This window comes from Cnephaeus nilssonii, assembly GCF_951640355.1.
Source record: "Cnephaeus nilssonii genome assembly, chromosome: 9".
Classification (NCBI taxonomy): domain Eukaryota; kingdom Metazoa; phylum Chordata; class Mammalia; order Chiroptera; family Vespertilionidae; genus Cnephaeus; species Cnephaeus nilssonii.
The window spans coordinates 62,686,335-62,758,423 of record NC_137080.1 but is presented as its reverse complement, the minus strand read 5'-3'; the positions used below and the strand labels follow the sequence as shown (position 1 = coordinate 62,758,423).

General features: G+C 37.5%; 1 pseudogene across 1 annotated transcript; it reads left to right on the top strand.

Moving 5' to 3' along the window:
• The first annotated feature begins 23,453 nt into the window (after positions 1 to 23,453).
• Positions 23,454 to 52,087, top strand: LOC307105711 (protein SPO16 homolog; annotated as a pseudogene). Its single transcript has 3 exons — positions 23,454 to 23,490; positions 30,144 to 30,215; positions 51,592 to 52,087. The product of its transcript is annotated as a protein SPO16 homolog (transcript).
• Positions 52,088 to 72,089: the final 20,002 nt, after the last annotated feature.

Here is a 72,089-nt window from a genome sequence, read left to right as displayed (position 1 = left end):
TTGATGAGAAACATTGATCAGCTGCCTCCTGCATGCCCCCTACTGGGGATCAAGCCCACAACCTAGGTACATGCCCTTGACTGGAATCAAACCCTGGACTCTTCATTCCACACTCGATGCTCTATCAATTGAGCCAAACCAGTTAGGGCAGAAACTTTGTGTTTATTCTTTTCTGATTCTGGAGCATCATATGTTAACTATGACTCACCTGTTGCCACATAATTTTAGCAGAGACTTCAAAGCTGGGAAAAGTGGATTTTAAGTGTTCTTTTGTTCTGACATTTCCATCAGATTTGCTACAAGGAAAAGTGGAAATGATCTTATGACCATCTTAGCCCATGTTACATGAGATGATAAATTTGGAGTAAAGGGATCTGATGGAGGAGGGGGTTGCTTGGAAAAGGATTGTTGGAGGGAGCTCTTTTCCTCTAACTTGAGATAAGTGAGGTGCTTCTTCCAGAGGATCCCTTCTGGTGAAGGGAAACTGACATCTTGCCCCCGGTTGGTTGCTGGGTGTCCTGCAGAAATGAATAGGCCACCAGAGTGGAGTAGATTAGTAAATTCTTAGGTGATGCTGATCCATTTACCCCGGCTTCAGTAGGCATTAGGCACATGTCTGATTTTTACCTTGAAAACTCTAAAATGGTATAGCTGCTGAAAATCAAGTGAGGAGAGAAGACTGCAGTTGGGGCAACTAATTCCACTAATGGGAGAGCAGGGGTGTATTTCATTGAGCCGAGAGGGCACACGAAAGGATGCAAAAATGGAGTCCCTTGGAGACAACATCTAGTGGGGCAAAGTGAGCTACAAGTGGAGGGGGTATGGGTGCCATTAGGAACAGAGACTGAGGGTAAGTACCAAGAAGCTCATGCAAAGTGGTACTGAAGGGCAAGTTGGCTATGAGCAAGAGGAAAGAGGACAAACATAATGTTGACTAACTGCCAATGAATGGTTGCATGCACCCTGAAATGTACAAAATACTGCCTCACTGGTCAGACGTGAACAGATCTGAGCAGACATGACAATAAATGATGACAACTCCATAGGCAACATCATGAATGCTTTCTAGACACCATAACCACTAATAATTGACTATGGTTATTTTTTTATTTGTTGAGCAATCACTTAGAATCTTTTAATCTTTTCAGTATTACCATTAATTTCTGGTATTTGGAAGTGCACCTGGAACTACTATTATAGATAATAAAGAAACTGAAGTCAAATGATGTCTAAGGGGAAAGTACAGTTAAAATTGATTATTGTAATATTAATAAACACAAAACAGTTCAGTATTGTTCTAAGTCTCTTTACATTAAGTCATTTACTTAGATACACTTACTTTATCATAATACTGGCAAAATTTTCATATCTGATTTTATTTAAACATTTTCATATTTTTTTCTTTTGTTGACATCCAATTTGAATATAACTAGTTAGGATTGCTTTTTTTTTTTTTTTTTTGAAAATTCAGACTTTGTTTTTCAGAAACACTATTTGTGATAAAAATACTGCAATACAAACTAAGACTAAAATCTATTACTGTTCAAGTTTTTTAAAAAAAGCATCATAAGCTCATTCCACAAGGAAAAGATAGGAAAAATTTTCCTGCTTAGTCCAATTTTGCACTAAATGCTCAGTAATGTTTTGTATGAATATCTTTGAAACATTTGAGACTTTTCACCCAGAGGAGGTATTGTTTAATTTGAAGTTTGTGTCTCATTTGTTTTAATTAAGCATACTCTACTATCAGTATTAAATGATACGGTTTTCGTTACCATCCATAGTTTACTGTACGTACTAGTTATTTAAAACAGACATAGTGAAACAGAAGGACCCAGATAGACACTTCTCTGGGGAGGACGTATGGATGGCCAATGGACATATGGAGACATGCTCGGTGTCACTGGTCATCTGGAAGGTGCAGGTTATGGCCACGATGAGATATCACATCACACCTATCAGAATGGCTGTCATCAATAAATCAACAAGTGTTGGTAAGGATGTGGAGAAAAGGGAATCCTAGTGCACTGTTGGTGGGAGTGCAGATTTCCACAGCCACTATGGAAAGCAGCAAGGACTGCCCTCAAAAAATTAAAAAGGGAACTTTCTTATGATCCAGAGATTACACTTCTGTGAACATATCCAATGAAACCTGAAACACTAATTTGAAAGATATATGCCCCACTACGTTCATTGCAATGCTATTGACAATGGCCAATATTTGGAAGCAGCCCAGGGGCCCATCAGTAGATGAGTGGATAAAACAGATATGGTACATTTAAACTATGGAATACTATTTGAACGTAAAAAAGGAAATCTTACCTTTTGTGACAGAATGGATGGACCTGTAGAGTATTATGCTAGGTGAAATAAGCCAGTCAGGGAAAGACAAATACCATGTGATTTCACTTATATGTGAAATCTAATGAACAAAATAAAGTAACAAACAAAATAGAAACAGAGTCGTAGGTATCGAGAACAAACTGAGAGCTCTCAGAGGGGAGGGAGGTTAGGGGGCTGGGTGAAAAAGGTAAAGGGATTAAACAAACAAACAAACAAAAAAGTAAAAACTAATAGACACAGACAACAGTATGGTGATTACCAGAGGGAAAGGGGGATGGATGGAGCTAGACGTACATAAACGGGGAATAGATGGTGATGGAAGGAGACTTAACTTGGGGTGGTGAACACACAATACAGTGTACAGATGGTGTATTATAGGATTGTACACCTTAAGTCTATATAATTTTATTAACCAATGTCACCCCAATAAATTCAGTTAAAAAAAGATTTATTTGGGGGAGGAATAGGATTCCTCCAGAGTACAGACTACAGAGACCAAATGGAAACATCCCTGCTTCACTGCTCACAGTGTCTGTATTTGGCCCTGTGGGCTTACCACTTTATGGTTACTAGATTTATAGCCTTTGAAATTATGGACATTGGATCAGATGCTCATGTTGGAAAACACGCGAAGGTGACATTAAATGAGCATGTGATTTGAACGACTTACAATTTTTACACAGTTTTGGATCACCAAAGTAAGAATATTTCCCATAAAATGCTGTAAATTTGCTAAAATTTAACACAAACCTCTTATGATGTAACAAGGATAAAGAAACCAAGTTTACTATTAAAATTCAGATATATCTTTTCTGGATTTTATTTTCAACAGTTTCTATGGAGAAACGTCTCACAGATATGAAAGAAGTATGTCATCAGTTAAATTCAAAAGGTTGTTTTTAAACAAGTGGCTAACATGATACATTAGTAATGATTGATCTAGCAAGTACAGTTACAAGTGTGTGAAATTTTTATATTTCTGTGAAATAGGCTATGACATATTTAGTGACTTTAAACAACACCTGTTTATTATCTCATGGTTGTGTAGGTCAGAAGTGTAACTCAAGCATGTCAAACTCAAATGCTAACTAGGACCAAATTCACAAGGTTTAAGTTTATGTGGGCTGCAAAAAAAACAAAAGCTTCAATTTTCATAGAAACATAGGTTTATTTTTATAGAGACATGCTGAATACAAAGGGCTGAAATAAATGAGTAAATGTTAACATAAAATAATAGAACATTTTAATAAAAATTAAGTTTTTCTTGAACATTAATTTCCCAGACACTGAATAACTGCACAAACTAATAAGCATAATGCAAATAAAACTATTTTTCTTGTTCTTCGAAAGCAAAATATTTCCTGTTGTGCACACCAAACAAGTCAGTTCAAGACTAATGAGGTGGCAATCGGCTGCTAAAATACTCGCTGCTAGGATTAGTGGAGAGAAATGGCGCGCCTGCACATAAGGTGCATATGAAATGAATGCAACACGATTATAGTAATCAGTCATTACCGAACATTGTAGTTTGTTATTAATAATTATGTATAACAGGATATTGTAAAAACTAAGTTATGAAATTTTTATTAAAACGTTCCTTGCATACTGTTATATTGGCTGGGCCGCAAAAATATTTGTTGTGAGCCACATGCAGCCGCGAGTTTGACATGCTTGGTGTAACTGGATTTTCTGCTTAGGGTTTCAGTGGCCTGCAATCAAGGTGTGGTCCAGGGCTTCAGTTCTCATCTGGCGCTAAGATTCTCTTCCAAGTTCACTGGTTACAGGTAGAATTCATTTCCTTGTGGGTGTAGGACTGAGCTCCATTGTCTGCTAGCTGTCAGCCAGGAACTACTCAGCTCCAAAAGCCTGGCCTGAGGTCTTGCTCCCAGATAATCTTTTTGGCCATACCATGTTAGCATAGTCACAGGGATGATATCTCATCATATTCACAGGTTCTGCTCACAGTCAAAAGGAGAATCTTTTACCAGGGCATGGGTCATTGTAGGGTAGTGGGTTATCTTAGAATTTTGCCTATCACATACCTACATATACACTAGTGACTACAACTTTGCATTCTGTAGGACTATTTCTATCAGGGAAACCTGCCTTCTGGACAGTGGCCAGGAGCTCTGGCTTGTCTGGTTATTACTGTTAGTTGCCATTTGATTTTATTCACATATTTTTGGCCTTAATGTAGTTTTGGGGAAGTAGGCAACGCTCCCTCTTTCTTACTTTTGGCTTATTGGTGCCAATATTTCAGGCTTAATCTTCTTTCCCTCGTTTCCATACCAGAGGCTTCTTCAAGTCCATGGCAAATGGACAGTTTCTAGTTCCACTGTATTTAAAATAAAGTGCCCATATTTTTTACTCATAAAAAGATTTTTGGTTCAGAAATTTGTATAGAAATACACTCAATTGGTCCCCTTCCCTTTTTCTTGTAATGAAACAATATTTTTCCATGGATCTTTTAGGTTTCTCATAAGAGCACATACCTGACATTCCCTGAAATAAGCTTGCTCAGCATCAATATATGCTCATTCCTTTATGTTAATGTCCCAATACTTTAGTGGAAGGATAAAATTTTGTTGACTTGTGGGATTTGCTTCAATTTTTTTCACACATTTTTCTAAGAATGTGTATATTGAGGATGGTGGGGATTACTATACACAACAGATTTATAGTTACATTCTTTGTGGCCTATATTTAGTGGAAAGAAGAAGACAAACATGCCAAGTATCTTTGATGAGTTTAGACAAATGCACCTGAATATTTGCCATCAAGCGGGAGGTAGAGGATCACACTTGAATTTTTCTCTTTATAGTACTTCTGGCAAGAGGCTTTTGGAGTAAAATTTATGTGTTCCTTCTCCAACTTGGTAACCACAACATCTGCTTGTCTTCATTGGCTTTTTGCCAACAGTCTACTGTCTTCTGTAGAAGACACCCACAATTTCTCTTAAGACCAAATGATGATGAGAAACAAGCAGTTCTCAAATGATTTTAGTCATGGAACTAGTCATAGCCAAAGCATGTCCTGGTTACATCACCTAAATTCATTGAAAAGGGGCTTGAATTATTAATAGTACCTTTTTTCTTTTTCTTTTTTAGCAGAGTAAAGGTCAAGAGATTGAGACTGGAATCCAGCAAACACATTCCTTGCTTATTCAATACAGTACAGGATGTGTAGATTTACTTTTTGACCAAAAGAATTTAGTTGATTTTTACAAATTTAGAGAATGAAAGTTTAACTAAAATTAAATATATGTCATATATGTTTAAATTACACATTTCAAAAATCAATATGTTGTTTTATCCAAGTTTTTAAAAAATGTTTTTTTTTTAATATGTAACTACAATAGCTCCTAACTTTTATACATAATTATTGCTACTTCTAAAATGGTGATTTAGAACTCTTAGGTAAAGCAAGGTAAAATTCAGGAGAAGTCATTACATAGGAGGTTGGTGGTATCAGGATCTCCCAACAACAGCTTGGAGTGTGCCAAGCTAGGCTTTGTCAAAGGACTCTTGGTGTTGGTGCCTCTCATTGGGTTACTACTCACTTTTGCTTTGTTCTGACCTGCCACACCCTGACCATCTATGACAGATCATTTAACTTTTCTTCCTTCTTTCCTCTTCTTCCTCTATTTCCTCCTTCTTCTTCTGTGTAACTGAAGCTGTTTAAATGGCCCTGTAGAAAAAGTAAGCCAGGCTACTTTAAAAGCAGGAGGACATGGACTGAGAATCTAGGCTTATGCTGTGTAAATTCCTTTAGACTTCTAAGGTGAGGTGCTCAGATCTACATTTGCCTCTGCGTCCAGTCTTAGCATCTTCTTTGCTACATCTGCGGCCCATTCTATGCTTCTGATTTCTGCTCTGGCTGCTTACTCTTTCTCTGTCCTGGACTCAAAATGAGTGCATTCTGCTATCCCTTGTGTCTACTGACACCTCCCACTTTCTGGCTCATACTCTCTCCTATGGTTCTTTCATATGACCTTGGTTTGTCTTTAGCACAGTTCAATCTGCCCTCTTGACCTCTGACCAAGTTAGCGCTTTATCTTATTACTAGAGGACCGATGCACAAAATTTGGGCAAGAGTAGGCCCTCGAAGTCCTGGCTGCCTCCTGCCCCCCCCCCCCCCACACACACACACACTTGTCGTTCCTGAAGGTCATTCTGCCCTCTGGTCTAATTAGCACATTAGCTCTTTATTATATAGGATACTGTTGTAGAATTGAGGAAATCAGGGGAAACAAGATAAATGTGATATCCAACCTCAAGGAACCCACAGACTGGTAGGAATTGCTGATTTCCATTAATTATTTAGAGCATTAATCCTTCAATGCCCTAGTTTTAAATTATCTAAAATTTTGAAACACTTTTTTTTCTGTCTAGCTTTCATGTTGGTTATTCCTAAACATTCCAACACTCATTTAAACTAAGGCTGATTTCTAACCCAGCTACATCTCTTCTCTGGAGTGCTCACTAAATCCCTAACTTTGAGGTCAACAGTAAGAAATAAGGCTTTGAGCAGGTAGATTTGCTCCTAGGTTGTCTTTTGTCACAAAAGTGTCCTGACCTCTGAGCTTCAACTGTCAGTGGTTCTTTATCCCATAAAAACTTCATCCCTATGAAAGTGACCCTGCATGATGACTGAAGAGAAAGCAGGAAGAAAGAAAGTTGTTGAAGAAAATGATGCTTTAGTATAGTAGGTTTTTCCCCTCCTTGTTTTTAACCTTCATACTTTTGCCTGTATTATTTTCTGGGAAACATTGCAGGAAGTATGCCGAGGCTTAGTTACATTTATGTTAAAATCAAATATGGTGAGGTTCAAGGAATTGTCCAGGGACCCACACAAAGGGAGAGCAGACCCCTGAGCGCTTGTGTTCTGGCCATTGGGCTTTTTTCTTGGTCTTTCTTTGTTCTGTCTGCCAAGGGATGACCAGATCAGAAAACATCCTCAACCAATTAGTCGAGCTCCCAATTTGGTGATTGGCCTTGTTTTGAGAACATCTTGTGTATTATCACAGTTGAGGCTCCAACTGGAGCTTCATCACTATTGGGGGAGAGCTCTTTCCAAGGAACTGACCTTCTGGCGGAGCCAGGAGGAGCTGGGTTAAGCTTTTATTCAGCTGGAAGTTACACACTACATATTTAAAGTGTTTGGTCACTTTGTATGAGGCAGGGGAGGAGAAGGCTGTGCCTTACAAGGCTTCTAAGTGTATTTCCAATCCTGTAAGTTCAACTTGGTTGCTACAAGATTTACCCTCTTATTAACCTTTACCTGGCATCTTTGCACTTTCAATCTATTGTAGAAAAGTACCATTACAATATTTTCACTTTTGTTAATTGGAAATCCATACTGTTTCAACCTGGTTATGTTTAGCTATCAAACAAAAACCTATTTATTACAGTGTTTAAAGATTCCAGATTGTCCAAATCTGGCAAGTATGAAAAAAAAATTAGCCAAAAGCAAAGTTTGTGTATTTAGATACTAATCTTCTTCTCATATATCTTTTTCCTCTTCCTTGTTTTGTTTATCTGTTAATTTATTGTCTATTGGTTCATGGCCTACACAGTCCTCAGTCTCTGAATCAGTCACTGAGAGTAAATCAGTGACAGTAAAACTGATTTACAACTCCACACATTTTTCTAACTCTGTGATGGCAAATTCCTCGTACTTATGTCACTCCCTCTCCGCTTATACCCATGACAGATATCATTAAGAATGACAATACTCCTGCCTACGCGGCACAGTACTCTAAACACTACCAATCTTATATCATAAGCTTTAACCTGTTTGCTGTGCTTGCTCTTTCAGTATTCTCAAATACTGTTTAATTAGAAGTGAAGGAAATGAGAAATGAAAAATGGACTATAGTCAATAAAACATTGTTAGCTTAGGATATCATAGCCACTGATTAATGAAAAGATTTAAAATAATGCTTTAGAAATAATTTTTGTATTGGGTGTTTGTACTAGACAATGTCTAATAGTAGGCCTTTCTGACTTTGTTTGAATATTTTCAGATATAATATTTACTTTTTTAATGAAATAGCTTATTCCACACTTGAAAACTCTGAGGTTTAGAATTTCTTTATAATGCACTGAAATTGCTTTCTTATACCTTCACCCATTTTCCTTTTATTTCTTCAGTGGAAAAGAAATTAAATATTTTTAAAATTGACAATTTACTGAAGATAAAATACATAGATATTAAGTGTTCAGTTTGATGAGTTTTGAAAATTGAGTACACCCATGCCCAGCCAGTGTGGCTCAGTTGGTTGAGCATTATTTCATGCACCAAGATGTGACCGGTTAATTCCTGATCAGGGCACATGCCTGTGTTGCAGGCTGGATCCCCCGTAGGGGGCATGCAGGAGGCAGCCAGTCGATGTTTCTCTCTCATCGATGTTTCTATCTCTCCTTCTCCCTTCTCTCTCTCTCTCTAAAAAAAAAAAAAAAAAAAGCAATAAAAACATTTTTTTTTAAAAAAAGAGAAAATTGAGTACACCCATGTAACTACCCCCTAATACAAGATACAGCATATTTCTATCACTCCAGAAAGCTCCCTCAGTGTCCATTTCTAGTCAACTCCATGGCCCTCACACTCCAAAGAGAAGCACTCTCTTTTCTATCATCACAGGTTACCATGCTAGTCAGGTTTCCAGGGAAAAAACCATATTTTAGATTGAAATGAAAAAATTTAGAGTAAAATGTACAGATGTAATTTTAATAGAAAAATATAATTGAACTTTCTTGACTTTTGATGAAATAAATTGTTGACAATATAAATTACAACTTCAAATTTTAATCCTGATTTTTCTCAAGAATTTGACTTGAATTTTGAAAGAAAAATATCTTAATTGATTGTATCAATTTAATTTAAAAAATTGACCATATATAAATAAATCATCTCCTTGAAGGTGAATTATCTTTATTAGTGCAAAATTTAAAGTAAATTTTCAGAAAATAGTTAATCATAATTTAAAAAGATTCTAGTAAGTGAAATATACATTACAGAGTTTATAATATTATAACTTCTGAGTAAAGAAAATCATAAAAACTATGTCACTGATTTTAGAAAATTAGCAACCTTATGGACATCTTTACAAGTAAGTCATATCTGCCCTAGCCAGTTTGACTCAGTGGATAGAGTATTGGCCTGGGGACCAAAGGGTCTCGGGTTTGATTCTGGTCAAGGGCACAAGGGCATGTACCTCGGTTCCAGGCTCCTCTCCGGCTCAGGCCCTGGTCAGGGCTTGTGCAGGAGGCAAACAATTGATGTGTTTCTCTCACATCAATATTTCTGTCTTTCCCTCTCTCTTTTACTCTCTCTAAAAATCAATGGAAAAAAATATCCTCAGGTGAATATTAAAAAAAAAAAAGTAAGTCATATCTAATTCTATTTTTAAGAAGTTCCTCATTTTTACTACAATAAATTTCTAGAACTGCTTCTCTAACAAAATTTTCCCCATAGTATTAGTATTAAAATTGGAATTATTATTTCTAGGTCTAGACTTTGCCAATAAATTGATTTTAAAAATGCATATTATGATAAATACACATTGAAACAGACAAGTGATTACATACTTTAAATATATTTAAAATTTGTAAACTATGCACCATTTCTATTGGATAGTCATTAATTATGTACATGTGCAAAGGGATATCAGTTACAGAACTATAAGAATTCTGAGGTTATGTGGGGAGAAACTCTCTTCCAGCCACATTTTCTCTGAAATTAATTTCTAGTGATAATAGCCATTAAACTATTTAAAAGCCCCAAATTTGATGTGCATTTTTGGAAATTAAATAGGGTATGGTTGGGTGAGGATTTGGATATTTGAACATTGCAAATCTTTATTAAAGATTTGGAGCAAAGGCCTTAGAATGAAGCCATCCTTTTCTATGCTCTTCCCCTCCCCCAAACAATAGAAGCATTCTAAATAATTGCATTGTTTGTAAAGCTGCTTTAACTTTTTGTATACAATAATGAACACTTTGCTATCAGCTATTATAATAATGGATACTTCTCTACAAAGCCTTTAAAATGTTTACTCTGCCTTTGACATTTTATTTTTAAATAGAAATTTCAGTTTGTGTGAGATCTTTTGCTTTTCTGGGTAGTTGGACATTGATTAGAATTGTGGCATTTTATGTATCAGCCAATGAAATTTCTGTTAATGGTCACGACATAGATTTGTCTATGAATGGGCTCTGGAACAGGTTTGTCTTTCCTGGAGAGAATTGGAATTTTCAGCAAGTAGATAAGCAGGAAAAGGGCTTGTAGCACTTAGGATTTTAATGAATTAACAGTGTCCCAGTGGCCGATCAGCTGGGCTTCATCCTCACTCCCTTGTGCTTTGCCCTTTGAAACAGGGAAAGCCTCGGAGAGGGAGAGCATTTTTCCATTCACTTATCAACTGGTGTTTGTATGCGCTCTTGGGGAAAAAATTAGCTTACATTTTTATCCCTCTTATTGTTTCTAATTTTTTAGTTTTGAGTTTGTGAGAGATTTTTTTAAAGTAAATGATAAAATTTCACCTCAACTTTTGAAATGGAGATTCATAACTCAAACTTTAGAGAAGAAAAATACTAAAAATGTGATGTGGACGAAGATCTGTCTTACAGTTAAATCTTTCCTTGGCGTTTCCTGTCTGTCTCCACATAGTTGTCAGACATTTGACCTATTTTTTATAAATGAACATTACTAATATACCTCAGCATTAAATTATCTAATGTAAACACATTGTTGATGCCATTTTCTTTGCTAATATAATATTCACTTGTTTATTATGATTGTTGAATTACTATTGAGATAATAGATAACATACATACCTTGATCTATAATGCATTTTAAAGAAAAATAGAAAATGTTTTAAAATTCTGCTTTCTTCATGTAGTTTCTTAATCATGTATTTTGCCTATTCCACAAAGGAAATAATTTTAAAAATACATGTAAGATTTTCAGTTCCTATTTTTTATTTTTTCTCTTATTTAGAGCTGACCCTGAGCCACACTGTGGAATGGATTTATTTTTTCTCCTACTTTCCTTTCCCGTATATGACGCTATTTTTTCCCTGGTGCCAAGGTCTGTCCTTGAAGTTGTTTTTCAAATAGTGGTGATGGATTTACATTGATCCATCCACACTCTTTGGACCAGTCTCCTGCACTCACTGGACTCCTGGCCATTTAGTGGTTTGCCTCAGAGCCGAGTAAAATGAACTGTTCCACTTGGAGACTTTACTCAGTGGGTCCCAGGTAAATGAAAGTAGCGTTGTCCTCTCAATCATCCTTCCTAACCCTTCTAACAAACCATCAATAGGCCTGAGCCACACTGGCCATTGCTGTAAATATTTATTTTGATGCTCAAATTGTCCCCAGGTTAGTCAATGGATTCTGTAGACATTAGGCTTGCTTCTGGACCCTTTTAAAAAATCCCCTTTGAGCCAAGAATGGTCAGTGGGGTTGAAAAGATAGGCTTTTCAATAAATGGTGTTGGGAAAACTAGGTATCAAGAAAAATTGCACTCCTATCTCATGCCACTCACAAACATTAATTTGAAATGGATTAAAGGCATATATAATACCTGAAGCTATAAAACTCCTACAACAAAACTATAAAGAAAATGTGAGATCTATTTATCTATCTGTCTGTCTATCTATCTATCTATCTATCTATCTATCTATCTATCTATCTATCTATCATCTATCTATTTATCTATCTATCTATCTATCTATCTATCTATCTATCTAATGGAATATTGTGTAGCCATAAAAAAGAAGGAAATACTGCTATTTGTGGCACATGGATGGACCTTGAGTGCATTATACTAAGTGAAATAAGTTAGATAGAGGAAGACAAAGGCTGTATGATCTATGTGGAATCTAAAAAAAGTACAACTCATGGTGGTTGCCAGGGGCTGAGGTAGGGGAAATGGGGTACAAACTTTCAGTTATAAGATGTATGATTTCTGGGGATCTGAGGTACATCATGGGGACTATAGTTAACAATACTGTATTATATAGACTTGAAAGTTGCTAAGAAAATAGATCTCAAACATTCTTCCACAGAGAGTAATCTGACTACCACTATTCTAAGTAAATAGATTTACTTATTTAATCAGTCCCTGCTTGGACTTCCAATGCTGCCTCTCCTCTGCACAGAGGCCCTCCTCACCCTGCTCTGGGCTCTAACACAGCACACTTGACCACACCCCCAATATGGCACTTCTCCCATTCTATTGGACCCTGGCGTCCTACACTGGCAGCTCCCGACTCAGGCACCTTCCTCACCTGCTCAGGCTTTGGCTCGAGACATACAGCTCCCTTGCTTGGTGCCACCTGATGATTTTGGGTCTGAATTTTCTGGGAAAGAAAGGGAACAAAAAGAGAAAGAGTCACCTTTGCATTTAAAACATTCAAGATAATTAAAAAAAACATGCTATTTGACATTCTGTGGCACCCTTTGGGATATCTTGTTTATCTTGATCTCTCTCACTACTATTGAACAATCTATATATATAAAAGCCTAAGCGACCCTTACGACCAGTTGACCAAATGACCAGTCGACTGGTCACTATGCACTGACCACCAGGGGGCAGATGCTTAATGCAGGATCTGCCCCTGGGTGGTCAGTGCGCTCCCACAGTCAACCTCCCGCAGCTGGCCAACCTCCCGCGGTCCCTCCCCTGGCCAGTCGGCCTCGATCAGCCCTGATCACCGGCCAGGCTGAGGGACCCCACCCGTGCACGAATTTGTGCACCGGGCCTCTAGTTTAGACATATTTTCCTCATTTCTCTTTTGAAACACTTTTCTTGCTTGGTTTCTAAGGCAACAGCAAGCCCCAATAAGTTTTCTTTATTAATGACCACCTTTTCCTAATCTTCTGCATTTATTTCTTTTCTTGTGGTCATCCATTAAATAATGATGTTCTCCAGATCCTGTCTCTAGTCCTTTTATCCATGGGAGAGCTACTTACTTGGATTCACCAATGACCTACATACTTTTCACTTGAAAATCTAATTGCTGGGCTAGACTTCTAGATCTCATAGCTTGGAGTCCAGATGGGGCTCCCACATTAGCAGCATAGCCCCACAATAGCATGCATGGCCCCTGAACACTCAGTGCCCTTGGCAAATGAGCTGAAGGTTTATTTGAGGTACAATGAGGTAGCCCATGTTCTCATGAGCATAGGTGTGGACCTCATGTCCAGGCATAAGGTCAGAGCACCACCAAGTTTCACCAATGACTTAGTTACATGGACTAAGTTGGTGATTTGTGGTCCATGAGATGAGATGGCTATTATCATAGGTTACCTAGCATTTTTCAGAATTGAGAAGATGGGTAGTAAGCAAAGTTGTGTGAAAAGAATGTGGACCCAGATTAGGAGAGCCAAAGACAAATTCAGGGGTCTAGAAGAAAGGGCAGGGAGGATGCCCCAGGAATGCTAAAGAGGACAGTGCTGGCATCCTGGGAGATGAGGCATGAGGACTGGGCAAGTATGAGTGCCCCGGGTTAAAAAAATAAAAAATAAAAAGTGATTATTTTATCCAGTCTGGCAGTTTGAGATCAGAATTTACTTTGTCATCATGACCCTGTCTCTGTTTCTCTTTATTAATTGGTGAAATTCTCTTTGTTTTTCTGGAAAGGGAAAAAACTATTTTTCCCAATTTTAGAAATATACAAATATATCCTTTGTGCAAGCAAAGGCTAAAACTGAGATGAAAGTAAGGAATTTCAGCAATATAACAAATTGATGTATTAATCTCAACACAAATGAGAACAGAGAATTTCTGTATCTTACATGGTCCTTGTCACTGTTTTTGATTAATCAATTTTAGATTGTCCCATTTTTCCCCTCAAAGGAATAGCATGTGGTCCATTTTTTAAACTTGTCTGATTGTTTGAATAAAAGATGCTTTTAGAACTACTTAGCATATGCAGAAATGCAATTCTTCTTTTCAGGATTCGGTAATGTAATTGTAACTTTACAGTAGCACATTAATGGGAATAAATAACATATTTTAAGAGAAGTTGAATCGACCAAAGAAGGAATTTTCAAATAATTCTGGCCCTGTCCTCATTTATCTCATGTTGGACATAATCTCAATGATAGAGGAGTAAAGAGAGGGTGAGAGGCCAGATGTGGAGGAAATAAAAAATGAAAAACAAAAGAGGCTGAGCTCATCTCCAGCCCGGGAGGCATCTTAGCGCTGATCGGATTTATCAGAGTTCCCAAGTGTGGTGGTGACAAATCCTTTTTCCTGGCTTCTTGCCTTACACAGGATTAATAAATAATGAGCTCAATATTTTAGGAAAGAATTATTTCATTATCATGTCTTCCTAAAACATTTACTTTGGTTACTAGCCATTATTGATTTATATTTAAAACACTGCACATTATGATAAATATCTATATAAATCTCAGCTTGAAGACAGCATGACACAGCATACATATGCATAATGCATGTCTAATTGGACACACAGATACTGTTTTCACATGAATGATGATCACTTTCTAATATCACCTGACAATTATATTCTTTGTTTTGACTTCATAGATTTGAAAAAGATACCTTGAAAAATATAAATTTCAGAGTATTTTTAGGAAGTTAAATATTCTGATTTCTCCCGTCTCATAGCAGAAAGCATCACTCACAGGATGGGTGGGAGGGGAGGGCATCGGTAGATGGAAGCTAAAAGCAGCTCTAGGCACGCACAGCGAGCCTGTCCTGGCAGGGGGATCCCAGAGGAACCCTGGCTAGATAGTCCTCTTTTCAAATCAGTCTTTCTCAGGGAACAACTGCCACCATTTAGAGATTAGTTATCTCTGCTGATTTATTGTCTGGAATAAAAGAATCACAATTCTCTTCCTAACGAGCAGAAATATTTTATATACTTCTTTGATATTGAAGGGGGAGAAGTAGCCAAAAACATAGATGAATGCAATTGTGTAATATCTAGCAACTACCACTGTGCATCATAAACATTAAGTTCATGATAACTTTCATCCAAAAGTGGGATTAATTTGATCCAAACCAGATGAATGAGGAAAGCAGCTACTGTGTAAATAGTTCGCTTGTTACTTGTCCAGATAGAAAACAAACTAGCTATAAATCATTTTTGGACTATTTAAAAGGCTCTCATAGTTTTGTCAGGATTACATTAATTTTTGGAATTTTCAGAGTGTAATATTTTCCAGAGATAAACTCTGAAGGGTTAGATGAACAAATAGACACATAAAATATTTTAAGCGATACAGCAGCAAATTTCTTCCCTACGCTTTTGCAGTTTTAGGCTGGGACTGCCTTTTTTCTAGGTAATGCTATGAAGGTGTTATTTTAAATAGGTACACAGAAGCTATTTTGTTTGTAGACCCAGTGTTCCATGACACATCCACAGTGGAAGAGGGAAAGCCTTTGTGGTATTTGCTTCAGACCACTATTTCTTGGCTGCATGTCCATGATCTACTTTAGCAAAAGGCAAGCGGTGAAGTTTTCAATGGAGAATGCCATTAGGTAACTGTCTGTCAGTATGTAAATGGTCAGAGTTCCATCTAGGTCCTTAGCCAGATGTCCAGAAACTCACCCTCCCATTCCTTTACATTTAGGGTGGTTAAGAGCAGTAAAGAAGAGAGGAGAAAAGAAGGAGCAGTGCATCTCTTTAGATAAAGTTTGAATCCCTTCCCCTCCAAAACCAAAATTCTTTCGGCAGTACTTATTCCAGCATATCGTTTTCCTTTTTTCCCCCATTTTCTCTGTACTAACTTCCTCTTTTAGGGTTAGTGTCTGTGCTGAATTTTTAACTCCCTCTATTTTCTCTTCCTGTCTTCCCTTGGATTCTGAAGCCTGAGATTTTTTTTCCATTAAATGATAGATTGAATCAGTTCTGTTTCTTATCCCGAGACTTCATATCCACATGCCTTGGGAATAAAGGCAACCAAGATAATGCAGCACCGTTTTATTGAACATCAGAATGAGATATTATCTCGAGACTATGTTCTGTTTTATTCATTTTTGCACGTCTCCCTCTGATGTATGGAGCAGTTAGCACACTGTTTGGCACACGTTAAGAGGCACTCAATAAATAACTGCTGGAAAATGGAGTTCAGGTATACTTGGGTTCTAGCTCCGGCCCTCAGTAGCTGAGCCACAGGGAACTTTTGTTTCCTCTGCTGTAAAACAAGAATAATGCAGACCTTATGTAGTTATTACTGTAACTAAATGAGATACCTTATTTTAGAAGTGCCTTGCAGAGATCTGAGAGCATAGTAGGTTCTCAATAAAGATTCATTCCCTTGTCTGTAGGCTGGTCTCTTCATTTTTCCAAATTGTACTCCTTATTTGTCATAAGAGAATAAGAATATTTCTTGGAACTTCCTCATAGGGTTGTACTGAGGATTAAATAAGTTATAAAGGTATTGAAATCCTTATCAAACAGAGATTAAAAAAACACGAATGGAATTAAAAAAATTAAGAACAACTCTATTGTTGAGAAATTATTTTCAAGGACAGAGTATTTATACTATTAAAAGATGTTCATGCATTTGTGACCTCTTGGTGTCTATATGTATGCCATGGTGGCTAATAGCAGGGTTGTGAGGCAATTCTGTTTGTGTTTGAAATCTGTCTCTAACACTTTCCAAGTATATAATCTTGGGCAACTTTCTAATGCCTTGGTTTCCTCATTGGTGAGATGGCAGCAGTAAGAGAGCTGACCTCATGGGTTGTGGTGATTAAATGAGACAATGTATAGAACATGCTTTGAGCAGAACTTGAGGAGTGCTAAGTTTTCAGTATATGTCAGCTATTGCTTTAAAAGAATCATCTTTTTTTGTGTGTGTATTTTCATTTAAATTAGGAATATGTCTTGACAACTTTAAATGTTGTTCAACTCCTTCTTTTCATTCTCCTCTATGGAAGAAATATCATACCATATTTTGACCCAAACAGAAAGGATGTAAGATTAAAAAAGAAATGGAAGCAATTGGAGATCCTTCACTTCACTGAATTCATATTTTATATAAAAGCTAAGGTGTTTTTTTTTGTGCTTTTAAAATTTATTGTCTGTCATTTTTAACTATTGATGATCATAATAAAATTGAAGATCATTTTGCTGGGAAAAAGAAAAATGTTTTGGACAATGTCTTCTTAGGGGAAATGAACAGAAGTCAGAAATATACATCAAACTGTATAAGCTCAAAAGGGACTTTTGTGGACAAATACTAGGCATTTTACAGAATCTAAGATCAGCTAGGCCATGGGAGCATGCTCAGTCTTTTGTTTCAACTTTTCTTCTCTGTGTGCTAGCTTTACTTACCTCTCCGCAGACCTGTTTCCACTCTCTTGTCTTGAATTTGATTCTCCCTGCCTGCCCGTGTTGTGGGATCATGAGGGAAAATGTGGTTGCCAAGGGACCACCACTGAAAGGTGATGTGAGTTTTAGAAAAAGAAGTTTTAGAAAAATGTGCTGAGCAACACTCGGAGGTTTTTACTGGAGATTTTCACATAAAATAAATATGTAACGTCAAAACAGAAAATCTTTCAGTGTTATAACTTAAAATATTGTTTTTAGATACCCATAATCAGCTACATATATTATTCCAAAATGGCAAGTGCTCATTTGTTTACTGACTGAACATGTATGAGCTTCAGTGTGTGCTTGATCTATTTTGAATGGAAAGCTCAATGCTGTTTAATATTCATTTTATTTTATTTTATTTTTTTATTTTTTTTTATTTTTTCAATTTTTTTATTAAGGTATTATATGTGTACATATCTTACCATTGCCCTCCCCACACCCCACTCCCATATATGCCCCCACCCCCCAGAGTTTTGCATCCATTGGTTATGCTTATATGCATGCATACAAGTCCTTTGATTGATCTCTTATCTCCCCCACCTCTCCCTAACCTTCCCCTTGTAATTTGACAGTCTGTTTGATGCTTTACTGTCTCTGTATCTATCTTTTTGTTCAAGTTTATAATGTTCTTTATTATCCATAAATGAGTGAGATCATGTGGTATTTTTCTTTCATTGACTGACTTATTTCACTTAACATAATGTTCTCCAATTCCTCCCAGGTTGCTGCAAATGATGAGAATTCCTTCTTTTTTATGGCAGCATAGTATTCCATTGTGTAGATGTACCACAGTTTTCTGATCCAGTCATCTGCTGACGGGCACCTAGGCTGTTTCCAAATCTTAGCTATGGTGAATTGCGCTGCTATGAACATAGGGGTGCATATATCCTTTCTAATTGGTGTTTCTAGTTTCTTCGGATATATTCCCAGGAGTGGGATTACTGGGTCAAATGGGAGTTCCATTTTCAGTTTTTTGAGGAAACTCCATACTGTTCTCCACAGTGGCTGCACCAGTCTGCAATCCCACCAGCAGTGCACGAGGGTTCCTTTTTCTCCGCATCCTCGCCAACACTTGTCGTTTGTTGATTTGTTGATGATAGCCATTCTGACAGGTGTGAGATGGTACCGCATTGTTGTTTTGATTTGCATCTCTCGGATAATTAGTGACGTTGAGCATGTTTTCATGTGTCTCTTGGCCTTCCTTCTGTCTTCTTTTGAAAAGATTCTATTTAGGTCTGTTGCCCATTTTTTTATTGGATCATTTATTTTCCTTTTATTAAGTTGTATAAGCTGCCTGTAGATGTTGGAGATTAAACCTTTATCAGTGATGCCATTTGCAAATATGTTCTCCCATGCAGTGGGCCTTCTTGTTGTTTTGTTGATGGTTTCTTTTGCTGTGAAAAAGCTTTTTATTTTGATGTAGTCCCATTTGTTAATTTTCTCTTTAGCTTCCATTGCCCTAGGGGCAGTGTCAGTGAAGAATTTCTTTTGGCATATGTCTGACATTTTGCTGCCTGTGGATTGCTCTAGTATTTTTATGGTTTCCCGTCTTATGTTTAAGTCCTGTATCCATTTTGAGTTTATTTTTGTGTATGGCGTAAGTTGGTGATCAAGCTTCATTTTTTTGCATGTATCTGTCCAATTTTCCCAACACCATTTATTGAAGAGACTGTCTTTATTCCATTGTATGTTCATGCCTCCTTTGTCAAATATTAATTGAGCATAGTGGTTTGGGTCAATATCTGGATTCTCTATTCTGTTCCATTGATCTATATGTCTGTTCTTGTGCCAGTACCAGGCTGTTTTGAGAACAGTGGCTTTGTAATACAGCTTGAAATCTGGTATTGAGATCCCTCCTACTTTATTCTTCTTTCTCAGGATTGCTGTGGCTATTCGGGGTCTTTTTTTATTCCAGATGAATTTTTGGAGAGTTCTTTCAAGGTCTGTGAAATATGCCGTTGGTATTTTAATGGGGAGTGCATTGAATCTATAGATTGCTTTGGGTAGTATGGACATTTTAATGATGTTTAATATTCATTTTAATATTCAACTTAAAAGCCAGATAAAATATAAAAATTACTTGAGTTTTAACAGTGAGCCAGAAAACGATGCATTGCAAAATTCCTACAAATTTTTAAAACCTTAGTATTTCAAGTTGATAATTTGGTTTTTTCAAGTAGAATTTATACTCATGGAGTAGCTACAATAACCCACACATGTAAATTACTGGTTGGCTACATCTTTAGTCTGTCTCCAGATTGTTTCTGGAGGCATCTTAATCACTTCTAGGTTGATGGAAGTTGGCAGACAAGGCATCAGGGAGCTATTGTGGAGTTGTCTGTAGATTTAGGGCCAGAGCCCCTGTTCCTGTCCTGAATTAGGTTCATTGGCAACATTCCCCTCACCACATCTCTTTTCCCCAAACTTTGTTTTAAGAATTTTAAGGTTCCTTTGGATCCAAAGAGCTTAGATTTGGGAAGTGAGTAGAGAAGTCAAGATCTGGGAGGATGAGTGAGAGGAAGAGGAAGAGCAGAAGACCAAGGAAAAGATCTTTAAAATTTGTGAATTTAGATAAGTTTTCATTAGCCTGATAACATCTCAGCACTTTAGCTCATAACCCAGAAATATGTTTATATATATATTTTGTGAAGATATGTGCATGCACTGTATAAAATAAAGCACATGACATTTATCTTTAGTTTTTAGTAGCACTTGCAGTTTGTAACAAAATAATATATGGTTCCTTTGGCTAAAATTACTAATATGAATTTAGCAAGGATTATAGAACATGCAGTTATTTGGCAAGCCTGGAATAAACAAGTTAGCAGATAAGAACTTTAAAATTAAAATGACTCTCCACTGGGCAGCCCAGAATTGAAATAGAATCCTTTGCTCCATCATTCTGAGCCATCACCAGGGTCCATGCATAACCAACTATGATCACGAGAGTGGAAAGGCATGGGTGCACATGGCCGCAGCAGCAGGTGTCGGTGACATTATTACCGAACTGGCAAGAGTCCCTGAGTGTAACCAGCAGGCTCTGGGTGTGGACGACAGGTATCCATGGAAAGTCAAAGTGTTGAGAACTGCCACGCACCTTCTCCAAATGTTAATTGCAACAGAAACCACATGTTTAAGGAGTTATCCTAAAAAACTAAATTTAGCAGACAGAGCCTCTACAGTGGTTTATTTTGCACATTGATTTAATAGATGGTTGATGTCAGGTAGTACAAATAATTGATGATGATGGCAAAATCAGCCACCATGTCCTAAGTTGTGAAAAACCTTTCACCAAGCATTGTAAGAGATGATCATTTAGAAGTTTTCAGGCTGCTTGGAGGAATCATGCATTGGATTATTTGATCTGATACATCTCTTTATGATCGAGCTTATTTTCAAAGAATAAGAGACTTCATAGTTTACTCCAACCTGCAGTTATCTCTGATACCACACACATGACCTTTCAGAATTTTATAGGTTTGATTTCTTTAATCAAGTATCTGATTCTTTGTGGACGAAAACTGAGTCCAGGAAGTTTTCCTTCTTTACATTTATAAAATGAGCATGTAAAATGAGATAACCTATAATTTTAAAAGGTATGTCTTCTAAAAAAAAAGCATCAAAAGTATTGTGAATAGTAACAACCTATCTGCAGAAATTCATGGAAGGAGGCCATATCTTGATTTTGAAAGTCAATCATTTTATATGCTTGGGATCCACCTGGGAAGAACTGAGAATAAGGAAGAATTTGCTACAGGGAATCATGGAGTTGTAAGTAAAACAACAACAAGGAAAAAAATGGGGGCTCTCAAAATTAAAAAAAAAAAAAGAACAAAAAACTATGTCTTGATCTTTTCCCACATGTATTTACTTTAAAAAAATTACTGGTAAGATTTGCTACTGTTAAGAGTAAGCCAAGCTATGGGTCTTACTTTTCATTCTCATTTTAGGTTTTCTTGGACATTGGATTTGTGCCTGAAATTCATTTATATTTACTAAAACCAGTATAGGGGTTTTCTTAGAAGCTTCTGTGATTAAAAGAAGCTATAATTTTAGCTATTTTAGCACTTATAACATTTTTTCCACAACCTCTAAGTTGTTCGAGGCATGTCTATGTATCTGGCACATAGTAAGTACTTTAAAAAGAGTTTATCAAACATACGACTTCTTTTCAGAGAGAATTCTCAGTATTTGAATAGAAAACAATTTCAAAAAGGACTGAAGCCGGAGGGTATGGCCTTGTTCTGATGCCTGCTGCCCAAGTGAACAATTGGGTTGCTAGATCTACTTATAGTAAACAAGACAAATTTGGCCCAAATTAACTCTGTTTTAAAGAAATACTACTTGTTTTAGCTCTGTGCCCTGTTCTGCTGTTTATGTTTCCATTGTCTCTCTTCTTTATGATCTTTTCCTCTTTCCCCTGGTGCTTTGCTTTCTCTTCCTTCTTTCTCCTCTTTCTTCCTATTTTTCCCCTCCCCTTTACTTAATCTCATCCCTTTTTAAAATAGTCATAAAATGAAGTATTTTTAATATTAAACCTTAATTTCTTCTAACATTGTACTAGTTTTACATTTTTGCAAATAAAATTCATTTATGACACTTCCTAAATTATTTCCTCTTTGAATCATTTAAACTTTTTCAAAAATACACACATCTTGTTAAAACAGAAGTAACTAATCAGTATATGTTTTATGTGGAATCCTCTATGATTTTACACATTTAAAGTGACTATTTAGAAAGAGATCATAGAGAGGCTCTTCTACTCCGGGAATGAGTTTTAGGGAATAATAAGCCTAAACCACCGAGTTTCCAAGCTACTTTATAAATAGAACAACAGCAGATACTTTCCGCGGCACCATCTCACTACTTTTCTAATAAATCAATTCCACGTGAGTACATCCATTATTGATTGGAAAGGAAGATTCACATTTCACTTTCTATAGTTCTTTTCAGTAAACAGGTGGGTGGAAACATAGAGAACAGAACAGATGGGGCCAGGAGGCAAGAAGTGATAGCTTGCCAAGATAGAAAAAATATGGAGCGTGTCCTTAGGTTCATGTAAGACTTATGTTTAACTGGCTTCCTCTTCTCACAGCAGTGCTTGATAACCACCCGAGTCCCATTTTATTTAAGCAAAATGGAGAGCCCAACTCTAGGGGAGAATGTCAGCAGGATAATGCTGACCCACATATTCTTCTCTGTAAAACATTTTAGATCCCCTAAATGGAATTTTCCACATGGCAGATGAGAATCCAGCACCTGAGACTCCAATCATAGCAGAGTGTATGGAGGGACATAGTATAGCTCTTTCCTCCACACCACCCACTGAGGTTAGATGAGAAATATCATTTACTCTCATGGCAGAAATTTACTTTCATTAACAGGCCATTTTCAAACACTCTTCCATTGGTTTCTGTAACACCTCGTTCTCTTCTTTTTTTTTTTTTTTCTCTTACTACTCTTTATGGTTTATAAGTAGATTCATTATTTAGCATATATTAATTTTTATTTCATGCAGATCGGCGATCCTTCATTAAGACAAATCTCCCCCATGTGACATTTGATGAACTTTGTTTATACTAAATTTACTCAGGATACAGAGACAATGGGATAAAGTAAATGAAGCTAGTGCTAGGTTAGGGCGGTCCTGAAGTGGTTCAAGTAGAATGCTGTATTGGGTCAGGATTGATGAAAACTGTTTAAATATTTCAATGAAATAAAAATTGAAGTTTTATTTGAAATACGCAAGATGTTGCTCAATATACTGCTTATTTCTTCTGGAAAAGGTAAGGAAGCTGAAGGGAAAGCATTTAGGTAGAAAACATTGTATTTTTATTTGCTGACGCAATCCTAAGAAAGTAAAATGCAAATGGCCACAAAGGATTATAATCTGAATACCAGGCACAGTATTTATCTGTTTGGATTAGATAAACATGAGCCAAAGAGCAATATTTCTACGTGTTTTTGTCTGGGAGCAATTAAATTGGAGTACTGTGTGATTTCTGAAATATGATTATTTTCTAGGTTTTAGCTGTGCCTGCACAGGTCTAGGTTGCCATCCCCTTTCTTGGTGATTTCATCAAATGCTCTAAAATCATTCTGGATCTCTTTCTTGCTCCATAATAAAAATTGTTGTTCTACGCAATATAACAGCTTTAAAGAATAGATATGAGATAAAGAAAATGGAGAAAGCATGCAGAATAGACATAATAGATGGCTCAACCATTAACTATTTGAATAGCTGTGATTTGGAGGAGAGGTTTTTAATCCAGGTAGCATTTATTATTTGGTTGTTATATGGCAGGCATTAAGTTTAGTGCCTCCATACAAATTGCTCTATTTAAGCTCAAATAAGCATTATTATGCAGACGCTATTTATTTTACTATCACATTTCCACTTGTTTTTCAGATAGACAAATCCAGGCACAAGGTAATTCAGTAATTTTCTTGAGGACACACAGTCATTAAGTGGGGCCAGGATTTGAACTTGGGTATTCTGATCACATGGTATTGACTTAAACACTCCGGCTCAGTATTTCCTTTGCCTTGTATGCCTCTGGCCAAGACAAGAAACACTGACCATGGAAGTCACAGCAAGGCAGATACAGGCTGAATATAAAGAACTTTCTAATGATGAGGTCTGTGCCAAGTAGAATGGAGTGCTTTAGAAATGATTGACGTCCACTTAGTTGATGTTCAGTTTAAGATGGAATGAAGATTCATTGGAAACATTGCAGTGGATGTTTTTACGTTAGGCCAAAATTAAATTGTTTTTAAAGCTCTTTTCCTTCCTGTCCTGGAGTGTAAAAAAATTATGTCAATTTTTAGACTTAAAAAACATAAGTCTATTTGTTTCCTTGCCATCAGAAGTAGCGGTCTTTTAAGCATTTTGCACAAAGTGCCCCCTTGACTGGATCTAACTTTCGGTTTCTTTTACAAAGATCTACATTAGGTTTGCAAATGGAGTCTGAACATGGAAGAGGAAAGATAATAAACTTCAAAGCATAGGAAGAAGATGGAGAAAGAGAAGGCCAAAAGCAAAAAAATAAATGAGAACGGATAAGCTTCTCTTCTTGTTAAATTAATAGTTTAGAATTTCTTCTAAATTTCTTAATTAAAATGGGTATCTGTGTACAGATGTTTCTTAGTTTATAAACATAATAGCTTTTAAGAAGTTGTTTGTTATTTCCACTTGTTTTGAAGTTCAAAGTAACTAAGTCAGATTGAAGTCCAGAATATATTTTTATACAATAGGCTAATAAGTGAGTTCTTCAAATATTTGCAATTTTGCTTAGTCTGGCGCAATGGTATCTATCTTGTTCGAGATCTCTTTACAAAGTCAGTCAGTATTCTATATGTTGTTGCTAAGACTAATCTGCATATACTACTTGAACCCATATATCAGATACCAGTTATACTTTTGTAATGAAAATTTTGTCGGTGGTATTTTACTTGACCAGCCTTTTAATTCTCAAACTCCTATATTTCTCCCAAATTAATAGTACTTTTTAATTTTTTTATTTTGTGAATTATCATCACTTGCTAATTATCAGTTGCCTACATACAGAATTTTTCCCAGGTCAAATGATTGACTCTTTATCTTTTAGAAATATTCTTACATTTGAAACACTCACTCTATATCAGTGGTTCTCAACCTTTCTAATGCTATGATCCTTTAATACAGTTCCTCATGTTGTGGTGACCCCCAACCATAAAATTATTTTCGTTGCTACTTCATAACTGTAATTTTGCTACTGTTATGAATCGTAAGGCAGCACTAAGGATGTCCGACTGCTGCTTAGGCCTGGTCCCCATGGGGCCTAAGTCATCAGTGGGACATCCCCCTAGGGCCCCCGGACTGTGAGAGGGCATAGACTGGGCTGACGCCCCCTCCCCCCCCCAGTGCATGAATTTTCGTGCACCGGGCCTCTAGTTTTAAATAAGACACGTGAGCTTCCAGGGATTTTGGTTTCCTGGGGGAGTCCTGGAGCTAATCCCCCATGGATACCAAAGGACAACTGTACTTTGAAAAGGCATTAGCCTAGTGGCATAAGGTAAAATTTGGTATCCATGATCTCCAGATAACAAATTCAGAAATGGCTTCAATTACCTTTTGTTAGTTTAAAATGAACAATCTTTTAAACCAGGCATCCTCAAACTACAGCCCGCGGGCCACATGTGGGTGTTTTTGCCGTTTTGTTTTTTTACTTCAAAATAAGATATGTGCAGTGTGCATAGGAATTTGTTCATAGTTTTTTTTTAAACTATAGTCTGCCCTCCAACGGTCTGAGGGACATGAACTGGCCCCCTGTTTAAAAAGTTTGAGGACCCCTGTTTTAAACAGGGGTAGATCAAAATGGTGTTTACAGAGCCTTCAAGGTCTCTGAAAACTTCCCCTAAATGTGTTTATTTTAAATGTACTTAAACTTAGACATTACTTATGCCCCTAAACCCTTTTCCTAAGCCTTCAGGCACTCTCTTTATATAGTTTACCTATAATTTATTAAAGATTGTTAAAAGTTAACAAGCCTGAAAGTGACAATCCTTAGAAAGAAACTAACTCACCTTTATTTCTGCAGAGATCTGAATGAATATTGCTTCTAAATCTTTTGCTTAGCAACCCAGCACTTACCCTAATATTTTTGACTACTATTCCCTTGGAGAATGATTTAATCATTAAAGGAATATATAAGGTATTCACACTAAGTTTTCTTGTCTTTAACTAGATAATGATTAAGTGTGTTTGGTAATTTGAAAGAAAATGAAATATAAGCAATAATTAATTAAAAGTTTGTTGTTTCTTTTCTTTCCCTCTTAACTTTCTACTTCTTGGGAAGGATATAGGATATAATTTTGTACTTTCTGGCCAGAGCTAGTCTTAATATGATGGATGATCACCTAGGTCAGTGGTTGGCAAACTCATTAGTCAACAGAGCCAAATATCAACAGTACAACGATTGAAATTTCTTTTGAGAGCCAACTTTTTTAAACTTAAACTTCTTCTAACACCACTTCTTCAAAATAGACTTGCCCAGGCCGTGGTATTTTGTGGAAGAGCCACACTCAAGGGGCCAAAGAGCCACATGTGGCTCGCGAGCCGCAGTTTGCCGACCATGGACCTAGGTTAATCAAGAGAAACTGTAAACTTCTCTCAGTAGGTTAACCCAGCATCACTGCTGACTTAGGGAGCCCTTTTCTATCACCAAACTACACTGTCATTTAGACCTTTGAACTTCCCAAACTTTTCAGCATAAAACAGATCTCACTTAAACACATAATTTTTTAAAGGAATTTTTTTATTCCTGAAGTGATAGAAATAATTCCTGTTCACTAACAGGAAATAAATAACATTATTATTATTATTATTATTTTAATTTTTTATTTCAGAGCAGAAGGGAGAGGGAGAGAGAGATAGAAACATCAATGATGAGAGATAATCATTGACTGGCTGCCCCCTGCTCACCCCCTACTAGGGATTGAGCCCGCAACCCAGGCATGTGCCCTTGACTTGAATCAAACTCAGACCCTTCAGTCTGCAGACTGACGCTCTATCCACTGAGCCAAACCAGCTAGGGCAATAAATAACATTTTTAAAGGTACAGCCTGACTATAATAAAAATTAATTCTAGCACTTTTCCACCAGATGGCACCCCCCTTTTGAACTTCGGGAAGAGATTCTGAAGGTGAAGGAAAGCCACTCTCATTTTACAAACAGGATTGGTTCTGGAAAAGATTTCTAGCCAGTGAGATTGAATAAAAAAAAAATAATATGCAATACTACTTTTAAAAACTATTCTAAGATGCTCCCAAAGTAAAATGCATAACAATATGTTTAATTTGAGGCAAATTAAGTCTATGTCAATAAAGCCAATCCTAGTTTAACCTGAACTCCCAGGACTTAAGTTCCACTAAATTGTAATTTTCAAATGATCTTTCCAGCTAGCTCTCATTTGGGTGCTTCTTTTAACTTATAAGAAAGCACAACAACCGGAGTGTATTTAGCAATTGAGTGTCCTAAACGAAGACTTGATTTAATTTGTAAATGAACTATCAACTTGCCACTCAAACATTCATAGGTAAACACTTTAACATTTCGTCCAAAACCATGGGGTTGGCCGTGTAGATCTTCCAAGTTAAACAATACAGGGCCAAGTCTTCTGCCTGCACACTTCTTGTCCATGCACTTGGCTCTTTCTGAGTCTCTGGCTAAACTCTCACATTGTTCTTGTTGCTCTTTTTCGGTGGCTTTTTCGTGTGGATCAGAGCATAGCATTCCTTACAGATGTCACCCCAACACAAGCAGTCAGTGGAAAAGCATCTCGTTTCACAGACCTATATTCACTAAAGACATTAATTTTTACTGAGCAGTTCAAATTCCATGATGTCTTTTGTTATCTTTGGATGATAAACAAGCATGCTGAGAACTCAGGAACAGATCTTTGTCATTTAGGGAGAACAAGAGCAAGTGAGAGAAATTCATCTAAAAATGCATATTTGAGGCTGCAAGGCAAGGCTTCTTGTACTTCTTGCTGCTTATATGTGTTAAGTAGACTATGGTCTGAGCTTGGAGAATTCAGTCAAGTTATTGAGGACTGTCAGGGAGACTGACTTAGTTGGAATTAGGAAGGTTTTTCAGAAATGCCTTCTATGACCCTTGCTTAAAAATGAGATGTCATGGTTTCCCACAATCCCCTACATATGGATGCTCAGTTTGATAGTAATTTTTTCTTATCGCTATATTTTCTAAAAGGTAAGATTATTAGTATCTCACCTTATGAGATAAAATGAAAACATAAGGGAAATTTAAGGTTTTTGTAATGGTATTCTTTCTTCAACTATTGTTGCTTATTGATTTTTTAGTTCAGCCTATATGTCACATTATTTGATTTTTAGAAGGAAAGTATCAATTATAATATTTGATAGGCTTATAGAAGTTATATTTTTGATAAGGCACCTAAAAATTTTATGGGAAATGTAATTTGATTATGCTATGATAAAGGCATCTTAGTCTGTCTACATGGTTGCTGGATAAACAAATAAAAATACAATATGCCCAGTTAAGTTGGAATTTCAGATAAATAATACCTCTAAGTTTTTAGCATAAATATACCCCATGCACTATTTGAAACTATTTATGTTAAAACTATTTGTGGTTTATCTGAAATTCAAATTTAACTTTGTATACTGTATTTTGTCTGCCACCTCCACCTGTAGGTGACTTCTAGGTGTGACCTTCCTCACAGTTGCCACAGCAAAGACTGTGGAAAACCTTCCACATAGACCCACTCCTTAAGACCTCTCAACCTTTCTACCAACATCTTACTCTTCAAGTGTAAGCTCCTAGTCTTAAGAAATGAACTACTGTAGTTTGCTGTGCTTGGGGGAAAATTCCACACTAATTTCATTTGGAATTGCAGAACCAATATAGAAAGCTGCCAGAGTGGTTCCTGGACTCTCTGAAGAAAGTCTCCTGAATAAGAGCTATGCTTGAAGTAGCTGTGCAAACTTCAGTTCACGAAGTTACATTAAATATACCCATCTCCCCCCCAAGGACCCTGGGTTGTGAGTATTCAGTCTGACCTTCATCTTGATCTTACCTAGCAGGAAACAGACCTGGGGACAAGTTATCTAGCATGATGAGCCTCCTATTTTACCCCTGTCCTCCATGCCCCCATATTTTGCAAGGGGAAACAGCTGCGGAGAGTATAAATTTATCATGCTAGTCACATAGAGTTTGTCTGGGAAGAGTTATGAAACCAACTTCACATTGTTTTTCTTATTAGTAGAGGAAATAACATGGGCCTTAGGCATGTATTCAAAGGTATATCCTGGTCACATATTTGTTTGTCTCACTCAGGGTAACCTATAAGCCTCCTTTCAGAAGTATTGCACAGTGATTTTTTCTTGAAAAAGAGGAAAAATAAAATTTATAGCTTTAAAAACCTCCCCTTGTAACCCACTTATAAATATTTAACTTTAATATAAACTTAAAATATCTGATAGTTATGTGTATGGCTTCATTTTTAGCATTAGTAGGTATGGGTATACATAGAAAAAATTTGAATTCTTACCTCATCTAAGGTTATAATCTAACAGGAGAGGATGATATATTCATATGAATTAGTTAAGCAATGATGCAAAATAGTATATGAACAAGTGCCAAAGTTGTTCATAGAACAAATGTACAGTAGTTCACTGAAGTGGGAAATTCAGGTAGACTTGGGTCGACCTTGAGGGATGGATTTCATGCCAATTAATGAACAGGGATAGGAAAGAGCATGAAGGAAGGCTGAGAAAGAGCAGGAATACTTGAGGGTCAATGAGAAACAGGTCTCCATGGAGGAGAGAAACCCTGTACAGGCAAATGTGTAGAAAAATACGCATAAGGAAAATGATGCAATATTATGTCAGGGTAAGGTCTTTGTACTTGGTGCTATAGGTCATGGAGAGCCTTTGGAGATTTTTGAATCACAGAAGGAAGTGACTGATGAAAGTGCCGTGGCAATAATCTGTAAGCTGGAGAAGAGGGGAAAAAAAGATGGATTTTTGCAGTGTAGGTGTGAGGTGATGGTGCACATTCACTGTGTTCATCTGAAAGCCAACAAAAGACTTTTAAATGCCTACAAGTCACTAAATGTAAAACACACTAAACGTATACAGAGATACGTATAATGTTCATATAAAGCATACTCACTGCTCTCCACTTCCCAGAGAATTTCTCTTCACTATCAAATGCAGTCCCCAGGAGAAGCACATTGAAAGCTGAGTGAATTTCTTACCCTGCCTTTGTTCTTTGACATGCCTGCATCTAGGTTGTATGTTGTGTTCATTCTGTTTCTTGGTATTCCCTCACCACTATATTGTAAAGAGGGAGGGGTGGAGGGAGGGTTCTTCTTGTATAGAAAGGGGTGTTTGGTGTTTTTTAAAAGATTCTTCAAGACCTAATGATAATAAGTAAATTTAAATCAGAAAGAGTGTTCTCTTTGTTACATTATTAAGAAGTCTTTAAGTGACATGGTTACATTTTAAAGGCCATCTTAGCTGTAGTCAATTTCAGAACAATTCCTAAAGACCTTTGGAATGCAAAACCCATTTGTTGTATGCAGGTGGGAAATAAGATGTCTTTAAAAGAAAAACAATAGACTGACCACTGTGGCTCAGTGGTTGAACTTCAACCTATGAACCAGGAGGTCACAGTTTTATTCCAGGTCAGGGCACATGCCTGGATTTTGGGCTCAATCCTTACTGTGGGGTGCGTAAGAGGCAGCCAATCAATGATTCTCTCTCATCATTGATGTTTCCATCTCTCTCTCCCCCTCCCTTCCTCTCTAAAATAAATAAAGATATATAAATAAATAAAAACACAGCAACCTATACATTTTATGGGAAAGGCATATAAATCTAATATAGTGAGATCTCTGATGCTTTCAATATAAAAAGGAAGCATACTGTAAATAACACAGAGATTTAAAGCTTGGTTCTAACTAGTTTTTCCAGAACCCTGAGAAAAAAATAGAAGAGGAATAATGTTATTATTCAAAATCTGTGAAGTTCCAAAACAGATTTCCTATTAGTATAGTACCTATAACTTCTTTTTTATATTGCTTGCAAGTTAACCTTGATTTTATTGTTACCTTTATTACAAAGTCCTCTGGGCTATCTCTCTACAATGAAGTAAAAATAGAGATGAAAATTAGATTAATTCACATATTTGCCTCAAGTCTCTGATGGGCTTTGGCTAATCAAGAATCTCTGTATTAATCAGGGTTCTTCAGAGAAACAGATAAATATATATTGGCGACCAGGGAAACCAATGGTATAAGGTCTAAGTCTGAGTCCAAAAGCCTGAGAACAGGAGCTCTCAAGTTTGAGGCAGAGATGGATGTCTCAGCTCAAGCAGAGAGTGAAATTTCCCTTCCTATGCCTTTTTGTTCTATTCAGGCACTCAAAGAATTGGGTGATGCCTGTTTGCATTGTTGAGGACAATCCTTTACTCAGTCCACCTATTTGGAATGCTAATCCCTTCTCAGACACCCCCATAAATAATGCTTCACCAGCTATCAGAGCATCCTTAGCTCCTTCAAGTTGACACATAAAATTAACCATCACAATCACAACGGCTTTAGTGTGCAATTAGATAATTCAAATGTGACTCAAATGGTGATCTTTCAGAAGATATTTAACTCCCCTTTTGTCCCAAATAGCATTCAAGTTTATTCAAATTTATATTTAGAAGGGGGAAGGAAGGCAATTATGATTCAATTAGTCCATTATTATGTACTTACTATACTGATAAGTACTGTGAAGGAAAATTGTAGATTGCTATTAGATATAGGAGGAAACACATATGCATAGGGATTCCCTGAGGAGGTGAGGTTTAAGCTAAAATTGAATGATTGATCAGTTCTAGCTAGGTGAAAGAAGATGAGTAGCAGGGAAGAGAGCATGCCAGCAGAGGGAACAGCATATGGGAAGGACCTAAAGCAAGAAGAAGCTGGCACAGGAGGAATAGAAAGGACAATCCAGTGTTATTGAAGCTCAGAAAGTGTGGTAAATTACATATACCTGGTATATAATTATTAATTTCCTATCTGTCCCTGGATGCCACATGTCCACTGACTTTGAGACTTGGCCACATGACATTCTTTGGACAATGGGATGATATGTGTGGACATGACATTTTTCATGTATGAGCTAAAACTTTAAATCTTAAGAATAGTGGGAAGTCACTGAAGCAAGGTATTGGAATAATTAGAATCTATCCTAATATGTAAAAACCCAGGGTCCGTAACAACTGAAAGCTTAACCAACCAGAAGTCAGTCCAGCAGTCTTACTGCTGCTGCTGTGGGCATGGCGACCCAGCACTGACTGCCAAGGGGCCTGCAGATCAGGCCCAGAGATAGGCCCGGAGATGCTGACTGGCATAGAAATCAACCAATCAGAACCAAATCTGGGTGAACTGTGAGGAGCCAATGGCTGCCTAGGATGCGGAGCTTTTGATGCTGACTGGCATAGAAACCGACCAATCAGAACCTAATCTGGGTGAACTACGAAAGCAGAACCTAAGGTGGGGACTGAGGAGGGGTTTTAAGGGCAATAGATGTTTGGTGTAAGGTGTAAGAAAGCGGTTCAATTTTTTAATGACGGGTTTGGCAGTATAGTGCATATGGCTGGCTATCAGTCCAGACATAGAAATTATGTATTTTTGTCTGCCAAGAGCATCTCCTCCTGCTGAAAAAGGCTCCCCCCACCCCATTTAAGCAATCCTATCCTATATAATCTATCTATACTAATAAAAGTGTAATATGCTAATTAGACTGGGTCGACTGGCCATCATCCTGACATCCAACTTTCTTACAGACAAACCCATTGTGGTGGGAGCCGAGGCAGAGAGGGCAGTTGGGGGCAAGATCAGGCCAGCAGGGGAGGGCAGTTAGGGGCGATCAGGCAGGCAGAGGCAGTTAGGGGCGATCAGGCTGGAAGGCAGAGGCAGTTAGGGGCGATTAGGCAGGCAGGCAGAGATGTTAGGGGCAATCATGCAGGCAGGCAGAGGCAGTTAGGAGCCAGCGGTCCCAGATTGTGAGAGGGTTGTCAGACTGCCGGTTTAGGCCCGATGCCTGTGAGATCGGGCCTAAACCGGCAGTCGGACATACCCCAAGGGGTTCCGGATTGGAGAGGGTGCAGGCTGGGCTGAGGGACCGCCCCCCCCCCCCCCATGCAAGAATTTCGTACACTGGGCCACTGGTATATATATAAAAGCCTAAGCAACCGAAATGACTGGTCAACCGGTTGCTATGAAGCACACTGACCACCAGGGGGCAGACACTCAATGCAGGAGCTGCCCCCACAGCAGGAGTGCTGCTCATATGACCAATGGGTGCCAGATGCTGGGCTCACAGCTGGTGAGTGCAGCTGTGGTGGCACACGCCTCTCCCCCTGTGTGCCCTTCCTCCATCCAGACCAGGACTGGAATCAGGACCAGCATTGGGACTGACTGGGTGCGAGCCCGTGGCTGCTTCTCAGTAATGGGCGTGCCGGTATCGCCCTAGCACAGGCGAGTGGAGACCTCAGTGGAGTGGCAGTGAGCCTACTGAGCGGTGGCAGGCACAGAGGGGCTGGGATGAGTGGGAGCAATTCTGTGCCTGGCCTGGGTTCGGGCTCCTCCCTGGCTGCCTGCTGCTTCATGCACTACTACATCCCTTGGGCCTGATCCCCACAGACCATGCCTAGGGACCCCACCTGTGCACAAATCCATGCACTGGGCCTCAAGTATTATTATAAGAGAAAAGAAAAGAAATTGTTCTGGCCATACCTACCTCCCTACTTCCAAAAAAAGGACAAGAATACAAATAACCTCGGCAAGTTATTGCAGTAAGGAAGACTATCCAAATTTTATTAAGTCCTTAAAGTTGCCAGGTTCTCTTTTAAGCACTTACCTGTAATAACTACTGAAATCTTCACAATGAGGTGGGCTACTTTCCCCCTATTTTAAAGATGATGAAATTGAGGCACAAGGAAGATAAACAATTTCCCTAAGGTTCCAGATGTATGAAACGGCAGAGCCAGGAATCAAACTTTGACAATCTGGCTTTATTACCTAAGTTCTCAGCCACAGAGAGCCAGAGGAGAGATGAACTAGGGTCGAGGGAAGAGACATGGAACATTAGATGGAGTTCAGACATATTCACAAAATAGAAATATGAAGGCTTGTTTTTTTGACTGGCTATGGTAGATGAGAGAGGGAGATTTCAAAGATGATTTCCAGATTTGTGAAATGAGTAATAGACTGAGAGAGGGAGTACTGGGGAGGGTGAGTTGGGAGGTGAAAGTCTTAATTTAGATTGTAAACGGCTTAAGGGTAGAAACTGTGTTATCAAGCTTTTGCTTGTGTGTTGTAATGACTCAGTAATGACACAAATTAATGAATCATGTATTTACAAAAATCTATTTTTAAGTATAATGGGACTTTGATATAACATTTTTCTTGCATGAAGATGAGTTTTTCTTAAGGGTTTTGTTGATAGAGTTCACAGATTTGAATCAGCGAACACTCATGTTTGGCATGAATATTTCCTCCAAACACACAAGGTCAGTCTGTGCTATAATTTTGTACTTCATCACTACCTCTTTTTATTAGTGGAAAATGCTAATTCCTGAGATGTAACCATATGTTATTTGGTAACTTAATTGCTACATTAGAACAAATTTAATGTGATTCACAGTTTCAACATAAAACAGCATTTATATTGTAAATTTAGTAGTGAAGGAACAAGCATTTATTCTTGGCACCAACACTATGTTAACAGGTTTATCACCAGGTTATTTCATTTAGTCCTCACAACCATTCTTTCACAAGAATGGTTGCAAGTGCTTTTGCCTTGGCCACAGCTTCTTCCTAATGCATTACAGTTCTGGATCGTCATAGAGATTGGATCATACTCTTTTTTGAGAAATTTTTAGTATTTTGTAGTATTCATTAAGCACAAATAATAGAAACTTCCTTTAAACTCACAGAAATTCACATAATGAAATTATGCTGCTAACTTTTAAAGAAATCACTTAGTGAAGCTGGAGTCTTTTAGAATTAATGCTGTCAAATTATTCCATACATTGTAGGGCCTAAGAGACACTTGCTATTTTTACATTGTAATTTGTCTTATCTCTCTCTCCTTCTTGGCTGGGATTAGGGTCACCTAATTGTCTTCTGCTGAGACACTTAAGTGCAATCTGGAGGTAATATAAGAACTTTATGCACAGAGAGCCATGGGCTGTCAGGCCAGAAGGAAACAGATAATGGAGTAAGATTGATGTGGGGATGCCATGAAAGAGACTATCATTTGTGTATCATCTGTCAGTCTGAGGTAAATATGTATGTTCAAGGTGACATAGAAACATCTAACCATTGGTGTGGCAGAATTACCTACAGTCATAATAGATGTAACACCAATTAGAACAGAAATCAACCACGGATTATAATGGATCCAATCACAAATAACTATTAGATCTTACAGGTGTCTTCTAGCTGAATATTAGCCTTGAATAATTTGCTAAGTGTGGTAGGTGTGCGTTTTAAGAAGGCATTAAAATTATACACTTGTCTCTATAGTGGGAAAGAATCCTACCTAATAATAGACAAATATGCAAATTGACCATACCTCTGACACACCCACAAGCCACACCCACCATCCAATCAGAGCAAGTATGCAAATTAACCCAAACCAAGATGGCTACAGCCACAGAGAGCAAGGTTTCCTAGGTAAAAGAGGAAGCCAAGCTTTCCGTCTGCCCTTGCCAGGCTTAAGCCTCCACTCATGCTACAAAGTTTCAATTATAGAAAGTAAACAAATTCAAACAACTGGCGGCAGGATGGAGCTTGAGAGAGCAGGCCAAGGTTGCCGCCGGCAACAGGGGAAGCAAAGCTTTCCGCACACCCTGGCCAGGCCCACCAGCTTAAGGCAACAAAGTTTCAATTATAACCCCAACAGAAATGGCTGCCGGCCTCGGAAGGAGCCCCAGGCTTGGCTCTGCTCCAGGCTACAAAGTTTCAATTGTAGAAGGAAAATAAATTCCAGATACCTCCGCTTGGGTTGCCAGGGGGCGTGGCCAGCCTGCAAACCACCACAGGCCCCTCACTCAGGCCGCCCCATGCCCCAAGGGAACCCCCACCTGATCCAGGACACCCTTCAGGGCAAACCAGCTGGCCCCCACCCCTGTACCAGGCCTCTATCCTATCTAATAAAAGAGTAATATGCAGATTAATCATCACTGCAACACACAATATAACTGCCCCCATGTGGTAAAGATCCTGCCCCCATGTGGACACAAGATGGCCACCACAAGATGGCCAGCAGGGGAGGGCAGTTGGGAGGCACCCGGCCTGCAAGGGAGGGCAGTTGAGAAGGACCAGGCCTGCAAGGGAGGGCAGTTGGAGGTGATCAACCCTGCAGGAGAGGGCAGTTAGGGGTGACCAGGCTGGCAGAGGAAGGAAGTTGGGGGCAAACAGGCTGGAAGCAGAGTGGTTAGGGGGTGATCAGGCTGGCAGGCAGAAGCGGTTAGGGGCAATCAGGAAGGCAGGCAGGCAAGCAGTTGGGAGCCAGCAGTCCTGGATTGTGAGAGGGATGTCCCATATTGGAGAGGGTACAGGCTGGGCTGAGGGACAACACCCCTCCATGCACAAATTTCGTGCACCGGGCCTCTAGTAGATTTGATAAAGAATACAGTAGCATGTTTTAACAGTCAACTAGTTCGCCCCTAACAGAGGTATTTGTTAATAAAATTTAATAACCTGCCTGGCTTGTGTGGCTCAGCAGTTGAGCATGGACCCAGGAACCAACAGGTTGCTGGTTTGATTCCAGGTCAGGGCACATGCCCGGGTTGCAGGCTGGATCCTCAGTGGGGGCTATGCAGGTGGCAGCCAACAGATGACTTATCTCATTGGTATTTCTATCTCTCTCCCTTCCTCTCTAAAAATTAATAAAAATAAATATTTTTAAAAAATTAATAATTGTATTATCTCAAGACCTTGTGGATATATTTTTAAGACTATAATTTATGAAACAATTCCATGTCTGCAGTCTCCCTGATCTTTACAAGAAATAGACAGGGTAGAGAGGATAAGTAATTTGCCCCAGGCTACATGGTTAGTAAGCATAATAGTCATGATGAGACATGGGTTCTTTCAGAAAGATGTGAACTTGTGAAAATTAACTATTGGATTTCTTATAAAAAATTGAATTGCTTCTGAACAACATAGGGAGGTTCAAAATTATAATAAAAAGTAAATAATAACTATTTTTTCTTAGGAAATAATAGTGAAGTAAGATGAATTCTGACATTGTTGTGTTTGTGCTTATGAAAATAAATAGGCAGCATATATTTGTTATCCTGTCAAGATAATTGATCTTAATTCTATGAAAAATATACTTATTTTTACCCACTTTCCAGCTCTTGATTTCTAAATATAATTTCTCTAATAAAGTGAATGAGGAGTTTTGGGAGAAATGGCTGATTCTAGAGCTGGGGCAGGAATAATGCAAGATCAGTCTGGACCATTTTAATGAGGCAGAAAGTAAAGAATTGTGAAAAAAAACACACACCAAACAAACAAACAAAAAGACAAACAGAAAGAAAAGGATGAGAGGATGTACAAGGGACACCAGGAGCCAATTCCAATGGCCAAAGCTGGAACAATTAGAGCAACAGAGGTATGAGATTATAATATAAAATAGAAAACAAATGTCCATGAGTTCATCCTATCTAATAAAAGAGTAATATGCAAATTGACCATCACTCTAACACACAAGATGGCTGCCCCCATGTGGACACAAGATGGTCGCCACAAGATGGCCAGCAGGGGAGGGCAGTTGGGAGGGACCAGGCCTGCAAGGGAGGGCAGTTGGGGGCGATCAAGCCTGCAGAGGCAGGCAGTTAGGGGTAACCAGGCTGGCAGAGGAGGGAAGTTGGGGGTGACCGGGCCTACAGGGAAGGGCAGTTGGGGGGACCCAGGCCTGCAGGGGAGAGCAATTGGGGGGGACCAGGCCTGCAGGGGAGGCAGTTAGGGATGACCAGGCCTGCAGGGGATGGCAGTTAGGGGCAAACAGGCTGGCAGGGGAGCAGTTAGGCATCAATCAGGCTGGCAGGGGAGTAGTTAGGGGGTGATCAGGCTGGAAGGCAGAAGCGGTTAGGGCAATCAGGAAGGCAGGCAAGTGAGCAGTTGGGAGCCAGCAGTCCTCAAGGGGTCCCAGATTGGAGAGGGTGCAGACTGGGCTGAGGGACACACACCCCTGTGCACGAATTTTGTGCACTGGGCCTCTAGTATTAAATAATCTATCATTGAATAAAGAAATTGGTTCAAAGAGACAAATCTTTCTTATAGAAACATTCCAAATAATCTAGGAACATAATTCTTCCTCCAGGAGTTGGAGTTTACTCTCCTTCCCATTTGAATGTGGGCTAGATTTAGTGACTTGTTTCCAAAGAATAGGATATGAAAAAGGGAAAAAATAGTAACTTAACAGTAAAGAAACTTGGCAAACCCTGCCTTAACCAAATTATCCAGGTTAGCCTTGTCATATTCACATCATATACCCCCAATATGGTCTGTTGAAAGGGCACTTAACCTTTGAAGTAATCTTTCAAAAAATCTAAAACCTTAATCGAATTATGAGGAAAATACTAGACTCAAAATATCTGAGAGGACTCAGAACTGTAGAGGTCATGAAAAACAGGAAAGACTGAGAAACTGTCATAATCAGAGGAGCCTAATTAGAGATATGACAAATAAATGTATTGTGCATTCCTGCATTGGATACTGAAACAGAAATTGGACATTACTGGAAAAACTGGTGAAATCTGCATAAAGTCTGAGTTTCAGTTAATAATAATGTAACAATGAAGATTTCTTAGTTTTGATAAATGTACAACGGTAAATTAAGATATAAGGGGAAACTGAAACCTGGGTATATGGGAATTCTCTGTACTATCTTTGCAACTCTTTTGTAAATCTAAAATTATTCCAAAATAAAAAGTTTATTAAAAACAAACTATTCATTTTAAATAAAGCCCTTGTGTACATGTGGCTCTATTTATGCTGTATATATGTGTGTGTACATGAATGTCAGTCAGCAGAGTTTAGTATTTTACTGACAATTCCATAATATTGAGTAATAGTGACAACTATTTTTAGTTTAATGCTTCTATTATACTTTAGCCTTTTTTATGTATTCATAAACTCACAAGGCTTGTTATGTGCATGTGTTCATACTCAGATATCTACATATATGTTTATTATTCAGCTGTGAAATAAAAGTGTTTTAAATGACAGATCATTAAAGATCCATCTATCCAGGAACAGGAGCCAGTGGGCAGCCAGAACACATATATGTGTGTGTTGTTTTTTTAAAATATATTTTTATTGCTATCAGAGAGGAAGGGAGAGGGAGAGACAGATAGAAACATCAATGATGAGAGAGAATCATTGATCGGCTGCCTCCTGCACGTCCCCTACCAGGGATGGAGGCTGCAATTCAAGCATGTTCCCTGACTGGGAATTGAACCATGACCTCCTGGTTCATAGGTAGGTGCTCAATCACTGAGCCATGCCAGCTGGGCCACACATATGTTTTTATTTTCTATGATTAACAAAAGGAATCACTGTTCTAAAAACTCAACACCAGAGGCTCTGTGTCCACCACTAAATCTGATGGGGATCAAGAGCCTCCTGGAAGTCTTAAAGGATAGGACAGAATTCCTGTCTTTCAGCAACAATGAAAGCATCATATCAAAGTTTTTACACCTCTTTGGAGGCCTTAATACTTACCCAGTTTTTTTCTCTGGTGACAATCAAATCATGAAGTCATCATAATGCAAATAGTATCTCTAGCTTGATGAACAATAACTTGGCATGTATTAATGGAATGAATAGGAAATTGTGAAATTTTATTAAAATGAGGAGAGAAATGTGGATTGCCGATATTTTCTGCAAAGCTTTATGGTTCAAATTCAATTTGGTATTCATTGGAGGGGAGAACAAGAAAGATGTATTACTGAATTTCCCCTGCTATTGAACGTACTAGTATATCAATAATATCACCAGTGCATGGCTCTGTATCTCTACACTGATTGGCCTGATATACTAAAAAGCAAGCTACTAATCCATTTTTCATGTCTAAAAAATTTCCAAAATGACTCAACATTTTTGTTTATATTCCCAGATTTTCTCAGTCAATTCCCCTGTCCTTTAGACTGTGTATATGTGAGATGTCAAATCAAAGTAAATTCAGTGAAAAAAACACACACAACACAACACATTCATCCTGTTTGGTGTTGTTTTGACAAAATGATTTGTTGATTGATGACTGCTCTTGTTTCAATCTATTGAGTAGTTGTGTGAACACAGCCTAGAGTTTCTTCTTGACTTGAATGATTCACCAATCTCTACAATGTAGATATAGACAATTTTCTCATAATGCCATACTTCTAGATATGATGAAAATATTATTTATTTATTTATTTAGTTAGTTAGTTAGTTATCCTAATATACCTGACAATGTGTTGCTTTTTTTGCTTTATATTCAATAATTTTACATTGATTAGCTGTCATTCTTATATAAACTTTCAGATGAAATAAAGCTGTGAAATAAACTAGTTTAAAAAATAGAATAATAATTTTTTTAACTGCAGAAACTAAAGCATTAAAATTCATTATCACATTCACATACTTCTCAAGTAGTAAAACCATTACTAAACTGTGAAAAGATGCATTTGTAATTGTTAATTATCTTACTAAATAGGTTATTAACAAAAATGTCAAGATTAGTAGCTTTTGGTTTCTGATTTTACATATAAGATTTCTCCTATTTTTTTTAAAGAAAGATAATTCTTTGGTGAAAAATGTCTTCTCTGAAGAATATTAACTTATTTCCTCAAGATATATTAGACAGTCTTTACTTCATTTCTTCCCTTGGGTTATGGGTCCTCAAATCTGATTCTTAAGATTCATGCTCTTGAATATGAGACTAGTGAGATGTAATTATTTCTCATCCAAACTTTCTGAAGTTAGTACCCACTGAGCTTTGTGAGACAATGCTTTAGTGAGGCAACTATACACAGGATGGGGTCTTCCACATTGAACTCCGGGAAAGTGCCCACTCTCCCTAGATTTAGTGATACTGAGGCAATAAACATTTGGGAGTAAGAATAAGGAAGAAGGGATAGAATAGAAATTTCCAAGGTTTTGCTAGCAATAAAATGTTTAACAAAGACATTTTCCAGATTTATCTGATTCTTGGGTATAATGAATTCTCTAGTAAGATTCTGGAAAATTGTACAGTAAGAAGGGTTTGTGTTAATGGGTTCTGAAACAGAGGCAACAAAATGTTCTCTCTTTCTCTCTCTTTTTCATTTGTCCCAAGTGTAATTTTTGTCAGAATTCTTGCTCCTGATTTCACCCCTGAGTGCATTTTGAGAGTGGATTTAAGGGAAAACTTAACTTTTTTGCTTACCTTTTTGACTAATGGAGAGATCATATAGATGAATATTTTTGAGGCAGTGAATTTAAAAATATAAATTTAAAAATATAAGCTTCCATGTGAGCAAGGTAACTTTTTCTTTATATTTTTGCTCTCAGATATTCTCTACCATTTTTATATCCATTGTAATTTTCCCCCAGTAATTGTTTTTTGGAAATATAGAGATAATGCCAAGGGTCTTGTAAAGTCATGTCTGAGGAACTCAAGTAAAAGTGTCTTGATTCTGGCTCTTTGGGAATATGAGTAAGAGGGAGAACAAAGGATGAGGCATTTCTGTCACCCAGAAAACTGAAGTGTACTGAATTTTTTGAGAAACAGCAAATGTGATTAAAATTTCTGAGGATATGTAACAGAATTTATATGCTCTGGTTTTTGAAGTAATATACATTTATTACATATATTTTTAAAATACAGGAAAGAAAAAGAAGAAACTATTCAATCAAAATCTTATAGAGATAAATAATGTTAACATTTTGGATTTTTTCTTTAACATTTTTTTTCTACAAAATTCTTTCAAAGTTTGATACTGATATCTTTAAAATCCTGGAAGAAAAATAATTTTAGGGTGATTTTATTTTACTTTTTAAAAAAGTGAAACAAATATCTTATAACATTGTCTTTGACTTAGTTCTTCTTTGAGAGTGATGTTTTTTATTTATTTATTTATTTAAATTCTTTATTGTTTAAAGTGTTACATAAGTCTCCTTTCCCCCACCCTTGACTCCCCCCTGGCTGCCCCCACCCCCAGCACATGCCCTCACCGCCACCCCCCCCCCCCCTTGTCTGTGTCCATTGCTTATGTTCATATGCATACACACAGGTCCTTTGATTGATTTCTTACCCTCTCACCCCCTGCCTTCCCTCATAGGTTGGACAGTCTGTTTGATGCTTCTATTACTCTGGTTCTGTTTTTGTTCATCACTTTATGTTGTTCATTATAGTCCACAGATGAGAGAGATCATGTGATATTTATCTTTCTCTGACTGGCTTATTTCACTTAGCATAATGCTCTCCAATTACATTCATGCTGTTGCAAATGGTAAGAATTCCTTCTTTTTTTACAGCAGCATAGTATTCTATTGTGTAGATGTACCACAGTTTTCTAATCCACTCATCTGCTGATGGGCACTTAGGCTGTTTCTAAATCTTAGCTATTGTAAATTGTGCTGCTATGAACATAGGGGTACATATATCCTTTCTGATTGGTATTTCTGTTTTCTTGGGATATATTCCTAGAAGTGGGATCACTGGGTCAAATGGGAGTTCCATTTTTAATTTTTTGAGGAAACTCCATACTGTTCTCCACAGTAGCTGCACCAGTCTGCATTCCCACCAGCAGTGCACGAGGGTTCCTTTTTCTCCACATCCTCGCCAGCACTTGTCGTTTGTGGATTTGTTGATGATAGCCATTCTGACAGGTGTGAGATGGTACCTCATTGTTGTTTTGATTTGCATCTCTTGGATGATTAGTGACTTTGAGCATGTTTTCATATGTCTCTTGGCCTTTCTTATGTCCTCTTTCGAAAAGTGTCTACTTAGGTCCTTTGCCCATTTTTTGATTGGGTTGTTTATCTTCCTTTTGTTAAGTTGTATGAGTTCCCTGTAAATGTTGGAGATTAAACCCTTATTGGATATAACATTGGCAAATATGTTCTCCCATGCAGTGAGCTTTCTTGTTGTTTTGCTGATGGTTTCTTTTGCTGTGAAGAGACTTTTTATTTTGATGTAGTCCCATTTGTTTATTTTCTCCTTAGTTTCCATCGCCCTAGGAGAGGTATCGGTAAAGATATTGCTGCCACAAATGTCTGCTAATTTGCTGCCTATGGCTTCTTCTAGGATTTTTATTGTTTCCCATCTTAAATTTAAGTCCTTTATCCATTTTGAGTTTAGTTTGTGTATGGTGTAAGTTGGTGGTCTACTTTCATTTTTTTGCATGTATCTGTCCAATTTTTCTAACACCCTTTATTGAAGAAACTGTCTTGACTCCATTGTATGCTATTGCTTCCTTTGTCAAATAGTAATTGAGCATAATGGTTTGGGTCTATTTCTGGGTTCTCTGTTCTGTTCCATTGGTCTATATGTCTATTCTTGTGCTAGTACCAGGGAGTTTTGAGAACAATGGCTTTGTAGTATAGCTTGATATCTGATATTGTGATCCCTCTAACTTTGTTCTTCTTTCTCAAGATTGCTGCAGCTATTCGGGGTCTTTTTTTTTTCCAGATGAATTTTTAGAGAGTTTGTTCTAGGTCTTTGAAGTTTGCCGTTGGTATTTTAATGGGTATTGCATTGAATCTATAAATTGCTTTGGGTAGTATGGATATTTTAATGATGTTGATTCTACCAATCCATGAACACGGTATATTCTTCCATTTGTTTATGTCTTCCTCTATCTCTTTTTTCAGCGTCCTGTACTTTTCTGAGTACAGGTCCTTTAGCTCCTTGGTTAAATTTATTCCTAGGTATCTTAATTTTTTTTTGTTGCAGTGGTAGAGAGTGATGCTTGATTTACTTCTCTTAAAGGTTGACTTTTAAAGAAGAAACATACCTATGTTTTCTTCATTTTATTTTTTATTAAATTTATTGAGGTAACATTGGCTTATAAGATTATATAGATTTCAGGGGTACAATTATATAATACATCATCTATATATTGTATGTTCACCACTCCAAGTCAAGTCTCCTTCAATCACCATTTATCCCTGTTTTATGCTCTCCTACCAATCCTCACACCCCTTTCCCACTGGTAATCACCATACTATTGTCTGTCTATGAGTTGTTGTTTTATTCTTAATCCATTCACCTTTTTCACCCAGACCTATGTTTTACTAAAGCATGCCATTTATTTAGATACAGACTTTTGCATCTCAATCCAATCTTTATAATAAACTCAGAACAAAGAGGACAGAATTCTCTAATATTTTTTTATTTTAATTTTTATTTAATTTATTGGGGTGACATTGGTTAATAAGATCATATAAGTTTCAAGTGTAGATTTCTATGATACAGAATCTGTATATTGCATTGTGTGCCCCACTATCCAAAGTCAAATCATCTTCTATTATATATCCTTTATCCTTAACTACCCTTCTTACCCACTTCCCGTTGGTAACTACCATTTTGTTGTCTGTGTCTATGAACTTCAGTTTTATATCCCACATATGAATAAAATCATAAGGTTCTTAGCTTTTACTGACTGACTTATTTTGCTTAGCATAATATTCTCAGGGTCCATCCATGTTGTTGCTTATGGAAATATTTCATCTTTTCTTATGGCTGACTAGTATTCATAGTATACAGGTATCACATCTTCTTTATTCAATCATCTGTGGAAGAACACTTTTGTTGTTTCCATGTCTGGCCACTGTGAATAGTGCTGCAATGAATATAGTTGTGCATATATATTTGCAAATAAATGTTTTCAAATTTTTCAGGTAGATACCCAGAAGAGAGATTACTGGGTCATATGGTAACTCTATTCTTAATTTTTTGGGGGAACCACCATACTATTCTCCATAGAAACTGTACCAGTTTACATTCTCACCAGCAGTGAATAAGAGTTCATTTTCCTTCCACAACCTCTTCAACATTTGTTATTATTTGTTGGTACTAGCCATTCTAACAGGTGTGATGTGGTATCTCATTGCAGTTTTGATTTGCATTTCTCTAGTACATAGTGAAGTTGAACTTCTTTTCATATATCTACTGGCAATTTGTGTGTGTTCTTAGGAGAGGTATATGTTCAGGTCCTCTGCCCATTTTTTAATTGGATTGTTTGGTGTAAAGTTGTATGAGTTCTTTATACAGGTTGTTTCATTTTGAAAATGAAATGTATTTTAATAAACACTGCCTTTACAATTATTCAAAGTCTGTGTATACTTTTTTGGGGGACACTATATATTTTGGATATTAACCCCTTGTTGGAACTGTTGTTTGCAAATATAATCTCCCATTTGGTTGGTTGTCTTTTTGTTTTGTTAGCAGTTTCTTTTGCTGTGCTGAAGGTTTTTAGTTTGATATAGTTCTATTAATTTTTGCCTTTAATTCCCTTGCTTTTGGGGTCAAATTCATAAAATGTTCTCTAAGACCTAGCTCCTTGTATTTAGTACCTATGTTTTTTTCTATATAATTTATTGTTTCTGATCTTATGTTTCTTTTTTTAAAAAATATATTTTATTGATTTTTTACAGAGAGGAAGAGAGAGGGATAGAGAGAAAGAAACATTGAACAGCTGCCTCTTGCACACCCCCTACTGGGGATGTGCCCGCAACCAAGGTACATGCCCTTGACCGGAATCGAACCTGGGACCCTTGAGTCTGTAGGCTGACGCTCTATCCACTGAGCCAAACTGGTTTCGGCTGATCTTATGTTTCAATCTTTGATTCATTTTGAATTTTTGTATATGGGAACAAACTGGAGTCTCATTTCATTCTTTTGCATGTGGCTTTCTAATTTTCCCACCACCGTTTATTGAAGAGGCTTTCTTTTCTCCATTGTGTATTTTTGGTTCCTTTGTCAAAAATTATTTGCCCATATACACGTCATTTTATTCTGGGCTCTCAGTTCTTTTCCATTGGTCTGTGTTTCTGTTTCTCTGACAATAGCATGCTAATTTATTATTTATTTATTTATTTATTTATTTATTTACTTACTTACTTGCTTACTAGAGGCCCAGTGCATGAAATTGGAGGGGGTGTCCCTCAGCCTGGAGGGGGGTCCCTCAGCCTGGCCTGCACCCTCTCCAATCCAGGACCCCTTGGGGGGTGTCCAACTGCTGGTTTAGGCCCGATCCCTTTGGGATCGGGTCCTAAACCGGCAGTCGGACTACCTCTCGCAATCCGGGACTGCTGGCTCCTAACCGCTCACCTGCCTGCCTGCCTAATTGCCCCTAACCCCTCTGCCTGCCTGCCTGATCACCTCTAGCCCCTCTGCCTGCCTGCCTGATCGCCCCTAACTGCCTCTGCCTGCTGGCCTGATTGCCCCTAACCGCCTCTGCTTGCCGGCCTGATTGCCCCTAACTGCCCTCCCCTGCCAGCCTGATCGCCCCCTAACTGCTCCCCGCTGCCAGCCTGATCACCCCTAACTGCCCTCCCCTGTCAGCCTGATCACCCCCTAACTGCCCTCTCCTGCCAGACTGATCGCCTTCTAACTGCTCCCCTGCTGGCCTGATCACCCCTTAACTGCTCCCCGCTGCCAGCCTGATCATCCCTAACCGCCTCTGCCTCAGCCCCTGCCACCGTGGCTTTGTCCAGAAGGACATCCAGAAGATGTCCAGTATACTTAGCATATTACCCTTTTATTAGTATAGATTTATTTTATTTTTCCCCCATGCTATTTTTGTGACCATTTCTTTGTAGTACAATTTAAAGTTAGGTAGTATGATACCTCTGGCTTTGTTCTTTTTCTCAAGATTGTTTTGGCTATTCAGGGTCTTTTTGGGTTCCATACAAATCGGATACATTTTTTTCTATTTCTTTAAGAAATGACATTGGCATTTTGATGGGGATTGCATTAAATCTGGGTATTGCTTTGGGTAATATGGCCATTTTAACAATGTTGATTCTTTGAATCCATGAACACAGAATATCTTTCCATTTCATTGTGTTTTTTTCAATCTCTTTTAATAATGCTTTGTAGTTTTCAGTATAGAGGTCTTTCACATTTTTTCTTAAGTTTCTTTCTAGGTATTTTATTATTTTGGTAGCAATTGCAAAAGGAATGTTTTTTTCCCTTTATTTCTAAAATTTTATTGTTAGTATATAAGAAAGCAGTGGATTTTTTGTACATTTATTTTGTATCCTGCAATTTTACTTTATTTATTGTTTCTAATAGTTTTTGGTGGAGTCTTTAGGGTTTTTGATATACAGAATCATGTCATCTGCAAAAAGTGGCACTTTAACTTCTTCCTTCCCAATTTAGCTGCCTTTTATGTCTCTCTCTTGTCTTATTTCTCTGTCTAGGACTTCCAGAACTATGTTTAATAGAGTGGTGAGAGTGGACATCCTCATTTTGTTCCTAATTTTGTAGGAAAAGCTTTCATTGAGTATGGTATTAGCTGAGGGTTTGTCATATATGACCTTTATTATGTTGAGATACTATCCGTTATATACATTTTATTGTTTTAATCAGAAATGGATGTTGTATCTTATTAAATGCTCTTTCTGTATCCATTGATAACATCATATAGTTTTTATCCTTTGTTTTGTTAACACAGCACATTAATAAAACAAAGGATAAATGATATTTGTCTTTTTAAAAGGAAGACAGTAATGAAGCAAATTACATTGGTTGAAGATGATCTAGAAATACTCTGAATTCTGTGTAAACATTTCTTATTCAGGATTATTCCATGAGCCCCGATATTTAGTTTAATATTATTACAAATCTTAGACTTAGATGGAGTACTCAATACTTTAGCTTCTTTTGCCATCAAAATGAAGAATCATTGACCCGAGACGTTTTACTCACTTTTCTCTTGGGACAAGTTAGAGGAGAAGGTAAGAGGCGGGGCAAAGTGCTGTGGAGTCCAGCACTTTGGCCCACTTATCATCAGTTTTTTTTCAGTGACCACAGATTGAACTTCTAGATGCAGCCAACTCTCTCAAAATACTTGTTTTGGGCCACAAAGGAAAATAAAAGGAAGGCTCATGAGTCACTCTACATTCTTTAAAGTTACTAGCAAAACAGTTTTCCTAAGGAGGGGCAGTAGTGCCATCTTTATCTTGAAAGACCCCACCTAAAAAATTATATAATATGATGAATTTACAATAAAAGAAGAGGCAAACATTGCAATTTATTTAATCAGAGAGTCTAGCTCTGTCCTCTCTCTCTCTCTCTTTTTTTAATCCTCACCTGAGGATATTTTTTCCATTGATTTTTAGAGAGAGAGAAAGGGAGAGGGAGAGACAGAGAGAAACACCGATGTGAGAGAAACACATCAATTGGTTGCCTCCCGCATGCCTCCAACCAAGGTACATGCCCTTGACCGGAATCCAGCCAGGACCCTTCATTCTGCAGGCTGACTGCAGGCTGACACACTATCCACTGAGCCAAACTGGCTAGGGCTAGCTGTATCCTCCTTTACAGCTAGGATCCAGCACAGCAAAGTTGCAGGAGTTCTGGAATTTATTGGACACCCCTGAGAAGTCCTGCTGTCAGTGACAGCTTGAGGTTTCTTTACCTAAAGCATAGTTGCTGGCTGTCATCTTGAAGCAGTGGTTTCTAAGGTGGAATTTGTTGAAAGAAGGTAGTGCTTTTGACTAAGGCCAGAAACTTTCCCCTTGTAAAATAAGTACAGTATTTGGGTTAAGGCATAATACAATTTATTGGAAATGCTTCATTGAGGAGCCTGGTGAACCAAGCCAGGGCCATCCCCTTCATGTCTCTGAAGAAATAGCCTTCAAAGGAGAGGGGATCTTAAAGAGTTTAAGATCTGTTTCTGCACTGGCTTAGAATATGCTGTACAGGACAGATAATGGGTAACTTCATGTTAATAGATTAATTATTGGTCTCAGCTGATATAATTATTTATGTTAATTAATTGGGTATAATTACATACCAAGGAGTAATAAAGCAATCAGCAGAAAGTGTAGTTGAAAAGCATCTTGTTTGAGTTTATACATATAGAATATATGTTTCCTAAATTAGATGAAAATACATAGATACATTTCCATTTTCTATTAGTCTAAAAAAAAACACAACACAGACATATCACAAGAAAGGAAGGAATACCTTAGGATAGGCTAAAACCCATAGTATTACAAATTAAAGTTTTATTTTGATATCAGTAAATATTTTAAAAGGAAAAGAGAAAACAATAAAGATGATTTTTCCTCCTATGTAATAGGTTTTCCATACTATGGTTCATATTTTTGCAAATTTAAAAACTGTTTTTCTAATATACAAATTTCTGCTCAAATTTAGTAATGACAAATCATCTTATTTCCTACCAGACAGCTGTTTGCTGTTAAAATAATGGACTTTGAAGTTCAATCATTAAAACATGTGCAAATATTTATATATGTGCAACTTAGTAAAAATATTTTCCCAACACTGCTTAACAAAAAAACTTTTAATCTCTGCTTTATTTTTATATTATTGTAACATTTTAGGTGTTTCTTAAGAGACAGTTTAAGCTTCCAACTTATAATGTTGGTTATGTCAAGCAAAAATCTGAGGTAGTTTAGTGGTTTCAGACTATTTAATCAAAGCTGACTACTAAGTATTTGTTTATCATTTTTTGGTCATGTTTTTAGTATAGCTTCAGTTATTTTTAGTAATTGTGAAGTGTTATATTATGAATGGAAAAATTCACATTTTTATCTGAAGTAGAAGTTTTTACATCCCCTAGTAATCTTTTTGTTGTTGTTACTCCTCACTCGAAGATATTTTATTTCATTGATTTTTTTCTTTTCTTATTAGAGAGAGTGGAAGGGAGGTGGGGTAGGGGGAGAGGAGGGAGAGAAAGAGAGGAGAGAGGAGAGAGAGAGAAACATCTATTGGTTGCCTCCCACACGTGTCCTGACCGGGGCTGGGGATCAAACCTGTGACCCACGTATGTGCCCTTGACCAGGAATCAAACCATGACCCTTTGGTAGGCAGGCTGACACTCTAACCACCGAGTAACACTGGTCAGGGTACCTAATAATCTTGATTTGACTGGAGAGGCAACATTAGAATCACATTTTTTGTGTCATCTGTTGCTTAGGGTCTATCACTTTGCTCATTTATTAAACATTCTGGAATGTCCACGAGGGGACAGATACTATGTTAGGTGGTAGGCTTTCTTGTTCCTCAGAAGTTGAGACTAAATTATAGCAATGCTGTATTGTAACTGTTATAGTAAGTATCTGCAGAGGATATTATTGGAGTTGAGGGGGAGACAGAATAAGGGTATTAGTGCTTTCTGGGTATAGAGGTAAGGACACACTTCTAAGAAAAGGTGACATAATATGATATTTGGAAGCTGAGTAATAATTTCTGTTATGGCCAAAGGCCAAACTCAGGTCAATTATTTCCATGCTAGAAGAAGCATTTACACATTTATACAAGTATTTTGTTTAGATTCCTCTAGATTCCTCTTGATTAGTTTTCCTGCCTATGTTTGATCATATAAATAACGAATTTCAAAATTATATTTATCATCTATCCCATTGGTTCTCAAATTTTGTTGCATCAAGATTACTTGGATGGATTATTAAAACATATCTGGGGCCTACTCCCAAGTTTCTGATTCAGTGGGTATAGGGTGGATATAGACAATTGCATTTGTAAGTTCCCAGGTGCTGCTGATGCTACTGCTCCATAGAACATATGTGGATGATTATCAGAATCAACTGGGCATGTTTTAAAAATATGGATGCTATTCCCAGAGATTCAAATTTAGTTGAACTTGGGCAGGAGCAAGGAATCTGTGTTTTTAGCATATTTCCCTAGTCGATTCTAATTATCAATAAAGTTTGGGATTCACAGACATAGGCCATGGTCTTTTATTTCACAAGTGATAAAATTGAGATGTAGAAAAGTTATAAAGCTTGGGAGCCACTGAGCTGGCACCAAGGACCTGCTAATCAGATTGAGGCACCATCAGGAGTTGGGTTGGTCAAAGACAGATGGCTGAAAGCACTGGAAAAGAAAAAACGAAATGGCCCTAGCCAGTTGCTCAGTGGTTAGAGTGTCAGCCCTTGAACTGAAGAGTCTCGAGTTCAATTCTGTTCAAGGGCATGTACCTCAGTTGCAGGCACATGAGGGAGGTAACCAATCAATGTGTCTCTCCACATCAATGTCTCTCTCTCTCTTTTCCCCTTCCTAAAAATCAATGGAAAAAATATCCTTGGGTGAGGATTAACAACAATAAAAAGGGACAACCACCATTATTATTAGTGCATCTCTTAAGAGTTGTGAAGTTGCAACTGCCCTAGAAAATTGAAGCCACAGATTCAGTTATTCAGATTCAGTGGAAAATGGGTCAATTACATTTTCTCATACTGGATTTGCATTTTTATTGATGGATGCTAAAGAATGCTTTATGTCAATTGAAAAATATTTCTAGCCAAAATTGAGAAGTTTATCAGCATTCACCAAAATAGTTCTGCCTCCTGCCCTCCATGGGCTCAAGGAATGGAAACTGATGTTCAGGATTCAGCAGAGATTTGTGGGTAGTAACTTATGGATACTTCCAGTATATAGCACAGTCAATGCTATTAATGGCTAATGGGTACTTTAGCCAAGATCACCTTCAACCCATATATAGATAACATCTGCTACAGAATGATAACAACTAAAGCTTATATGATTGAGCAAAGCCCTATTTGGAAAATAATTTAAAAGAGAAAACTCAGTGATTCATTTAATTAGAGTGAAATTAAAAAGTGAAAAGGAAGAAAAGTTATGAGAAGTCATCAAAATTATACAACTAAACAGGAGTTGAGCAAAGCTGTCTTTTCCAATGTACCTAATTTCCCCCCTTCAAAAAACCATACTACTATTTTATTTTCTACTGAATCAAGTCAACTGTGACATTCAATGTTTTCCAAAATGTCTTCCTTATAACATATTGTCCCATTAATTAGTCTTGGATACAATTAAGCCAACCCAAACCAATGAAACATGAAAAATATCTACTATTGTCTATGGGAGGAGGTGGGTGGATTCAGATTAGAATAACACTCACTCCCCTCTTTCAAGGAACTTCCAGACAAGTAGCAGACATCACATTCCCAAACATGCACAAATATACATTCCCACATGGTATTAAAAGACAGATTTATAGTAAGTGCTATTGAAGAAGTACAAAGTATCAGATGAGCTGTAGCATGATGAAACAGATATTTATATAGACCTATTTTCCAGACACTGTGCTAGTTTTGTAGAGATGCAAAACGTATTAAGACTTAGTTTTCTATCTAAGGAAATCGTAATAAAACTATGCAAAATACCACTGACTCTATATTGTAACGTAACTAATCTATAGAAATTGCATGAATAAAATGCTATCAGAAGATAGAAGTGGGAATGATTGATTCATCTAGGATCTGTGGAAATATTCACAGAAAAAAGTGGTAGGAGAGGAAATGACACTTATAAGTAGGTTTTGTTTAGCTCTGGGTACTCTTCCTTTAGTCTCTCCTCTCGATTAGTCTTTACCTTGCCAGGTGAAGGAGAGGGCAGAGCAAAAACACCAAGATAAACTTGCAACTTGGACTTTTAAAAAATAGGTAATGGACCAGCAGAGCTAGAACACTAAGCATGTGGAATCAGAATGGTATTCATGAAGGTGAATTGGAGCTGAGCTTTAAAGGATGCATAAAATTTGGCAAACAATACTAACTTTTGCACACATTATTAATTATACACCTTTTAGAAATTTTCACCCTTTATATCCAATTTACAGAAAATTTTACCCATTCCCCAGATTCAAATCAAGATCCTTAAAAGTTCCTACATTGGTGTTTGTTAACCCTGTCTGAGCATCACAGTTGTCTGGTGCCTAAAAAAAATACAGGAGCTCTGGCCCCACTTAAGATATTGTGATTCTGGAGATATCTGTTAAAGATGCCTGATGGCAGGATCCTGGGATTGCTAATTGGCAGTTTTTCATACCTCATTCTGGTCTGAACCACTGGCCTGCCAAATGACAAAACCTAGGATGAGTTAAATATATAATTGTGGAATTGAATGCTTCTTTGCAACCTAAATATTTAAGCAAGGTCTCTCCACAATTTTCTTCATACCAGGAAGATATTTTAATGTACATATTTACTATGATCCTCATAGGTCTAATTAGGAAATACTTTTCTACATAAACATTTTGCAGATAAGGAAATTTAATCTACCTATCCTGTCATGTTCATACACATGCTTCAATCAAGAAATGCCATCCCATTGTCTTGTTTAGAGTCTAACAAAACAGGATTCTAAATGTACATGGTTTTAAAGTCAATATTATTCATTCATAGCTCTAATGTGAATTTTAACCTGTCAAGCAAATTGAATCAAATTGTTTAAATTGCATACATAATACAGAAAACCTCAGGACATAAAAATTTATAATTGACCCATATTGGATACTGAAGAATTAATTATTGAGTATTGCTGCATTTCTAAATTCTGTGCCTCAACACTCATTCACCTTAGTCATAGAATTTTGTATGAGTGGATAATGTGGTTAGAGCAGTTGCTAATGACTTGTTTTACTTTGACCACTTAGTAAGCATTTTTAACAAATAAGGTTTGAATTATTTGTACTAGTATGTCCTCACGGGTCATAATGAGTGCATTGTTTCAAAATATAAATAAAACACTTTTATTTCTGAGACATAATGTTCTAAAAAGTCACATCCCATAACTGTCTATTTAATTAGCTCTTGCTGGATTGGGATTTTATTTTTAGGCATTCCATTAGCTCAGTACTCAAGGTCAATATAGATATGACTAAGAAAATTGTGTTTTTTCATGGACAAACAATATGACCTTGGGAAGCAAAGCAAACATATTCATAATGCATTGTCATTTCAAAATATTTTATAATTATTTTTTTCTGAGTACTACGGATACTATACTCCCTACCCCTCCAGTCCTTTAATGATAGGAAATTTAAGCATACATGATACACAGGGACCAATATTTTGGTACTTATGTAAAAATAGTAGAGTATAAATGCTATTCCAAAGTATAGTGTTTACAATCTGTGTCATCTCTGGGAATCATTTCCCCTCTGTTCATAATATGTACCTTTTCATCTTATATTAGATATCATATTTCAGTGTCATGGTTTAAGAAGTGAGATTTAGTATGGCAGAACCACATAGTTGAAATTGATAGGACCCAAGGTGTTTTATAAAGTGATAATAATAGGTAATATTGTTATATGTAAACCTGAAATACTATTTGATACATGTGTAGTGATGAGAATTGAAAAATAATGGAAGTATTCTATTCTGACTCAATTCAGGTGATTTATTAATTTAATACTTGTCACTACTCTAAAGTATTCATTATTATCTCTACCTTAAAAATGAGGAACTTGAGGTAGAAAGTTTAACTAATTAAACTCATAGTTGAATAAGTGACAGAACTGGTATTTGAACCTAGGTAATACAATTTCCGATCTTAATCACAATACTACAATGAGAGAAAAATTTGCATATAATTCTTAACATTATGATTCAGGCTGGGAGTAAGAAAGTCCCTTGTAAGATGAAGGGGTAAATTCTACAGCTATGTAATGTGGACAAATTATTTTGATAGTTTGCCTGCTATGTGAGAAAGTTCATTTGCTAAAGTAGAAAAAAATGTATTTAAATTCAAAAGAAATAAAATATATTGCCTCTGAATTTTTAATATGGTAGAAATAATATTGAGCTTAGAATCAAGAATTCTGATTATCTCTATCTTTGTGTAGATCAAAGGTTCTCTAGCTGTATACGAAATGACCCTGGGACTTGGGCAGTGAACTTATAGGGCTACTGTGAGATAGTTTAACATTTTTTTGAGAGAAATACAGTGACATGTATTGCACGTTGCACAAACTAGGTCAAGGTAGTTCACAATTTTGGCATTATGTCATACTATATTCCCTTCAATTACATCATATTTTTGTGAAGCTGAGGTTTCAACAGTTACTATGATAAAATAAGTAGCATGTGAAAATCAATGTGGAGCAGAAAATGAGGATGAAAGTATGCAACCTGATTCCAAAGTTTGAGAAATCTTTCATTGCTTAGCAGGAGCTTATAGCTCATTAATAAGTAATTATAGTTAAGAATGAAGTGAAGATGGTACTTTTTCTTTCAATTAACATGTATGATTTTTTTAAAATGGCTTCTGAGTTGTCAGAGCATAAATAATTTAACTTGCTTGGCTGTAACTAAATAAAAGGAACTGTTTGGTGTTTATTTTGTACTAGGAGCATCATGAAAAACTTACTGAGGACCTAAGGGCTCTGAAATGAGAACGTTTAGGCAGAAGTTTGCTTTTGGATATAGTAAAGTTATTTTTATTTGTTTCTATTGATTTTTTAGAGCAGGGGTGGGAAAGTTTGGCCTGTAGGCTGTATAAGGCCCAAGAAATCATTTGGTCTGGCCCTGCCAAGGTATTAGGGGTGAGTTAATTACATTTTTGACCAAATATAGCAGGCAAATTTTCAAGTTGATAATTTTGTATGGGCTGCAAATGATGTTATAAATATTCAAATGGTCCTTGGCATAAAAAAGTTTCCCCACCCCTGTTTCAGAGAGAGAGAGAGAGAGAGAGAGAGAGAGAGAGAGAGAGAGAGAGAGAGAGAGAGAAAGAGAGAGAGAGAGGAAGGGAGAGAGATAGACACATCATCGATGAGAGAGGAACACCTATTGGCTGCCCCTCCCACACCTCCTACTGGGGATGAAGCCAACAACTCTGGGCATATGCCCTGACTGGGAATTGAACTGGCCACCTCTTGGTGCCTGGGCTAATGCTCAACCACTGAGCCACATAGGCTGGGCAATTTGCTAATATATTTAAATAAAATCTTTTAAAACAAATTAACTGTTGGATAGAAATGAGTTAGTCATTTTGTAAATATATCTCACCATATCTTTCATCTATAAAGCTTGTGGTTTTTGGGGGGTTCTTTGTTTTTTGGCATTCAGGTGTTTTTCTCTACTTGTTAACACATTGAAGAAAATTCCCAGAGTAAGTGAAAATCTGTACTTTGTAAATAGTGGAAAATCTAGAGTGTCTGCACTACCTAAGAAAATATTGTCACATGAAAATTTCAAATCAAAACAAGTGGCCCACTGTTTTCAATAAAAGCTCTGGCTGATAACCACACCACAATTGCATTCTTTTATATTGCCAACTCACACGAGGAAATGCTCATTTAGAAAATCTTTGAATGTATGTTTATAAAAAATAGTACTTGTTACATGGAACAGGATTAGATTCTTATTAGGCATCTATCAAATAATTACTTCTTTCTTTGAGGTACAAAAGGTTTTTATTTATTTGATTTGTTTTTGGGGGTGTTTTTGGCTAAAATTATGGGCCAAAAATAGGTGTCATATTACATCCAGATGATTAACTCATTTGATTTTATTGGCAAAGCCTAAAAGAAAGAAAATTGCAAAATATTTGTGAGATATTTGTACTCTTGGATTAATGAATTTAGAAATACAGAAAGAAATCTTTTCTTTTGGACAATTGCATAGTGACAGAATGACTCTGTGAATGGAGTGTGAGCTCTTGCCTAGTACATGATTAATGGGTGTTTGCTGAATTAACACAACCAAAAAAAAGTCTCCAAAATTGCCACTAATGGGTTTAATTCTATAGTAAAGTGCATACATGGAGACAAATAAGAAATGGTTCATTGTTGATTAGTCTGAATAAAAGTTGTAGAATATTAAAAATATATCAGTTTACTTCCTTTCTTAATAGTAATAAAGATTTCCTCAATGAATGGATATAGGAAATGTGATATATATATATATATATATATATATATATATATATATATATATATATAAAATTATTTAGCCTTAAGAAAGAAGGAAATCCTGGTATTTGTGACAAATGGATGAACCTGGAGGACATTATGTTAAGTGAAATATGTCAGACATAGAAGGACAAATACTACCTGATACTGCTTATAAGAGAAATCTAAAATAGTCAAACTCATAGAAGCAGAGAGTGGTTGCCAGGGGCTGGAGGAATGGGGAGGTAGTAAAGGGTACGAAATTTTAGTTATATAAGATAAGCAAGTCCTAGAGATCTACTCTAGAGTATAGTGCCTATAATTAACCATGTTGTATTATATATTTAAAATTTTGTTAAGAGAATAGATTTTATGTGCGTTCTTATTACAAAATAAGCAATAAAGAGGGCAGGAGAAAACTTAAGAATTGATCAATATATTTATGGCATGATTGTAGTTTCACAGGTGTACACTTACCTCTAAACTCATTAAGTTGTATACATTAAATATATACAGCTTAGATACGTTATAGAGCCTTGATTTGGATCACGATAAGGGTACCCATCTTAGAGATAAATCAACAATTTTTTGTTGTTGTTTGTTTTTTACAAATGAACTGAAGTAACAGTTCTGTCCAGTTTTTTTTTTTTTTTTAGCAGTCTAGTCAGGTGTTTGTATACATTTGTTTCAAGTACTTACCATTACCATAAATTAATTTAATTAAGTGTATTAGTTTTGATGCTATTGATGGTATAACAAATTATTACAAATTTAGTGGCCTAAACATTCAAATTTATTATCTTACAGTTAAGCAGATCAGAATTCTCCATGGGCAAAAACCAAGGTGTTAGCAGCGCATGTTTCTGAGGCTCTAGGGAGAATGCATTTCCTTGCTTCTTCTAGCTTCCAGAGGCTGTTCTCATTCCTTGGCTGTGGTCCTCTTCCATCTTAAAAGCCAGCGATCACCTCACTCTGACCTCTGCTTCCATAATCACATCTTCTCTGACTCTCCTGCCTCCTTCTTTCCCTGGTAAGTACTCCTGTGATTACACCTTCCCAACCAGATCTACAAAGTCGCTTTTTCCAGGTAAGGTAACATCTTTGGGCGTGGGAGTGGTATTATTCTGCTTGTTATATAAGGCATACCTTGCTTTATTCTGTGAATACCCTATGAAGGTTTTAAGTTTACTACATTAATCCCCTCTATTTGACACATAGAATGCAGGCTTACATTTGGTAGAATGATTATAAATTATACACTAATTAGATGTTACCACATACTTCTTTAAGTGCAGTTAATAAGTTACAGCAAGAAAGTGAAATGATGCGATGTGTAGTATAAAAGATTTTCTACACTTTGAAAATAGATTTTAAGTCCAAAATATGTATTAGGTTTGTGTTTACCTGAAATAAACCTAAAGAACATTTACCAATATTTTTATAGTAAATGAGCAAGATGAATAAATTAGAAGTTAATTTTTATTTATAAAGATGGGTCACACCATTAGCTGTGCTCCAGGAATAAAGTTCTTTTCTACCATATAGGCCTTGAAGTTTCCCATTAATTGGTATAGCAGGTAGAACTTGTTGATTTAACAGACATTTCAGCTGCCAAGAACACAATACCATTAGAGAGAAACAGTGGTAACATCATACAGCTCTTAACTTGCCCAAGAAAAGCTGGCGGCCAGCATTTTTTTTACTACAGAGGTCCTCAAACCTTTATATAGAAAAATATTACCAGGGACTCTTGTTAAGTTGATGATTCTGGTTCACATCTGTGTTTCTTTGGAGGTTCTGAGGGGTACCATCTCTGAACCACACTGCATAGCACGTTTGTAGAACGTTCTGTAAAGGAACAAAGGCTACCATCGAAATCACCTTATAAAAGCATGATTCTTATCACATTACTGTGAGTAAACATTTAATACCAAAATCTTTTATGTGAGTACTAAAGAGAAAGAAGAAATGGACACCCCAGGAAAGATTGGGCAGGCCATTTGATTATCACCTTTTCTTTAGTGAGGAAGAAGTGAAATTATGTTTTAATTACAATCCTCTGTATATACTTCCTAGTTAGCTGTGAGTGGAAACATATGGTAAAAATTATTGTTCACATTATAATGCATGAATTCACATATTCTTAATAGATCTTTTCTTTTTTTAGTTTAAAGAGTAGCTTAAATTATTGTTATGTATGTAGTTTTTGGTTGGTTGGTTCTATTTCTGGAATTAAGTTCCAGTACCCAGAGTGGGAAAAACTAGATGAACCCTAATCTTTAATAACTTTATTTTTATAGGTTAGTTATTACAGAGCTCTATATTTAAACTTTGTTTTTGTTTTTTACTTGAAATAATAAGATAATAAATTGGCAAACAAGATTAGTACTATTTTGGACAGTTGAAAGAATGCAGGGAAAAAGAATGGAGAAAGAGGAAATTGTGTTGAACAGAGATTAGACAAGTCAGACACAAGTCTGGTGTGAAAATTCTAGGCTGAAAGGAATAGCAGATGTGCAGACCTTGCTTACAGCCAGGCTTACTTGAGGAATGAGAAAGTCAATGTGGCTGGAGTGAAGCAGACAATGGAGGAGATGACCTTGAAGAGTTTGTAGGGCCAGATGATGCAGTGCTTTGTGGGCTAGAAAGTTAGCAAGTTTGGATTTTATTCCTAGTGTGATGAGAATATGCAGAACAGTAACAGAGGTAAAAGCAACAGATTATGACTACAAATCTACAAGTCTCTTGTTATTTGACTTCCTCTTTCCCTGTTCCCCACCAGGGCATTTATCACTCAGTCTCCTGATTATTTATTTCATGGCCTAATATGAAGTGTAAGGTCCTTGAGTTTTCATATTGCTCATCACTGTAACCCCAGTGGCCAGGGCACAGCTTGAACTGTGGTAGTTTTTTAGTAATTTGTTGTTTTCTGAAGGTCTGGGTAGGGAGGACTGGTTGGTTGATGAGTTCAAGGAGAAGATACAAAAGGAAAACTCCCAGATAACAGGTATTATTTTCCTTCTGAGAAAATGGATAAAAGTAACACAGTAAACCACAACTGAAAAAATAAAAGTCAGAGAGATAAATTCAGTTTGGAAAGAAACAAAACATGATTTTAGCTTGAAATACTAGTATACTAAGATGAGGACAAAACAAACTATTCAAGGGAGAAATGTCCTGTGGTAATTTGGAGAGGGGAGACTCCTGCAGTGAATATTATTCCCAAAAAACGTGAGTTCCATGTGATTTAGTAGGTGTTCTGCCAATGGTCACTTTTTCCAGCCCTTTCATGGCCTCGGTACCTCCCCAGGTCTTCATGTTAATCTATATTAGCTGTTTTCATTTTGTTCTTACCACCAATTTTGTTCATTATAATGATGATTTATTATAATAATTATCTCAAATTTTACATATTTTGTGTTTATTTTAGTTAGTTGTGTGTATTTAATTTTTAGCATGTTCTTTTAACTAATTTTCTAATTTCATTTATTCATATTTTATCTGTGCTGTTGTCTTAGAAAAAGCAAACATTGCATGTAGGTAGGTGTATGACAGTTATTTGAGAGGAATACATTAGAAATTACCATGCCCTAAACAACAGTGCTTTGATATATGGAGTCACCCATCCCTGCTATTATCAGTTGGCTTTATGTAGCTCTCTTAGCCCTCTAGTTCCAGTACTCATAAAAATAAATATGAATTATCATAACAGTGCTGTCTTTTTATATCACACACAAATAATAATACTGGGCATTGTAGTCTGAATTGTGTCCTTCCTCCCCAAATTTATATGTTGAAAACTTAATCCCCAGTGTGACTGGATTGAGAGGCTGGACTTTTTAGGAAATAATTGAAGTTAAATAAGGTCGCTCAGGCCAGTATGGCTCAGTCAGTTGGAGCATCAACCTGCACCAAAAGGTTGCAGGTTCAATTTCCAGTCAGGGTACATGCCTGGGTTGTGGGTTTGATCCCCAGTAGGGAATGTGTGTGGAAGCAACTGATCTATGTCTCTTTCTCACGTTGATATTTTTCTCTCTTCACCTGCTTCCTCCCTCCCTCCCTCTCTAAAATCAATTATAAATAAATAACGTTAAATGAGGTCATAAGGTGGGACCTAACCCCATATGATTGATGTCTTTATATGAAGAGAAAGAGACACCAGGGATACATGTGCACAGAACTGAGGTCATCTACACTAATAAAAGAGTAAGATGCAAACTGACCGTACCTTTGCAACACCCACTAGCCAATCAGGAGTGAGTATGCAAATAAACCCAACAAAGATGGTGGGTCGATTTGCATATGCAGGCGCAGAGCGGCTGGGGGCGGGGTGGGATGCTTGCGTTCCGCAGGCGTTCTGCACCGCCCCAGCCGCTCCTGGCCTCTGGGCAGCTTGGGAAGGCAGAAAGGTGGCTCCGGGCCTGAGCAAAAAGGTAGCTCTAGCCGGAGCAAAGGCAGTGCCAGGAGCCAGGGGAAGGAAGTCCCATTCTTGCACAAATCTTCGTGCATTGGGCCTCTAGTTTGAAAATAAAAAGAGAAGATGGCCATTAGCAAGCCACAGAGAGTGGCCTTAAGAGAAACCAAACCTACCAATGTAATGGTGAGAAAACAAATTTGCCACACAGTTCTTGATATTTTATTATAGCATCCCTAGTAGACTAATGCACCAGGTTCTAACCTACCATTGCTCTATATCAAGCTTGCTGTGGCACACATAGCTTCCTCTCCTAAACCAATGGGCAGAGCTAGACACATGGCTCTGCCTGACATGAGGGGACCAGGTCATGTAGTGTATCCAAAGGAGAGCATAATGGGTATTGGCCGGTACTAGTGATGTGTACCACATGCCCAGTTGTTGGTTGTTTCTCTTAATGGATTACAGTTCTTTCTTGTCCTCTTCATATTGCTTCTCTAAGACTTGGTGCTCCATTGACTTGTATCCACATTTAATTTCACTCTTTCCACTGATAAAATTGATCATAGCTGGCTATTCAATACTATTGTTAGATAGGTGACTTGCTCTAGGTAGCCTTTTTCTTATCACAAAATATTTCATATTCAGAATATTAAAATTAAAATTACTGTAAGAACTCATGCTTAAGTAATAAATCTATAGAGAGCTTAATTAATAAAGTTATAGAGAGCTTTAAAAAAAAGCAACCACAAGAGGCTCACCCCAGGACAGCAACCGGTGACCCGCCTTGGTCTGGCACCCCTGCTCCCCTGCTCCACCATCCTGCCGTGGCTGATGCCCGCCATGTTCCACGCTCTGCCACCTACTGCTGATGCCTGCCATGTTCCATGTGCACACCCTGGTGGGAAGCACACGCCATCGTGACCGGTTGTTCGGTTGTTCTACTGTTCGGTCTATTTGCATATTAGGGTTTTATATATATATATATAGATGACATTGAACAAAATGTCATTTGAGAACCTGTTGTATAATCCAAAATATAAAATGAATATCCACAAGTCCATACAGATATAAATAAATTATTAAATAAATTTCTACACTGAGAAGAAGAGAAAAATCTCCTAAGCAGAAGAATTACAAATAAATTATGGAGATACTCTGCAATAAGGGAGGGGGAGCATAAGTAAGTTTCCACATAATGATTTTGTTACACAAAGTACAACATGGAAAAGGGGAAAAAAGAGTAGAGAAAACTGTCAGGTGATCAAGGTCAAATTCAGTGGTCACAATTATGTTGATAGTATGTAGCCCTGATATGATGTGATGAAAATGACACTCTACCTCTGTGATATTCCTCCCCAAACCCATAATTCCAGGATAATTGTGGGGGGAAAAACATACAACACAATTTATATAGAGAGGAATTCTATAAAAACCTGACCAGTATTCCTTGAAGCTGTCAAAGTCTCAAAAACAAGGCAATTCAGCCCAGCCAGCATGACTCAGTGGTTGAGTGTTGACCTATGAACCAGGAGTTTGTGGTTCAATTCTAGTCAGGGCACATGCCTGGTTGTGGGCTTGATCACCAGTGTGGGGCATGCAGGAGACAGCCAATCAATGACTCGCTCTCATCATTAATGTTTCTGTCTCTCTCTCCCTCTTCTTTTTTCTCTGAAATCAATCTATACTAATAATAGCCTAGGTGGTCATCATGCCCTCATGCATCACACCCTAACATTGTCACAAGATGGCCGTCATAAGTTAGCCGTCACAAGATGGCCGCGTGCACAATCGAGGCAGAGCCTGGTGGAGGAGGTGGGTTGCGGCAGGGGAGGGCAGTTGTGGGCGATCAGGCCAGCAAGGGAGGGCAGTTGGGGGTGATCAAGTCACTAGTGGAGGGCAGCTGTGGGTGATCAGGCCAGCAGTGGAGGGCAATTGTGGGCGATCAGGTCAGCAGGGGAGGGCAGTTGTGGGCGACCATGCAGGCAGGGGAGCGGTTAGGGGGCGATCAGGCTGGCAGGCAGAAGCGGCTAGGGGCAATCAGGCAGGTTGGCAGGCTAGCGGTTAGGAGCTAGCAGTCCCGGATTGTGAGAGGGAAATCCCCCGAGGGGTCCCAGATTAGAGAGTGTGCAGGCTGAGCTGAGGGACACCTCCCCTCCTGCCCACCCCATGTACGAATTTCATGCACTGGGCCTCTAGTAAAAATATATTTCAAAAAAAATACACAAGCAAAACCCAAACAAAACAAAAACACAAGGCAATTCTGAGAAATTGTCACAGCCAAGATGAGCCAAAGAAAGCATGACAACTAAATGTAATGTGGTACACTGATGGGATCCTGGAACAGCAAAAGGTGGACATTGCATACAAACTAACTAAACCTGAATAAACTAGGGACTTTAGTTTGTGATATTGGTTTATTAATTGTAAAAATGTATTATACAGTAAGATGTTAATAATGGGGAAGCTGTACTAATTTTACTGTCTGTACACATTTCCGTAAATCTAAAACTGTTCTTTAAAAAGTATATTAATAATAAAAATGATTGGGAGAACAACATTTCAACTTCTGATTATATCCTGTGTCCTAGGACCATACCTGGAGCTTTGCTAATCTTAGCTCAGGAAAACATCTGCCCACCCTAAGTGAATAAAATATTTCAGAATGTTGTAGAGGAGACTTTTATGTTAGAAAACAAAATCCCATATGTACAAAGCTTTAGAACTCCTTTTTTTTTCTTGCCATACAGCAAATTGATGTTGGCATAGATAAAAATGGGCAAAATCACATTTAATGTTAGAACTATTATTTTTAATTACCTGGCATATGTAAGAGGAACATTTTTCTTCTGAGGCTAATTTAGCAAACTTCAAAATGAACATGGTGTGTCATGGCAATCATATTATTTCTGCCAGGGTACATGCACATTTTTTTATATCTGGTCTCAATTTGACATTCGTTTGAACTTTGTATATATCCTATGTGCCATCAGTTGACATCATAACTTCAGGAGATCTGATACTCAGATTGGCAGTGTTTTTACTACATCTCACTCATCAAAAAAAATCTTGACTAGAATAAATGTACTTCTTGGGACCATTATGGGGTATTGTGTAAATCAAAGAGGAAAATAAAAACACCTGGATAAATGATCTATGAGCAGAATCTACTAATGTTGAATAGCAGCAAAGCATTCTTCACTGTCTCTCATAACACCAGTTCCATGTTATTTAATATGTATTCTGTCAAAAACTGTGGTCATATAAAGCTGGTTTAACTAAATTAAGTGGGAGATTTTCATAATATACTGATGCATTATGTGATTCCTCAGCTTGTATAGTTTCCCAAGCCTTTTTGGCTACAAAACCCATTTTCAAAGAAAACATTATTATTCTTAGAAACAAATTTCTATGGAGCTCTAATTGGGAAACGTTGGTCTAGGTCAATGTCTCAAAGACTGGTCTTGTGATCAGCAGCATCAGCATCAATCAGGAAATTGTCAGAAATGCCAATTCTTGTGCACGACCTTAGACCTCCTGAATCAGAAGGCCAGTGATCTGTTTTTTTAATGAGCCTTCCAGGTGCTTCTGATGTATGCTAAAATTTGAGCACCATTAATCAAGGAGAAACTCACATATTGAACTTAGAGACCAGTTTTGTTGATTGCTTAATATCTTACTATAGTTCTCTTTCAAAAGATTGATGTCTTAAAATAGGCTGAAAGCTATTACTTCATCTTGACTTCAAAGGAGCTATATATGAGTTCTTAGTAATCAGAATTGGATCAGTGGAATATATTGATTAAGAATCTGAGTTGAACCAAAAGAGGTCTTTGATACTATATAAGTATCTGATTTCTGTTTGTTTTTATTGATTTCTATTTTATAACACTGTGGCCAGAAAAGACACTTGGTATAATTTCAGTCTTTAAAATTTGTTAAGACATGTTTTGTAACCTAATATATGATTTATTTTGGTGAATTTTTATATGTGCTCTTGAGAATAGTGTGTACTCGGCTGCTCTTTGGTACAATGTTCTATACATATCAATTAGGTCTGTCTGATCTGTGTACTTCAAGTCCAATATTTCCTTACTTGATTTTCTGTCTGGATAATCTACCCATTATTAAAAGGAGGATATTGAGGTCTTCTATTATTATTATACTAGAGGCCCAGTGCACAAAAATTTGTGCACTCAGCGGGTTCCCTCAGCCTGGCCTGTGCCCTCTCACAGTCCGGGACCCCTCAGGGGATGTCCACCTGCTGGCTTAGGCCCACTCCCTGGCAGTCAGACATCCCTCTGGCAGCCTGGGAGCCCTCGGAGATGTCCACCTGCCAGCTTAGGCCCACTCTCCATTTTTCGAGATCTATTACTGAAAAATTGTTGTGTTCCCTTTTTGATGTTATGTTTCCTTGAATTTTATTTGTGCTCCTTGAAATATTGTGTTGCTGTCTTTACATTTGCATAAGTAGTCACATCCTCCAGCCTTTACTGCCTGGCTTCAGGAGAGAAATACCTTCACCCGCTAGCCAGGCTAGGACCTCTTAGGCTCTCTCAGATCTTTCTTATGGATGTACCCATTCCATACCACTTGTTCCCTCTTATATGTGGGGATATTGTTAATATTTTATGCCTTCTTCAATCCTGCAAAGCCAGGCTGGGTGCTGAGAGCCTCCCATTTGTTTTTCCTCAGTGGTCCCCTGAAATACTTAATTGTGTGCTTTCTCCCAATCCTCCAGAATAGTGTTGGATTCTGTGCTTGCTTTGCAAGTCATGTGCAAAGACTTGTCCTGTACATCTGTTGGGGCATGCATAGGGAGCTGTCCACAGAGGGATGGGTGAGGCACACAGCATAGGGGTTGCTGTGGGCCAATTGAGGGGCTCTACAAGCAAAGTATCTCCAGAGGCTTGTGGGTGGGCTTCCTTATGAATTCTGTGAAGCACTTAGTAAGACCCATAGCCCTTTGATGATTTGAGCCCTTGTTGCTGTGTTTTCAGTGTCTCTCAAAGCCTTCTGAGTCTTCACCAGCACACCTTTAATATTCATATTTCTACCAACAGACTGTTTATGATTATTTGGGTATTCTCTAAGATGCCTTTAACCATATTGCTACCAACAATGTGTTCAATGAAATCTAGACTTTTTCTAACCTACTCTTTAAAATTCTCTGAGCCTCTACCCATTACCTGATTCCAAAACAACTACATATTTAGGTATTTGCTACAGCCTTAGCCCAACCCTCAGTACCAAAATCTATATTAGTTTTCTATTTCTCTGTTAATAAATGACCACAAACTCAGTGGCTTAAAACAAAATAAGTTAATTATCTGGGGGTTAGAAGTCCAAAATGGGTCAGTTGGGCAATATTCCTTTTGGAGGCTCTGAGTGAGAATCTGTTTTCTTATCTTTTCCAGCTTCCAGAGGTTGCCTGAATTCCTTGGCTTATGGTACCTTCTTCCATCCTCAAAGCCAGAAATATAGAATCTCCTGGCTCCGACTCCCTGTTCCAGCATAACACCTTTTCTGGCTCTAATCCTCCTATTCCTTCTTAGTCTCAAAGACTCTTGTTATTGCATTGTGCCCATCAGGATACTCTTCCTATCTCAAGATCAATAACTGACTCACATTTGCCTTTGACATGTAAGGTAACATGTTCAGAGGTTTTTGGGAATTAGGATGTGGAGCCCTTAAGTGGCCCTTATTCTGTTAAACACATACACCTAATTTTAGGGGCATACATTTCAAGCCTGGATAAGTCTTACAAGATTTTGAATTTTTAAAGTTAAAACTCGTTTTTGCCCCACTTAAGCTATTGTTTATGTTCTGAAAGGCTAAATCTCAGATAGATTTTGTTCTCACTATTCCTGCTATGGTCATGTTTCCTTTAGACAGAAATGGCAGCATGTCCTAGCTGCTGGAAGGACCATGGAGTACAATGGGAATGGGGATCAAGACATCTTTTGATACCTCAATATATCCCACCATATTTGCTTTTTTCATGCTGTAGTCTCCTAATATATACAAGATGTCTATTTACATTTTAGTTTGAAGAAGCTGAAGTACTTCTCCAGGGTAGTTTTAGCTGAACTAATAAAATCATATAGCAGGAGACTTTTTTCAGTTATTGGACAAAGTAAAGAGAAAGAATGCTTTCTTTAAAAGGGAACATCTGGGTTACAGTACCTGAAAAGAATAAACAAAAGAATAAACTCATGAAAGGCAACAAAACCTCATATTTAATGTTTCTACCAATTTACTTTTACTTAGGCTTTAGCATGCACAGCTGGTTAAAATGCCATAAGATTCCTACATTTCATCTAACAATCATATCTGAACATCTCCTTTTCTCATAAAAGTCACTCTAGGGAGGAATTTATTTTTTAACTGAGGCAAGCTCCCTTGAGGAAAAATGCAAATAAAATTGAGACACCTTTGCACAATCAATTATCTAGAAAGATTGCTTTAGAATGCCTTTAGGGAAAATTCAACTATGTAATCCTTCTAGAGATTATGGAATTTGGCACAAATGAAAGATAGATATGTAAAGTCAGTGGGGTTTTTTGCCCTGTAATCCACGGAGCTCTGAGGATTTCATGGGTCCTGAGAGACTGCTACAAAGAGCAAAAGGGACAAACAAGCGAGTCTTCAACCAGAATGTTCTCTTATCTGATTTATGTGTTAGTTCTAGATACCCTTTGTTTGAACAAAGGCTTTGTGGGGGCAAAAAAAAATTGGATAGGAATTGCATGAAATAATTTGACCTAAGCCCTAGTCAGCAAGAGGCAGGGCCAAAACTAGATTCTAGTCCTTTCATTTTTCACTTATAAATCCCTTCAATGTCTTTCTGTCAACTTCAAAATATTATACTCTTTCCCCATGGCATGCACATTCTTTCTGACCTGACTCTTATCCAACTCCTTAGCTTATTTCTTGCTCTGCAGTCTTCTTAATGCCCTGAAGACTGCCCATGAGTTATGTGGAGTGTCCATCCCTAATCTCATGTTACCCAGCTTCTTCATAACCTTTGAGATTCTTCACATTTTACATCCCTTTTAACTTCATTAAGCTTTGGGGAATCTCTTTTGTACCACCATTGAACCCTTTCTATACTCTATAATGGGACTTTTGATAATGTATTTCAATTGTTGGTTGTCCTTTTTCACCCAACCAAGCGGTTCACAGTATGTTTGCTAAAGCTTTCATCTCTGCATCGCTAGCGCCTAGTATAGAGATTGTGGCGGTTTGGTGATTAAACAGGTAAATCCCATTTTATTTATTTTTCTCTTTTATACCATGCTGTGCACAAATATTCTTGGGGCATAAAGAATTAGAATGGTTACCTGAACCAGCACTCAGAGAAACCTGGGATACTGGCAGCTGGATTCTATAGGTAACATCAGGGAAGAAAGAAATGACTCCAATCTTCTATACAGACCTGATACTAAGTATTACGGATACAGCAATGAAACATAGAGACAAAATATTTACCTTGGACTCTCCATTCCAGTGATGGTGAGACAGATAATCAGCAATTAGTTTTATAACATACCAGATAGTGATGAAACTTCTGAAGAAAAGTAAAGCAGGGTGAGAGAGATAGAGAGTAAATATGAAAGGCAGTTGTTCTTTTGTAGAGAGGTGTTAAGAAAGATCCCCCAAACAAAATGAAGGGTGAGAGCTGGGTGAGAACTGAATAAGGTCTGAAGAAAGTGAGATTGAGCCATGCTGCTATTTGTGGGAAGACTGCTCCAGGCAGAAGGAACATCAAGTTCAAAGGCCCTGGGGCAGAAATGTGTTTTGTATGTTTGAGGAAAAGTAAAGAAACTAGCTTCAGTGTGGCCAGCATAGGAGCAGGGAGGAAATGAGGTCAGATAGAGTATGGAACATAATCTGTTAAATCATGGTAAGAATTTTGGTTCTTATCCTGGATGCAGTGGAAATCATTATAGCATTTTGACCAGAGTTTTGATCTGATCTGACTTTACGTGTTCAGGGTATCTCTGTATGAGAGTAGAATATAGGCAGACAGAGGTAAGAGGAAGGAGGCCACTTATAATGTTGGTAAGAGATGTTGGTATTTTAAACCAGAGTGGGACTAGAGGAGGTGGTAAGAAGTGGTTGAATTCTGGATACATTTAGAAAGTATAGTTGACTTGAGGTTAGGTTGGATGTAGAGTCTGAGAGAAAGGAGGAGACAAATAGGACCTTTGACCAAGAGGAAGTAGGAAATTTCCATTACTAAAAGTGGGCAAGACTTAGAGGAGCAGATTTGGGGGAGAAATCAAGATATTTACTTTAGACATGTTGTTTGAGATGATTATTCAAATTCAAATGAAGATGTGAAAAAACGTAGTTGAATACATATAGCTTGAATTTAGAGGCACTATCAGGTAGAGGGTAAAGTTGGAAGTCTCCAGAGTATGGAGAGCATTTACTGCCATGACTGAATGAGGTCACTCCCGGAGTAACTGTCAACAGAAGAGTTCCAAACCCCAGCCCTGGAGGCACTTTATTGTGTAGGAGTCAGGAAGATGAAGAGGAACTGGCAAAAGAGATTGAAACGTAGGAAAAACTAGAAACAGTGGTGTCCCAGATGGAAAGTGAAATAAATTTTCTAGAAGGAGGAAGTTAATCAACCATGTTAAAAGTTGTTACGTCATATGTAAAATGAGAACCCAGAATTGCCCATTGGATTTAGCAACTTGGGGTTAATTGGTGAAGTAATGGGGACCGAAGCTTTGTTGGAGTGGATTCAAGAGATAATTGGAAAGAAATTAGATCCTGGGGAGTTTTCCTATGAAATGTGGTGACTGGAGAGGAACATGGGGTAAAGAGATTCTTTTTTGGTGGTGGGGGTGTGAGTGAGGGTAGTTTTAAATTGAGAGATATAGCAAATATTTAACTTAGCCTACAGATTCTAATTGGGTGCTGTCTAGAGTCTATGTAACTGGTAAATGGGTCTCTGAGAACATAAGACACTGGATAGTTATATGCCAATAGGAAAAGTAATAATAGCTAAGTTATGCAGAAGATGATGGGATTCTAAGGGCAGGCACATGCTGAAAGAAATTCTTGCAATAAAAACCACTGATGACAAACCACCTGACAGTTTTTATTTTATTTTTTTACTTACCGCTGTCTTCATAAGGGGCCAAAGTTTCATATGTCCAAGAAGGGCCAGTTTTCCTAAAGGTGCCAAGCGTTGGCAGATGTAGAGAGTCCCATTTAGACTTTCTCTAGTGCCAATAATATTTTTTGTCACACAATTGCAAACACCCTGAGAGGGACCACAATACACATCCTTCCTATGCCCTGATAGTTGGTACTTGACCAAGGTGCCTGCCACTCTGAAAACTTCCCCATGTATCACTCAGGAGGTAATAGGGGACTTGTCTCCAGCTGCACACTGCACATTGTAATGTATATGTACTAGAAGAAACCCACAGTTGCATCCTGGATTGGCTCAGGATGCACCCTTCAACTTTCAATTGACTGGCCTGAGTTTAAAATTTGACTTGAATATCATTAGAAGGATCACGATTATTTTCCATGTAAGTGCTGCTAACTGCCACATGCAGTTGTTTGGAAGCGTTTTACCTGCAGAGGAAATGTGTGAAGACAGCAGATATCTCAAAATTAGATAAGCTCAACGTCAAGTTATCTCTTGTCATGTAGCTTCGAAAAGAACTCAGAACAATAGCAGCTTTACATAGCATCTTAATGAGGGTATCTTTCACTAGGATGATGGGATAAAAATAATTTAAAGAATCCAAAAGTGAGAAAATAACTATAGTTGTGCATAATGATAATAGGTACAAGGATGATCCCTGCAATATTTTATAAGAGCAAAATGACCTATATATTCAATAATTTAGGATACAATAAACAAATTATGTTATAGCCATATAGTAGAGTATTATTCCCAGCCTAAAAAGAATGTTTCAAAAGAATATTGAAGGAAATGGACAAAAGTTCATGATATAAGATTGATAGAAAAGAGGGTATGACAAATAATACTGATTATCTCCAATATCCATTCTCTCCTTCTTCTACACCAATTGAACTCCCAATTTTTGGCTGGTACTTGGCTGCCCCAAATGAAAACTGCATTTTCCAGCTTTCATTTTTTACAACTAGGTGTGACCTGTGACTAAGTTCTGGCCAATGGGATGTGAGTCGAAATGGTGTATGTAATCTCTGGGAATATCCTTAAAGAAAAGGAGTTGGAGGCCTGCCCTTTTCCCCTCTTTCATCTTTCTTGCTTGCTGGATGTGAATGTGATTTTGAACAGTTATCTTGGACTGGGATCCTGGGATCAAAGGCCACAAACAGCAATAATTAATGTAGAGCCCTAATCGCTGTGCTGTCCCACACCAGCTCTGACTGTCTTCCTCAGGACTTATTTGTGAAACAGAAAAAAAAAATAGTTTTATCCTGTTTTAATCACTGTTACTTTTTCTTCTGTTAGTCATACCCAAATGTAATTGTAA